The sequence below is a fragment of the Cannabis sativa genome, chromosome 9 (genome assembly GCF_029168945.1).
Source record: "Cannabis sativa cultivar Pink pepper isolate KNU-18-1 chromosome 9, ASM2916894v1, whole genome shotgun sequence".
NCBI lineage: Eukaryota > Viridiplantae > Streptophyta > Magnoliopsida > Rosales > Cannabaceae > Cannabis > Cannabis sativa.
In genome coordinates, this window is record NC_083609.1 from 54355255 (window position 1) to 54427343 (window position 72089).

The 72089-nt window shown below is 31.7% G+C and overlaps 3 protein-coding genes and 1 long non-coding RNA gene across 4 annotated transcripts; all 4 read right to left on the minus strand.

The window, feature by feature from the left end:
- Positions 1-23913: 23913 nt before the first annotated feature.
- On the minus strand, positions 23914-35563 carry LOC133031008 (uncharacterized). The gene is made up of 2 exons (XR_009684551.1): positions 35369-35563; positions 23914-24212 (listed from the first exon to the last, which is right to left on the minus strand). It is a non-coding gene; the product is annotated as an uncharacterized LOC133031008 (long non-coding RNA).
- LOC115721827 (uncharacterized) lies at positions 27472-32351 on the minus strand. The gene is made up of 3 exons (XM_030650907.2): positions 31783-32351; positions 27942-31372; positions 27472-27858 (listed from the first exon to the last, which is right to left on the minus strand). The coding sequence occupies exons 1-3, from the start codon at positions 31802-31804 to the stop codon at positions 27721-27723; spliced, it is 3591 nt and encodes a 1196-aa protein (XP_030506767.2). The 5' UTR covers positions 31805-32351; the 3' UTR covers positions 27472-27720.
- A 9993-nt stretch (positions 35564-45556) lies between the features above and the next one.
- LOC115722047 (uncharacterized) lies at positions 45557-51521 on the minus strand. The gene is made up of 4 exons (XM_061105013.1): positions 50695-51521; positions 49359-50514; positions 48549-49251; positions 45557-48105 (listed from the first exon to the last, which is right to left on the minus strand). The coding sequence occupies exons 1-4, from the start codon at positions 51222-51224 to the stop codon at positions 45797-45799; spliced, it is 4698 nt and encodes a 1565-aa protein (XP_060960996.1). The 5' UTR covers positions 51225-51521; the 3' UTR covers positions 45557-45796.
- LOC133031499 (uncharacterized) lies at positions 51280-52683 on the minus strand. Its single transcript, XM_061105014.1, has 4 exons — positions 52488-52683; positions 52025-52283; positions 51727-51943; positions 51280-51639 (listed from the first exon to the last, which is right to left on the minus strand). The coding sequence occupies exons 1-4, from the start codon at positions 52681-52683 to the stop codon at positions 51280-51282; spliced, it is 1032 nt and encodes a 343-aa protein (XP_060960997.1).
- Positions 52684-72089: the final 19406 nt, after the last annotated feature.

A 72089-nucleotide genomic window follows, 5' to 3' on the forward strand; every position in this document is an offset into this window, starting at 1 on the left:
GTGTCAACACAGTTTCATCTAATCATGATATAGATCAAACTAAATTATGGCATCTGAGGCTTGGCCATGTAAGTCAAAGAGGTCTGTTGGAATTAGAAAGGCAAGGAATTCTTAAGGGTAAACTTGGTGGTAAGCTTGATTTTTGTGAAGAGTGTGTCTATGGAAAATGTTGCAGGCAAAAGTTCAGTACTGGGAAACACACTACCAAGGAGCCACTTGGGTACATACACTCAGATCTATGGGGTCCATCTAAGGTGACAAGTTTGGGAGGGTCAAGCTACTTTCTGAGTATTGTAGATGATTACTCAAGAAAAGTTTGGGTACACTTGCTCAAAACTAAAGATGAAGCTTTCAAGACCTTCAAGGAATGGAAAACATTGGTTGAAAACCAATCTGGCAAGAAAATTAAGAAGCTAAGAACAGACAATGGCTTGGAATTTTGCTCAACACAGTTTACAAACTACTGCAGAGAAACTGGAATTGGAAGGCACAAATCTGCACCAAGAACACCACAGCAGAATGGCTTGGCTGAGAGGATGAATAGAACTCTTATTGAAAGAGTTAGATGCATGCTGAAGGGTGCTGGTTTGGAGAGAAAGTTTTGGGGAGAAGCTGTCAAAACAGCTTGCTACTTGGTAAACAGAAGCCCATCTGCTGCAATTAAATTTAAAACTCCACAAGAAATGTGGACAGGTCAGGTTCCTACTCTAGAGAATCTGAGAGTTTTTGGTTGTATTGGATATGTGCATGTCAAACAAGACAAATTGCAGCCTAGAGCAATTAAATGCATGTTCATTGGGTACCCTGATGGAGTTAAAGGGTACAAACTCTGGTGTTTAGAAACTGGTTTCAAAAGGTGCATAGTGAGCAGGGATGTGGTTTTTAATGAAAAGGCAATGGCCATGAAACCAGAAGACAAAGCTGAAACTAGCACTGAGGCTAGACAGGTTCATGTTGAAGTCAGATCAGATGCAAGAACCAGTGAAATAACTGATCAGGAAGTTGAAGAAGAAACTGATCAGCAACAAGATAGCTCACTTAACAACTATCAACTTGCCAGAGACAGAATTAGAAGGGAATCAAGAGCACCAGCTAGGTTTGGATTTGCAGATTACACTGCATATGCTTTAACCATAGCTAGTGAAATAGAAAATGCTGAACCTGCAACCTATGATGAAGCCATAAACTGCAAGAATAAAGACAAATGGCTGCAGGCCATTGATGAAGAAAAACAATCCTTGTTAAAGAATAAAACATGGACTGTTGTCAGAAAACCAGAAGGATGCAAACTGGTCAGTTGCAAATAGATTTTTAGGGAAAAGGAGGGTCTGTCAAGTGATGATTGCAAGAGATACAAGGCTAGACTTGTGGCAAAGGGGTTTACCCAAAGAGAAGGGGTAGATTTCAATGAAATCTTCTCACCTGTTGTGAAACAAGCTTCAATTAGAGCAATAATGGCCAAGGCTGCATCTGAAGATCTAGAAATCGAGCAAATGGATGTGAAGACTGCTTTTCTCAATGGAAAATTAGATGAAACCATCTACATGAAGATGCCAGAGGGATTTGATGAAGACAAGGACAAAGTATGCTTGCTACAGAAGTCCTTATATGGGTTGAAACAAGCTCCTAGGCAATGGAATCTCATGTTTGATGATTTCATGCTGAAAAGTGGTTTCACTAAAAGTGCCTATGACCCTTGTGTTTACTTCAATGATACACTCTTTCTTCTCCTGTATGTTGATGACATACTGCTGATAGGGAAAAGCAAGAGTGAAATCAAAGAAATGAAGGCACTTCTAAGCTCAGAATTTGAGATGAAAGATCTAGGAAAGGCTAAGAAAATCCTAGGAATTGAAATAAGAAGGAATAGACCTGAGTCCCTAACTTTGACACAAGGAAATTACCTTAGAAAGGTACTACAGAAGTTCAAGATGGACAGCTCAAAACCTGTGTCAACTCCATTAGCTGCTCACTTCAAACTGTCTAAAGATCAAGCACCCAAAACAGAGCAAGACAGAGAGCTAATGGATTCAATTCCATATGCCAGTGGGGTTGGAAGTTTAATGTATGCTATGGTCTGTACCAGGCCAGACATAGCATATGCAATGAGCATTGTGAGTAGGTTCATTGCAGACCCTGGAGAGAAGCATTGGGATGCACTGAAGTGGATTATGAGATACATCAAAGGCACTCTTGACCTAGGCCTCACCTACAGCAAAAGCTACAATCCAGAAATTCAAGTTTCAGGCTATGTTGATTCAGACTATGCAGGCTGCATAGACACAAGAAGATCAATTACTGGCTATGTTTTCACAATGCAAGGAGGATGTGTGAGTTGGAAGGCAAACCTTCAAAAGGTTGTAGCATTGTCCTCAACAGAAGCTGAGTACATGGCTGCTACTGAGGCAATCAAAGAAGCAATTTGGCTAAAGGGTCTAGCAAAGGAGATGGGTTTCGAGACTAAAAATGTCACTGTATTCTGTGACAATCAGAGTGCTCTTCACCTAATGAAGAACCCTATGTTTCATGAGAGATCAAAACATATTGACATCAAGGTGCACTTCATTAGGGACATAATCTCAAGCAAGGAAGTTCAAGTTCAGAAAATCCACACTAATCACAATCCTGCAGACATGTTCACCAAGGCAGTGCCTAATGCCAAATTCAAACACTGCCTCGATCTACTTCACATTGCAGGCTGAGACTAATTCTGACCAGATTTTATAGGTTTCAATTTTCTGTTGATCCTTTTGGTTATCTGTGTCAGATCAAGGAGGATTTGTTGTTTATGATCTGTCACATACAAACCAAATTCACACGTGCAACTAGGAGTTAGTTGGAGTTAGTTGGTTGTTCGGTTTTTGACAGTTAAATCTGTTAACTGTTATTTTTGACAGTTTTGTATTTTTTGTTTTGTCCATTTTAATTTTAGCTTGTATAAATAGCTTGAGAACCTATTGTTTTGGTTAAGCCTTGTACATACTCTCTCATTGTAATTCTCTCCAAGATTAATAAAACATTCAAGGTTATTCAGTTTGTTCATCATTTTGTTCATTAGTTCTTGACTGGTTTTATACCAGTATTGCTGCAACATTGCTACAGCATTGCTGCTGTTAGTTCTATTGCCTTTTGGCTATTGGTTCTCATTGTTCAAACTTGATTGCAAGGTGATCATCGATCACAACAAGAATTAGTACAACATTTTCCGGAATCGACTATCACCAAAGGATTCCCAATTTTTTGTAAAGCTTCTGAAAGAACACCAACATTGTCATCCAAATTGTTTGCTTGTTTCAAAATGTTCCGAATAACATTGTAGAACTCGGGTGGTAATAGACAAGTAATGTCTTCCCTGCCAAGCAATTCAACTAGCATTTCATGATAGTTTCCAGTGTTCACATAGAGTAAACACAATGCAACAAAGAGTCTCAACACCAGCAGTGGATGACATGCTAAGCTGAGTTCAGAATTTTCGATCCATGTCTTGACATCGCCTTCATTACAAAGAAGCTCGAAAACAATGGCCCCTATAATGTCAAGAATGCCACCAAACATTTGTTGCCATTCATCATCTGAAACAAGCATAGCTAGCTCATGCTTTTTCCATCCTTGATGAATTAACCATTCAATGACAGAGCTTTTGATTGAAAAGAAGAACCCTTTTAAGTAGAAAACCATAATCAGAAAACGCTCGAAAATGTACACAAAAGTACTTGGCGAAATGTAATCACTTTCACCTAGAGAGTCAGCATAGTAAGTATGTTTCAAAGCTTTATAAACCTTTCTTATCTGAGAATTCAAGGGAACCTTTCCATAACTTTTAAAGAAAGATTTCCAAAACGGAACATGATCACACCTCGAAGAAATTTTCTTACGAAATTCATCAGAAAGTCTCTGAGATCCCCCAACAATTGTCATCACCAGATTTCCAATTACCTGGTATGTCAAAGGACTGAGTGAGCTAATAGTTTTACAAACTATATCTCTAAGTACAATGCTGAATTTCTGTGTCTCCCTCAGATTTATCATCTCTAATGTCACTGGCTTTATCCAATCCAAGGGAAATACAGTCTCCATGATGTTTGTAGATAGTTTGATGAGGTACTGAGATACTTCATCATGAGTTTTGTCATGGAGAAACTCAGGCTCAACAAGAGGATCTTTAAATCCATTCATAAGAGTAAGAGCAAAAGTTCTGCAATAGAGAGGAAATGTTTCATCTTTGAGAATTTTCAACACTTTCTCTCCAACAGAATTCACTTCCTTACTCCAATAGAATTTAGCAGCATAAGAAAACTGCTCATCTCTACAGAAAACAAGCTCGCCTTGTTGATGCCGATGCTTATAGATAATTTTCTTCGCCCAAATGGCGTCAGGGTTAAGCAGGAGATACATGTCCTCCTTGATTCCATAACACCTACTCACAACTACACCGAAATAGCTCAAACAAAATTTCCCGTGCTCATCATGAGATTCAACATGGTTAAGATGATCGATTATCTTCTCAATGTTTCCCTTCCAACTATTCCAAACGAAAACCAATGTTTCAAGAATTTCATTCTTCCATAAAAAACTTTGCGCGTGAAGACCAAAAATATGATCAAGAATTTTCCTCCCACACAAAATTACACCTGCAACATTTTGATGACTCTCAAAATAATGCAGCAGTTGCTTCAACTCGGGCAGAGGCAATGCAACCTTTTCATCAGCTAGAATATCTCTCTGCCTACAGACTAACTCAAAGAAGTGTCTGCATTCATTCTTTGCCAATGATATTGCTTTATCTAAAAGCTTTTCTTTACCAGGAAAGTTCTTTATTGGCCAACCTTCATTACTTGGAATCCAGATAGAATTTGCAAGTACATGTGACATTATAAGCATTGATGCTTCTTCAAAATGTTCGGCTCTTTCGAGTAAATCAACTGCGTGCAGTGTCTCTCCTAACATCTCTGCCACTTTTGAAGCCTTGACAAAGTCGTCCCATTCAGTTTCCAATTTAAGGAGCTCCTCAAGGAAACCTTCAGTTCGCAGAAAAGTGCACATTGAATCTTTAGAATGGAAGGCCTTTACGCATTTCATCATTAACGTCTTATCTCCATGACGTTTGTAGTCATGTGCAGCACCAGTCAAAATCTTCATTTCAATGGTTTTAATTTCATGCTCTTGTCTTTCCATATCATTGTTCAGAGTTGCATACGCTTTCCATTGGTCAAGGTAATCAAGTCCCTTAATGAATAGTCCTCCCTGAATACATGACTCCAAACATTTAGAGTAGAAGTTTCCCTTGGCATATGAAAAAGCCAATCGGTCATAAGATTTTGACAGAGTAAAACATTCTATGGCTTCCATTAGCTTAGACTCTCCATAATGTTCCAAATAAATGGAACCTGCAAAAAAAAAAATCCGTGTTAAAATATTTTATGTAGACTGACATAATTAAGTGTTGCTCACGTAGTATCGGTATTAGCATAGAAGGATAACATAATTGTGTAATTTGGACAACAATGGGATGGTCGGTTTAACTAATGCTATTGTGAGGCACATGGTAGCACCCTAATGAGTATAGATTGGCCCTTAGAGGATTGAGGCATATAATGAGAGATTCGGGTATGTTAAGTGATAAGGTGGTAAGAGTTTTGTTAAGGGATGCTTTGCATAGACTCTCTTGCATCACTTGTTTTGTATGCTTGGAAGAATTTATGATGCTTCAAGATGATATGACCAATAATAATTTATATAGTTTGATTTCTTTGCTATTTCTCATATTTCTCTATTAGAATTTAATATTTCAATAGAGTGGAGAGTAAATACAGAAGTTGACATTTTGGAAAATGACACATAATTGAAGCAAACAAACTGAATATATGAACTAATTACCTCCTTTCCACTAGACATCCACTCTTCTTTGGTGCTATGTTCTTGGATCTTCTCCACAAATGAATGATCAAGTGTTTGATATTGAACAAGGCATAATTTCTCCCAATAGTTGTATATGGGATTCGAGAACCCGTCACTGTCACCATTCTCGTAAAACAATAACCTTCGCTTTGTACGTGTAATTGCAACATATAATTGCTTCAGCTCAGAACACAATAGTCTATGTGTAGCTACATCAAAACTTGGAGAAGAACTACTCGATTTTCGGTCAAGGAAATGTTTGTCCTTCATATACTTTTCGATGACTCTCCAATCTTCTAAAGGTGATGAAGAAACAAAGTTGTACAGCAAGACATCCTATAATAAGGAAATATATTCAAACAATTGTAAGATCAATGAAAGAAGTATAGTGCAGAAATGAGATAATGTCTCCACCTTGATAAAAATTTCTTCTACAATTTATGCAATAGAAAGTTCCAATTGAAAAAACTTTGTTATATCACTAAATTAGCAAAACTTTGTTCATGCTAATTTCTTAATGCTTATAAATCATTTTAATCTTAATCACCTGAAATTCTAAGCCCTTGGACTCTGATATTGTCATAATAATCGCCTCGGTCCCAGCTGATTCCAAAATTTCCTTGACACTGTCATCTCTTACTAACACAACTTGGTCATGTCCAAAACCAACAAGCTTTTTTCCCAAATCTGCAGCATTACTAAACATGGAAGAGAATGTGGTTTCATCTCTAAAAGATTGAACCAGTAGTGATGGAGTTTCCCCCATAATATGACTTATCTCGGGGCTCAAAACATCTATTGAGTCCGGAAAGAAATAGTAAAGAAGATTTACAACTCTCTGAGCTAACTTCAAAATACCAGCATGAGTTCTAAAGTTCTTGTTTAAATGGAATAAATCTGTCATTAAACCTTTCTCTCCTCTCCCAAAGCTTTTTCCACTTCTTGATTTCAATATAAATTCTTCATAGAAGAGGTGGCGTATGTCCTCAAATCTAAAGTCACTCCCTTTTGCTATGGTTTGAGCAGTATCGCCACAGAAAACAAAACCATGATTCACATTTCTGCAAATGTACTTAAAGAGTGAAATTTCCTTCATTGTTAAATCTTGGACTTCATCAATATAGACAAAGTCAAACTCCATGGCCTCATAGTTTCCTTCTCCAAGTCGACGATGAAGATCGGTCACTAGATCACCCAAATCATATTCACCATTCATCTTCTTTTTTCTCTCATAATGTATGAAGATATCATACACACATTCTCGAGTCTCTCCATCCAAATTCGAAACCAGGATTTGAGATAGCGAAACATAGTCCTCACGACTAAGATTACCATCATGACAAATCGAAGTGTGCAATCCACCCTTTATGCAAGACATTATTTCCGCGAAAACAACTGAAGATGGAAGGCTCTTAGTGATTTTCCTATTCAAAATAGGCCAATAAGATTGTTCAAATTTTTCAAAATTAACTTCCTTCATTCTGATAAAATTCTCCCATGCCAATGATGTTGCACCCCTTGTTGCTTCAGGAAATCTATCAAAGAATGAATTCCCTAATGTTCCATCTAACATCATCAGAAACTTATGATATGAAACAACAAGCGGGAAAAGACAACGATTAAGACCCTCGAAAGAATCTGGAACATCTGAATCTGAGAATGAATCTTCTGCTGATTTCCCACCACAAGAAAATCTGAGAATTATATGAACACAAATAAGCAATATAGCAAACATGTCATATATTCATAGACTGAAAATACAAAGAGTCAAAGTGAGTATTTAACTATTCAATGCTTCGCAGTCACCTTTTCAAGCCTTCAACATGCTCTTTTACAGCACCACTCAGTATAGGATTAGCTGTCACAAAAATCTGGCGCAAAAAGGTATCCTCGGTTTCTTCAAAACATTCACTATCTTCCTTAACTTTTTCATTACAAGAATCAAGTTTATGAAAACCTTCAGAAGCTAAATGATATAACTGTTCCTTGTGGAATAGCTTTCGAATAAGAACTGTTGTCTTCCCTGTTCCTGATCTCCCGAGAATGAAGGAAGTTCTATCGAAATGAACAACTTCCATTTCTTGATTTGTTAATTCAAATGGAAGTACCATTTCTGTATTACTAAAACCAGAAACCAAATGTCTCACCATATCATAAGACAAAGGGTAGAACTTCATGAGTTGCAAACTTTCACTCATTTTGAAATCCTTAAGGCTTTTTCTTGATCTACTATGATCAGAATTTTCAGTTGTTAACCTTATCCCTTCTTCAATGAAATTATGTTTTTCATAAAAAACATTATCATGAGAGGTTTCCCAACTCATAGGAACCTCCAAGTCCCTAAACCAATAATGAAACAACAGAGTAAAAAGACATCAAAAACAGTTTAAAACATAACAATATGAAAACTATCCACCAATAAAACACCTACAAAAAATAAAGAAAAAAAATTGATTAGTATCAAATATTTAATAAATATGAAAATTTTCATAAATGTCATTACACATAGTTCTATGATGCAAAGATTAGGATTTATGCTTTCTAAAAAAAAAAAAGATTAGGATTTATGCTTTCTAAAAGTGTCTCTTATATATTTGATATTTTCTTTAGACCATACTGGCCTGGTTAGCATGTGACAATTAATATAGTTAGTGTCCTTATTAGTATAGTTAGTATGTTTGTCCTTATTATTAGTTAGAGCTTATAGTCTATAAATAGGCCTTGTAATCATTCTTCAAAGAAAGTGTTGTAATAGCTCAAACACAGAGTAATACAATTCAGATTAAAGCAAAAGCTTGTCACTGGTTTCTATCGAGTGTTGTTTGAATGAACAAGTGAGTGAGTGTGTGTGATCAAGATCAGCAAAGGCATTGGCATTATAACAGGCCTTAGAAAAACAAAAACTAATCATACTGTCCTACAAAACTAAAATTGAAGGCAAAAACTGACCATCTTGGCCATACAAAACCAAAAACGGATCATACTGGCCAAACAAAACAAAAACAGACCATACTGGCCATCCAAAATCAGACATATTCTTTAATCAAATTATTCAATCTTCACTATCATAATCTTAAAAAGGCTCTTACAAAAATTACATTTATTTATTTTAAGTGAAGAATTTAAGAAGATGACATTAAAATTTTGTACTGTATATGTATAAGCTCATGATTAAAAAAAAATTGCATTGCTTAGCTTATACCATCTATTAGTGTAGAGAGGAAAAAAAAATGATTTAATATACCAAGAGATATATGCAAATCAATGATTTAAAATATATACATAAGCATAAATATAATTTTAAAAAAACAATTATTGTAATATAATACTGATCTGAAATGATTTAAGAAGAGAAAAATGGAGCAAAATAGGACAATGTTGCAATTTTCAAAATTGATGAAAACATGGCCTTTAACAGCAAAATGATTGAGTTCAAGCACATAAACCTGACAATTACATCATTTAAACATTATCCTAATCAAATCATCTCTTCCTTTATGAAGTTCCAGGTCCACAAAGATGGTGCTTGCAGGGAGTTTAGACTCAATGAAATGTGTTCCTGAGCTCACTACCACTAAAGGGTTCCCAATTCTTTCGAAAGCTTGTGCAAGAACACAAATATTTTCATCAAAGTTTCCTGGTTTCAGATTTTGAATAGCATAGAACTGATTTGGTAGTAGAGAAGTAATGTCACTCATGCCAAGCAATTCAAAGAGTGATTCATAGTACTTTCCACAGTTCACACAGAGTAGGCATAGAGCAACAAACAATCTCAGCACTAGCTCTTGATTACATGCCTTGCTGAGATCATTAGAACCTTTAAACCATCTCATGAGATCACCTTTGTTATAAAGAAGCTCAGCAACAATGGCTGCAATGGTATCAAGAGTAACACCAAATTTGTTTTGCCAGTCATCTTCAGAGATGTGTGAGGCATTCATATTCCATTCCTGGTTTATGAGACATTCAAGTAGCGAAGATTTGATTGAGAAAAAATACCCTTTGAATTGGAATATCAGAATCAGAAGGCGCTCCACGATGTACATGAAACAACTCGGTGATACATAGTGACTTTCCCCGAAAGAGTCAGCATAGTAAGTTTGCTCCAATGCTTTATAGAACTTTTGAACCAATGAGACTTGTGAGGATTCAAATCCTATTTTCTGAAAACTTTCAATCCATGATTTCCAGAATGGATAGTTGACAAAGCTAAGAGATATCTGCCTATATGTTTCATCATGAAGTTTTCCATAGCAGCTAGTAACCATCATAGCCACATTTCCAACTTGTTTATAAGTGAGCTCGGTATTCATATTCATACTAGTACTTCGAAAAATTACATCTTCAAGCAAACTCTTTACATCTTCCGTCTCCCTCAGGCGAATCATAGCACCTTCAACTTTAGAATTAGTACAACATTTTCCTGAATCGACTATCACCAAAGGATTCCCAATTTTTTGTAAAGCTTCTGCAAGAACACCAACATTGTCATCCAAATTGTTTGCTTGTTTCAGAATATTTCGAATAACATTGTAGAACTCGGGTGGTAATAGACAAGTAATGTCTTCCCTGCCAAGCAATTCAACTAGCATTTCATGATAGTTTCCAGTGTTCACATAAAGTAAACACAATGCAACAAAGAGTCTCAACACCAGCAGTGGATGACATGCTAAGCTGAGTTCAGAATTTTCGATCCATGTCTTGACATCGCCTTCATTACAAAGAAGCTCGAAAACAATGGCCCCCATAATGTCAAGAATGCCACCAAACATTTGTTGCCATTCATTATCTGAAACAAGCATAGCTAGCTCATGCTTTTTCCATCCTTGATGAATTAACCATTCAATGACAGAGCTTTTGATTGAAAAGAAGAACCCTTTTAAGTAGAAAACCATAATCAGAAAACGCTCGAAAATGTACACAAAAGTACTTGGCGAAATGTAATCACTTTCACCTAGAGAGTCAGCATAGTAAGTATGTTTCAAAGCTTTATAAACCTTTCTTATCTGAGAATTCAAGGTAACCTTCCCATAACTTTCAAAGAAAGATTTCCAAAACGGAACATGATCACACCTCGAAGAAATTCTCTTACGAAATTCATCAGAAAGTCTCTGAGATCCCCCAACAATTGTCATCACCAGATTTCCAATTACCTGGTATGTCAAAGGACTTAGTGAGCTAATGGTTTTACAAACTATATCTCTAAGTACAATGCTGAATTTCTGTGTCTCCCTCAGATTTATCATCTCTAATGTCATTGGCTTTATCCAATCCAGGGGAAATACAGTCTCCATGATGTTTGTAGATAGTTTGATAATGTACTGAGATACTTCATCATGAGTTTTGTCATGGAGAAACTCAGACTCAACAAGAGCATCTTTAAATCCATTCATAAGAGTAAGAGCAAAAGTTCTGCAATAGAGAGGAAATGTTTCATCTTTCCAAACATCTTTGAGAATTTTCAACACTTTCTCTCCAACAGAATTCACTTCCTTACTCCAATAGAATTTAGCAGCATAAGAAAACTGCTCATCTCTACAAAAACAAAGCTCGCCTTGTTGATGCCGATGCTTATAGATAATTTTCTTCGCCCAAATGGCATCAGGGTTAAGCAGGAGGTACATGTCCTCCTTGATTCCATAACACCTACTCACAACTACACCGAAATAGCTCAAACAAAATTTCCCGTGCTCATCATGAGATTCAACATGGTTAAGATGATCGATTATCTTCTCAATGTTTTCCTTCCAACTATTCCAAACGAAAACCAATGTTTCAAGAATTTCATTCTTCCATAAAAAACTTTGCGCGTGAAGACCAAAAATATGATCAAGAATTTTCCTCCCACACAAAATTACACCTGCAACATTTTGATGACTCTCAAAATAACGCAGCAGTTGCTTCAACTCGGGCAGAGGCAATGCAACCTTTTCATCAGCCAGAATATCTCTCTGCCTACAGACTAACTCAAAGTGTTTAGATTCTTTCTTTGCCAATGATATTGCCTTATCTAAAAGCTTTTCTTTACCAGGAAAGTTCTTTATTGGCCAACCTTCATTACTTGGAATCCAGATAGAATTTGCAAGTACATGTGACATTATAAGCATTGATGCTTCTTCAAAATGTTCGGCTCTTTCGAGTAAATCAACTGCGTGCAGTGTCTCTCCTAACATCTCTGCCACTTTTGAAGCCTTGACAAAGTTGTCCCATTCAGTTTCCAATTTAAGGAGCTCCTCAAGGAAACCTTCAGTTCGCAGAAAAGTGCACATTGAATCTTTAGAATGGAAGGCCTTTACGCATTTCATCATTAACGTCTTATCTCCATGACGTTTGTAGTCATGTGCAGCACCAGTCAAAATCTTCATTTCAATGGTTTTAATTTCATGCTCTTGTCTTTCCATATCATTGTTCAGAGTTGCATAAGCTTTCCATTGGTCAAGGTAATCAAGTCCCTTAATGAATAGTCCTCCCTGAATACATGACTCCAAACATTTAGAGTAGAAGTTTCCCTTGGCATATGCAAAAGCCAATCGGTCATAAGATTTTGACAGAGTAAAACATTCTATGGCTTCCATTAGCTTAGACTCTCCATAATGTTCCAAATAAATGGAACCTGCAAAAACAATAAAATTCCATGTTAAAATATTTTATGTAGACTGACATAATTAAGTGTTGCTCACGTAGTATCGGTATTAGCATAGAAGGATAACATAATTGTGTAATTTGGACAACAATGGGATGGTCGGTTTAACTAATGCTATTGTGAGGCACATGGTAGCACCCTAATGAGTATAGATTGGCCCTTAGAGGATTGAGGCATATAATGAGAGATTCGGGTATGTTAAGTGATAAGGTGGTAAGAGTTTTGTTAAGGGATGCTTTGCATAGACTCTCTTGCATCACTTGTTTTGTATGCTTGGAAGAATTTATGATGCTTCAAGATGATATGACCAATAATAATTTATATAGTTTGATTTCTTTGCTATTTCTCATATTTCTCTATTAGAATGTAACATTTCAATAGAGTGGAGAGTAAATATAGAAAAGCATTTATAACAATAGGTATGAAAAATAGTGACAGAGACCCTGCAATATGTCGGGGGCTAAAAGAAAAAATACCTGCCATTTCATAGTTCTTTGAGTCATAAAAGCATTGTACAGCTTGCTCAAACATGCCAATAGATTTAAATATTACAGCAGCCTTATGAAGATACTTCTTTGCTCTATCAAAATCGTAACTGCATATATTTTGAGCAGAAGCTCGGAGAAAAAAAGCCCCGGCCTGCTGTTCTAAGAGTGTCTCTCCTGCTTTACGAAAACACTCTTTGGCAGCCTTATACTTCTTTTTAATAAAATACTGCATGAAAACAAAACAACTCAAATAACAATAGTGACAAGTAATAAGAAGTTGACATTTTGGAAAATGACACATAATTGAAGCAAACAAACTGAAAATATGAACTAATTACCTCCTTTCCACTAGACATCCACTCTTCTTTGGTGCTATGTTCTTGGATCTTCTCCACAAATGAATGATCAAGTGTTTGATATTGAACAAGGCATAATTTCTCCCAATAGTTGTATATGGGATTCGAGAACCCGTCACAGTCACCATTCTCGTAAAACAATAACCTTCGCTTGGTACGAGTAATAGCAACATATAATTGTTTTAGCTCAGAACACAATAGTCTATGTGTAGCTACATCAAAACTTGGAGAAGAACTACTCGATTTTCGGTCAAGGAAATGTTTGTCCTTCATATACTTTTCGATGACTCTCCAATCTTCTAAAGGTGATGAAGAAACAAAGTTGTACAGCAAGACATCCTATAATAAGGAAATATATTCAAACAATTGTAAGATCAATGAAAGAAGTATAGTGCAGAAATGAGATAATGTCTCCACCTTGATAAAAATTTCTTCTACAATTTATGCAGTAGAAAGTTCCAATTGAAAAAACTTTGTTATATCACTAAATTAGCAAAACTTTGTTCATGCTAATTTCTTAATGCTTATAAATCATTTTAATCTTAATCACCTGAAATTCTAAGCCCTTGGACTCTGATATTGTCATAATAATCGCCTCGGTCCCAGCTGATTCCAAAATTTCCTTAACACTGTCATCTCTTACTAACACAACTTGGTCATGTCCAAAACCAACAAGCTTTTTTCCCAAATCTGCAGCATTACTAAACATGGAAGAGAATGTGGTTTCATCACTAAAAGATTGAACCAGCAGTGATGGAGTTTCCCCCATAATATGACTTATCTCGGGGCTCAAAACATCTATTGAGTCCGGAAAGAAATAGTAAAGAAGATTTACAACACTCTGAGCTAACTTCAAAATACCAGCATGAGTTCTAAAGTTCTTGTTTAAATGGAATAAATCTGTCATTAAACCTTTCTCTCCTCTCCCAAAGCTTTTTCCACTTCTTGATTTCAATATAAATTCTTCATAGAAGAGGTGGCGTATGTCCTCAAATCTAAAGTCACTCCCTTTTGCTATGGTTTGAGCAGTATCGCCACAGAAAACAAAACCATGATTCACATTTCTGCAAATGTACTTAAAGAGTGAAATTTCCTTCATTGTTAAATCTTGGACTTCATCAATATAGACAAAGTCAAACTCAATGGCCTCATAGTTTCCTTCTCCAAGTCGACGATGAAGATCGGTCACTAGATCACCCAAATCATATTCACCATTCATCTTCTTTTTTCTCTCATAATGTATGAAGATATCATACACACATTCTCGAGTCTCTCCATCCAAATTCGAAACCCGGCTTTGAGATAGCGAAACATAGTCCTCACGACTAAGATTACCATCATGACAAATCGAAGTGTGCAATCCACCCTTTATGCAAGACATTATTTCCGCGAAAACAACTGAAGATGGAAGGCTCTTAGTGATTTTCCTATTCAAAATAGGCCAATAAGATTGTTCAAATTTTTCAAAATTAACTTCCTTCATTCTGATAAAATTCTCCCATGCCAATGATGTTGCACCCCTTGTTGCTTCAGGAAATCTATCAAAGAATGAATTCCCTAATGTTCCATCTAACATCATCAGAAACTTATGATATGAAACAACAAGCGGGAAAAGACAACGATTAAGACCCTCGAAAGAATCTGGAACATCTGAATCTGAGAATGAATCTTCTGCTGATTTCCCACCACAAGAAAATCTGAGAATTATATGAACACAAATAAGCAATATAGCAAACATGTCATATATTCATAGACTGAACATACAAAGAGTAAAAGTGAGTATTTAACTATTCAATGCTTCACTGTCACACCTTTTCAAGCCTTCAACATGCTCTTTTACAGCACCACTCAGTATAGGATTAGCTGTCACAAAAATCTGGTGCAAAAAGGTCTCCTCGGTTTCTTCAGAACATTCACTATCTTCCTTAACTTTTTCATTACAAGAATCAAGTTTATGAAAACCTTCAGAAGCTAAATGATATAACTGTTCCTTGTGGAATAGCTTTCGAATAAGAACTGTTGTCTTCCCTGTTCCTGATCTCCCGAGAATGAAGGAAGTTCTATCGAAATGAACAACTTCCATTTCTTGATTTGTTAATTCAAATGGAAGTACCATTTCTGTACCACTAAAACCAGAAACCAAGTGTCTCACCATATCATAAGACAAAGGGTAGAACTTCATGAGTTGCAAACTTTCACTCATTTTGAAATCCTTAAGGCTTTTTCTTGATCTACTATGATCAGAATTTTCAGTTGTTAACCTTATCCCTTCTTTAATGAAATTATGTTTTTCATAAAAAACATTATCATGAGAGGTTTCCCAACTCATAGGAACCTCCAAGTCCCTAAATCAATAATGAAACAACAGAGTAAAAAGACATCAAAAACAGTTTAAAACATAACATGAATATTATCTCTAACATTGCCAAGTATTAGACTTTACCCTTTAACATATCTGATCTTACAACGATCAAGATCATCGGCGGTGTATGTCAGAAACACGGTATCAAGATGCTTAACCAGTTCAGGAACATCTACCAGAGGCAGCACATCCCAGACTTTCAACACTTGAACATACCGATATCTTTCGTTCTCTATGTCAATCGAACAAATTACATGAAAATCCTTAACCTTGTATTGTTTCAGACATTGTTTTGATTCAACACAAGTAATGCTAACACTACTCTTAGGCCTCCAGCCATTTGCTAGCCTCAAAAGAAAGTTCATCACTAAACTCTTCTTCTGTGCTTACTTGATTTTTACAAAAGAATTCACAAAACTATCACTAAAGCTAACCTGAAACCATACCCCAATAATAATAATCTTTAGGACTTATCCAAAAACTCTGAAAATGGAATGAAACAAGAGAAATTGACAATAATTTTTACCTTCCATTTTGAATTCCTGAAAAGAAAACTGTCAGGATTGAGCATTTCATTTAATTCATCAAGCTCTTTCTTGACTTTTACAACAAATTTACCAAGCTCCTCATGTTCTTCAACATTAAAGAAACATTTTCTTGCTTTCGCATCCCGGATAATCGATTTCCATATTGAACTTGTACCTCTGCATAATGTTCTTTCATCTCCCAAAATCCAGAGACAATCTCTGCATTGATATAAACATGAATTAATTGGAAATAATCACTATATTCACCATATTCAATGGAAAGAATTAATGAACTAAGAATAACCTTTTACCTTGCACTTGTAAATACACTCTTCACTCTCTCAGGATTAGAAAGCAATCCAATTGAACCCTCAGAATTGGATCTTACAGTAGATAGCACTATCACATCAGCCTTTTCACCTTCCAATAACTCAATAATATCAACCACTCTAACAGTAAATCCATCAAAATTACTGTATTTCTCTCCAAGTTTCTCTTTGATTTCAACTACTTGGGCAGTGTAAGTAGATACTATTGTCACATTAAGTTGTTGCCTCAAACACTTCCATTCTGAATAACAGATAAAATCAACAAAAATACATAAAAGGGAAATCAATCAAGCAAGAAAAAAATGTATAGAAAATAAGAGCCATGCATGCATTTATGAATGAAAAATCTCTATGCATGTAGACAAGAGAGTGATATACCTTTGTAGAGATTGTGTACAATTCTAATCACTAATGCAACCTCAACAATGTTCTTCCAACCATATTTAACATCATCCATTTCTTCTTTTCCTGATGAAATGTTTATCAATGAATATGGCCCGAAAAGGGACATCCTTGAATCTTTAAAGTTCATATTATTATACCTTGAAGTTTCTACCAACTTGTTTATACATTCCCCAACAGCAACTGCAGCTTCCATTCTCTCCTTTCTTATCTAAAGAAAATGTTTTAGAACTGTTTGTTCTGAAAAATGATCAGTATTCAAAAATAATATGTTTTGCTTAGCTGAAAAAATATATTGAGTAGTGGAAGAGGTGGAGTAGAGGCCAATGGGGAATACAAAGAGTTCTTATTTCTTTAATTTTCTTTTTCTTTTCTTTGAGACAAAGTACAAGGGAGTTAAAGAGAGTAGAGTGCATACGTGGAGAGTTATAATAAGTAAGTGTAGAGCATTTTTTTTTAGTATTGTTATTGGGCAGTGGTGCCAACACCTTTCATAGGTGGCGCCCTATAATTATTAGCGATATTGCCTAAAAGCTATTTTTTTAAAGTTATATAAGACTCGATTCTTAATTACACCAATAACAGTATAACAACAAAGAGAGTGCTAGGCACCAGTAGTGTCTTTTAGCAATTCTCTATTTTTTAAGTATGCTAAAAATCTCCATGCAAAAATATAATATTTTATTATATCTCTCTTTAACATCATTTGTGACAATTTTACTTCTAAAAATACTCCAATGATGTAACACTTTTCAAAAAATGCTATAATTATGATCTCACATTATTATTTAATATATATCTTATTTTTTAGCAACAATAATTTTTTAGCTTTAATTTTCAATTAAAAAAATTAGCTTTAATTTTCAATTAAAAAAATAAATATCATCAATGCTACTGTATAGTATCCATGCAAATTTCTAAAATGACATCCATCTCTCTACAAACTAAATCTTTACTCGCCCCCGAGTAAAGCTAAAACTCAAACTAAAATTAAACAATGCAATAGATAACTAAACTTTCAAATGATTGAACTGCTACTGCCACCTGCACAACTTCAAGCAATCAATAACCAAAATTTCAACTCAATAACTCAAAGAATTAACTTGGATGGATGCACAATTCAGAAGTAAGCAATTCATACAAACACAAAACATCGCATTTGACATTCATATCACACACATTCTACACTTCCCGAGATTCCGCTAACCCATGTTCAATAAGTTTGGGTGACATACCTCTCTCCACTAATGTTGACAACTTTTTTCTTCGGAATCAATAGGTCTTTTTCGGTTATGACAACATAGTTTAGGTACACGGGTAGGTGAAGAGTCATTTAAGCTACATTATACCATAAGCACAATTATACCAAACAAGCACCCACACTTATCCATTTTTTCTTTTTCATATATCCCAAAGATGATAGTAAGAGATTGCAATTTTTTTCTATGTGCCTACCCAATTGCTCACAATTGATTCTCAAGAAGAGCTTATCGCATTTACTTTTCTTTTTTTTTTTCTCTTCTTCTCTTTTTTTTTTTAGAGGCACAACACATAACAACTTTATTATCTATTTTTTTTTCAATCTCTTACTGCAAAATTTATTCCCCCACTTACAACAATTTATCCCCCCAAACTTGCTTAAAGGCTTATGGCATAATAAGGTATGTTGAGGGTGAAAGTAGTTAAGGATAACAAATTCAGCTTAGTTTAGTGGTGAAATTTTTTTTAGAATAGGCTAAGGCTCAACTTTGGGTATACTAGGATAAAACATTTTAGGTAGGCTTGAAAGGCTCAATCGATCCAAAGAAAACTTTCCTAAATCATTTTCCAAACAAACAACATCAAGGATTTCGCTTCAAGAGAGTATGTCAAACAAATTCTATTCCATGTCAAGTCAATCATTCCACAATCCAAATAGAACACAAGTGATATGCGTCAAAAACAAATGTTTTACATCTAAATGAACAACCTTCTAATACACATCCAATTTAATTCAAAGAGTTCATGACTCAAGCACACGGTTAAGATTTTAATCTGTTGCACAAGTGAATAACAGTAAATCAATCAATATTCTAGCTCAGTTATCAACACATGACACTAACAAAAACAAAAACTAAACTAAAAAAACAAAAACATAAACTGAAAAAACTGAAAATAAATAAATAAATAAATAAATCTCTCCCCCCAAACTAAAGATGCACATTGTCCCCAATGTGACATTAAAGAAAAAAAAAAGGAAACTTACCTGAGCGCCACATCAACAAGTGGTTGACGCCCGTAATAAGCGTCATGCAAGACAACTTGAAAATTGTTGTTATACTTGCCTTCAAGTTTGACAAGTGATGAGTTTGAACTAAAATCAGCACCAACAACATAAGACTTTGGATGATGTGCTTGGGGAGAAGATTTTCGTAGCTGGTAGAGGATATAATATGGTGTTGATGAAATATATGGATCCATTGGTGGTTTATTAGTCAATATCATCGATGAAGTCGAATCAATGACGCTATGTTCTTCCTCATCCTCCAATGTCATAGTATCTACACTTTCATCCAACAACCCTTCTTCATTGTACCAGCAACTCTCATAACTTTCATCATTGGAGTTATTACATTCTGAATCATGAGTCATTGAATTATCACATAAGAATCTCACCATGTCAGTTAAGCGATTAATCTCTCCTGGAAGTGATTGTAGAAGTGATAATAGTTGCTCCTCTTTTTCAGTTTGTTGGGATGAATTTGGGCAATAAGGTGGGTATTGGTGACTTCAACCCTGAAGTGATGGATCCTAATGCCAGTCGTAATCAAAATCTGCCATATAATTCAACAAATTTATTACATCATAGCCTCTCATTAATAGAGGCGCTCCAGTTGCCTCTGCTCCATAATCAACCCAGCTTCTTGTTTTATCGTTGTCCATTATAAAAGAGCCACGTAAAACATCTACTTGAGAAAGTGGGATAACATCTCTCTCCAAGGTCTTTAAATCTCCTCCAAGCAGAATAGAATGGTTCATTGTGTTGTTGGGCAAAATTCTCAAGATATAGCATCTGGATTTTTTTGCAGGTCAAACTCATAAATAAAACATTAGTAAAATAAAAAAAAATAAAACTAAATTAGTACTAAAAAGATAAAAATTTGAAACAAAATAAGCAAAAAGACCCAAAGTAGAAGTTAGTATAATTTTATGTAATATCAATCTTTATACAATTCCCCGGCAACGGCGCCAAAAACTTGTTGCGAAAATTATAAACACTACGCAAGTATACGCAATCAAGTAGTAAACTCACACAGGTGAGGTCGAACCACAGGGAATTGGATTAACTACTACTAAACTATACCTATAATTCTATTTGGCAAATCGAAAATAATTATGATTTAAAAGAATTAAAGTAATTCAGAAAACTTATAACACAGTTAAAGTTTAAGCAAGATGAGATGATAGGGAGGAGAATCCTGTTGTTGTTTACCCAAATCGTTAATGCCTAATTGCTATCCTATTCTTGAAGTGAATGACAGATTATAAAGTAACCTAGCTCTTTTCAGATCTTCTAGGTTCTAAATGACATGTTCTCTAATTAATTCCTTAATTAAACTAACATGAAATCAGCATTAGGTAATAATCTACTCGTCACATAAGTCATGTGAATACTCTCGTTTCACATAGAACATCGATTATCCAAATTTTAGCATTCTCAATTCTCACTTTTCAGATTTCGAATTGAGATCATAAAGCATGCACAAGGTGATCAATCTTTAACATGAAATTAAACACAAATTAAGATAATTTCACAAACAAGAATGGAGGAATGGCAATTAAACATTAACTAGGCAAAACATTGAACAACAATCATCATCCTCCCTAAATGGGAAATTTAGTTCAGAAATAAATCCATAACCATTCCTATAACAATATTCAACATAAAGAAATTAAAGAGGAATAGAGAAAGAAACTGTTGGTGGATGAATTCTGGATCTTCACTTTGAATCACTCTGCTCTTCCTGCCGCTCTCTGCTGTGTTTTAGGTCTCCAAATCGCTTCCCTTGACTTCCAATCGCAGTTTTCTATTTATAACTAATTTTTAGGGTTCGTCAGACGAAAATACCCCTGACTGTACGGACGCTCGCCGCGGCCAGAAGTGCATCAAAAAAACACGTTTCTGCCCAGACTTTCTGGCCGCGGCCATGGAAATCTCGCCGCGGCGAGATGGAATTTTTTGCTTCGATATCTTTTAGTAAAATGGGCATAACTTTCTCATACAAACTCCAAATTGTTTTTGTTGTACATTTATGAAAAAAGCCCTAGCCTATATATAGTTTACTATTTATTTGTTCCACTTTAGTTTGTCCCAAAATTAGTATTGCATTATTTCTATGGGTGACTAAAAAATTTAGTCTTGCTCAATTAGTTATAATATTTCTTTTATGAATGCAATATATATTTTTGCACATACCTTTTTTCATAGTTTCTATTTTCTTAGTTTTTTTTTATTTTTTTTATTTTTAATACTATATATTATACAATGATTTGATTCATGAGTAAGTTTTATTTGTGAGTGTTGTATTATAGCTTATATATAGTTTACTATTTGTTCCACTTTAATTTGTCCCGAAATTAGTATTGCATTATTTCTATGGGTAAGAATTTAGTCTTGCTCAATTAGTCTTAATATCTTTTTTGATGAATGCAATATATATTTTTATGACCTTTTTTTCATAGTTTCTATTTTCTTAGTTTTTTTTTTATTATTTTTTAATTCTATATATTATACAATGATTTGATTCATCAGTAAGTTTTATTTAAAATAAAATCCCAAAATTAACGTTACATTATTTTTTATGGGTGATAAGAATTTAGTCTTGCTTATAGTACATTTTTTGATGAATGCAATATATATTTTTGCGTTTCTAAATCATGAAATTAATGTTAATGCGTTACATTATTTTTTATGGGTGATTAAAGAATTTATATCAATCTATCTATATATCTATATAAAGCTAAATCTGATGTGGAATTCTATAATATTCTTATTTTATTTTTCTAATTTTAAGAGAGTTTCATTTTTTTATATAAAAAAATATATATTATGTACATCACTTATTTTGTTCACATGTAATGGTAAATAAAAATTTTACATTGTTTAAATATTATTTTAAACATAAGTCCAACATTGTTTAAAGATTATTTTACAGTGCTTAATATAATATATAAATAAAGTTTATATATATTTCAATTCTCTAATTTATTTATATATTATATGCATAAATTTTAAAATTTATTTTAAGTAAGTAATATATATTATGTACATCACTTATTTTGTTCACATGTAATGGTAAATAAAAGTTTTACATTGTTTAAATATTATTTTAAACATAAGTCCCACATTGTTTAAAGATTATTTTATAGTGTTTAATATAATATATATAAATAAAGTTTATATATTTTTCAATTGTCTGATTTTATTTATATATTATATGTATAAATTTTAAAAGTTATTTTAAGTAAGTAATTTTTCATTAATTATTTAGTAGTAATTTTTGTAATAATTACTTTTACAAATTTATTTATAAAATAATTTAAATTGATAGGTTATTTTGATAATTTTTTAATTTTAGTTTATAATTTTGCAATAATTATTTGAAATTACAATTTTTATATTATATTTATTTATAAATTATCTTTTTTATTTTAATTTTTATATACTTAACTCCCTTAACTTCACTTTTATTTACAAGTTTAAGATGTCAGTTAAATTTTACTGTCAAATGTTAACTGGAATTGTCAATGTGTACACATGCGTACACGTAACAGTAAAACTTCAAAGCCAATAAAAACATGTCACGTATACACATGTGTACACAATGATAATTCAATTAATATTTAACTGTGAGATTTCACTGGCGACTCAAATTTACAAAAAAAAAAAAATTAAAGTTAAGGGAGTTTTTCCACTTAAAAAAGATCAGGGGTTAAGTGTATAAAATTTAAACATAAGGGGGTTTCACCACTAATTATCAAATAATACCAGGTAAATCTGACCACCACACTCTTGTCATATCCAAATACAAGGCAAGTTTAGAAAGATTGTTAGCTAAAAAGTTCTTAGAACGATTACAAAAGAGAAACTTAAAAATACTAATACGATTGCAAATCTATCTATATATATATATATCTAAATCTATATATCTATATAAAGCTAAATGTAAGAGTGATGATGTAGAATTTTATAGTATTCCTAATCTATTTTTCTAATTTTGAGAGAGTTTCATCTTTTATAAAAATATATTATATATGTACATCAGTTATTTTCTTCACATGTAATGGTTAACAAAAGTCCCACATTGTTTAAAATTTATTTTATAATACTTAACGTAGTATACAAATAAAGTTTATATTTTTTTTTTAAAGATTAGTCCCTTATTTTATTTATATATTATATACATAAATTTGAAAAGTTATTTTAAAATTTTAACTTTTCATTAGTTATTTAGTAGTAATTTTTGTAACAATTACTTCTAAATTAAATTTATTTATATAAATTAATTTAAGTTGATAAGTTATTTTTATGATTTTTCATTTTTAGTTAATAATTTTGCAATAATTATTTGGAATAACAATTTTTTTATTATATTTATTTATAAATTACCTTTTATATTTTAATTTTTATACACTTAACCCCCTTAATTTCTTTTTATTTACCAATTTAAGATGCTAATTAAATTTTACTATCAAATGATAACTGGGATTGTACACCTGTGTACACGTGACAGTAAAACTTCAAAGTCAATAAAAATATGTCATATATACACAAGTGTACACAGTGGTAAGATTTCACTTGCGACTCAAATTTGCAAAAAAAAAATAGTGAAGTTAAGAGGGTTTTTCTACTAAAAAAAGATCAGAGATTAAGGGTATAAAATTAAAATATAAGGGGATTTCAACACCAATTATCAAAGAACACCCAGTAAACCCGGCCACCACACTCTTGCCATATCCAAAGACAATGCAAGTTCAAAAAATTGTTAGCTAAAAAGTTCGCAGAACGATTACAAAAAAGAAACTTAGAAATATTAACACGGTTACAAATAGCAAAAATATCTTTAAAAATTAGGCCAAACTCAGCCAAGAATAAGTTTCTCTTCTGCAGGATATGAATAACACGTTGACAATCTGATTCGACCTCCACATTGTTGAAGCCAAGATGCTAACATAGAAGTAATTTATATGTTAATTTCACTATTTTTAGTATTTGTCACAAATAATATCACTATCTTTCTATATATTTTTAAAATAGCAAATTACGTTTCTAATTTTAATACTATTATTTTATTTATAATACGCATCCATAAAAATATTATATTTTAGATTATATATAACTCAATAAGTATAAAAAGAAAATATAAGAAGATTACAAAAATTGAACAACACCGCGCGAAGCGCGGCTTAGTTCCCTAGTTAAAAAAATAAAATAAAATAACATGTGATCATTATTTATTTTGAACAACGCTTCACATAAAATTACTCTTGAAAATTAGACCATATTACATATTTGACAAGATTAGTCTAATGGACAACTCTCACTGGAGATGCTCTAACTAATCACAAGACACTCCATTTAGATAGTACTAAACATCATTAGTGCCTTATTGTGTTTCTTTTTATTTATTTTTTATTTTTTTAAAAAATAAAACACTAAAATAAATAAAACATATGATCTCAACTATAGATATTATTTTTTTTGCAGAAATTAAACTTGTTTTTTTATTTAAACTACTATTTTTTTTCTTTATTTTTTTTGTTAAAAACTAATTATTTTATTAAAAGCAGCAGAAAAAAAAAACCAGTTTCATCAACATCATCCTGAAAAAAAAAACAATATAAAAAATTATAATCTAAAAATAATATAAACTTTAAAAATCAGTTTCATCAACATTGAAAGAAACTAATAATTTCATTAAAAGAATAAAAAATAGTTTCATTATGTTATTAGAATTTTTTTTCAAGTTACTTTTTTATTATTTTGTTTCTAGGTTCGAAACTTATACTGATATTTTGCTATTAAATTATTGGTATGCATTATGTGTTGTTTTGATTATATTTGTGATTAGTTTTTTTTTTTTTTGTATTTGTGTGTGTGTTTTTTTTTTTTATTTGATTGTCTGATGAAACTGGTTTCAATTAACTTTATTATTAACATTTGTATTTTGTTATGATTTTTTATAGCGTCAAAACTGGTTTCACATGTCAAAACTGGTTTCACAGGTTTTAACTGTTCTGTAATGGGGTTGCTCCATTTTTATGATATTATTGTATATTTTTTAGTTTGTATAAAACCAGTTTTATTATTGTATGATATTTGAACAACAATTTTTATTTTATTTTAATTAATCAGTTTCTGACACACATATATTATTTTATTATTATCATAACTGATTTTTTTAAGTAACTAGTTTTTATAACTAATTTTTTTCTTATTGTTGTTCATAATTGAGTTTTATTCAATTTTTTATTAATTTATTTCAAGAAACTGGTTTTTATTTATTTGTTTTTATTTTGGTTGTTTTACTAACTGGTTTCTCACATTCCACGGTTTTTTTTTTTTTTTTGTTATTTTTTTTTATGGTTTTTATTGCATTTTTGTCTCTTTAATTTTTTTTTGTTTCTTTTTTTTCTCTTTGATTTTAATTTATGATTCTCTTTGTTATATTTGCTGCATATTGTATGTTTAAATTAAGGGATAATTGCGGCAAAAGTCCCCAAAAACTTGAGGTTGATGCCGATTAGTCCTCAACCTCAAAAATTGGCGGTGAAAATACCCAAGGTGGACAAAGTTGTTTGTCCGTTCATACTCAGTCCGTTAGTGAGACTAACGGGACACGTGGACGCACCAGATTTAATCCCCCTTTTTTTTTTATTTTCCCCTAAAATATAAAAGTATTAATTAAAAAAAATAAATAAAACCTAAAAAAAGAAATAAAACAAATTAATATAACAGATTAATTAATCAAAACCTGAAAACATTTAAAAAAAAACAAACTTCATTACAGAAGTAAAAACCAAACACTGAAGAACACGAAGCCCTAAATGAAACCTAAATCCCTAAATCCCTAGGTCGAAGGTTTAAGAACGACGACGATGGACGAAGCTTAACAACAACGAAGCTTGGACGAAGGTTGAGAAGAATGGATGGGGAAGGTTCGTACAGCAGTTCTGGTGTCAATAATAGAAGGTTGAGAGTAGCTGGTGGTTCAAACCATGAAAGGGAACCTCAAAATTGCTACTGTGGTATCCCGTGGATTTCAAGAACATCGAACACAGAGGCAAACCCAGGTCGTCGTTTCAGGAGGTGCAGATTTTCAAGTGTAAGGATTTAATTTTTGAATTATCCCTACATCATATAAATTGAACTTAGAACCTTATGTGTGCAGCAGCTTATTTTTGAACTTTCGATATTATTTTGTTCAACTTTAGAGCAACACTATCTTGTAGTTGATCAAGTTAGACATAATATGTATTTTGTTGTGAAAATTTAGTGTTTTGTGAATAATGGATCTTTTACTTGATCCCACGACATCTATATTTTACATTTACTTTCAAAATATATTAAATTAGTTAAAAATGAGCAACTGAACTTTGCAGAATGTTGGGTTGCTTATATAGCAAATAAAATGTTTAGCCAGATTAAGTACAAATATATGTAATACACTTGAATTCAACTGTCTTCACTTGTGTTCACTCAGTAGTTATTTGTCATTATTTTTTCAGGCTGATGGAGGATGTAAGTTCTTTGAATGGATGGATGTTGAATCTTGTGGAAGGTGCAGAGAAATAATTCCAGGACTTTTGAGAAAGATAAGCAAACTTGAAGATCAATTGATGTTGTATGAAGCAAATGAACATTTGCAAGCAAATCAAGATTTGGGGAAGGTTCATGGTTGTGATTGTGGGCACATATGGGTACTGAGAAATTGGAAAAAAATTCTGATGATTACTTGTGTATTTGTTTTTGTAAGTTATCTGGTGAAGTAGTGTTAATCTCTATGTAATGGCAATTTTCAATTTTATGTAATGGTATTATGTAATGGGCATGGCACTTGTATTGCCATTGTTAATGGAATGTATTTTTGGTACAATATGTGGTACTGGTACTGGTTTTGGTACAATATGTAATGGTATTATGTAATGGACATGGCACTTGTATTACCATTGTTAATTGAATGTATTTTTGTCAAGTATGTGGTACTGGTTTTGGTGTGTGTACAACAAAAGTTGTTAATGGAATGTATTTTTCAGACACTATGGCAATGCATTACTGAAATTGTAGTTTTGGTATAATTAGAACTATGTCATTTGAAGCAAAACCTGTAATTTGATTTTGGGTAATGCAATATCACAAAAACAGTATATAAACCTGTAATGAAGAACTTCTTACAACAAAATATTGAAGTATTAAGACAATACCCTTTAAAAAAGCACAAGGCAATGTTCTAATTTACTGATCAAAGCACAAAGCAGTAGGCAATGTGATCAAAAAGATCATACAATATTACATTCTACAGATACCATTAAAAATGCACAAAGGCAATGTTTTAAGTCTGTCATCAAAGCACAAAGCACTACTAATAATATGCCATCTAAGGTGTTCACAAAATATGGCCTTAATTACTATGACATAATCCAAAATACAATACAAAAGTTGAGTAGTGCAGCAACTAATTTGCAGATGATGGTGGTTGAGTGTTTCTTGATTCCCTTTGTTGCTGCTTGGTTCTCCTCATGTTCCTCTTAACAGTTTGAGGATCTGGATTCTTCTTGGGAGGACGACCCATCTTTTTCTTCTGAGGAGGTTCCTGATACCATGATAAATGTTAGGTTATATGTATACCATGGAAAAATCAATACAAAGTTAATTGACATTAATGAAATAATATACCTTCTCCTGTACTGGTTGTTTGCAAGTGGTCTTTGTATGGCCTGGTTTTTTGCAATTAGAACAGTTGTTAGACTGCCCGAATCTCCTCATTTTAGTTGCACCAGGTGGAGGTTCATCTACTTCTCTTCTCCTTGATTTCTTAGGCCTGCCAGGTAGAACAGTTTCTGCTGGTGGAAGGATTGGATTCAGGCCTTTATTAGGCCAATGTTCAGGACCAGGCATAGGTGCAATTGACCCTTCATAAGTTGCTAAGAAGGCTTCTTTCTTGTAACATTCAGCAAGAAAATCATACTCACTGAGATTGGAATACCATATGCAAGCTAATGCATGACCACAGGGAATACCTGTGAGGTCATAAGTTCTGCAAGAGCATGTTTTGGTCTCCAAATTTGTTGCTTCCACCTGGCCAGTAGACACTGTCACTTGGAACAAGCCTCCAACAGATTTTGTACACTGACATTTCATTGCTAACTTCCTATTCTTCTGCAGGATATCAAAGATTCTCTTCCCAATTGGTTTTGTCCACTTACTAACACTTTCTCTTTGCTTTCTCATTCTATCCATCAGCCAGTATCTTACATACTCTAACAGAGTTATGATTGCCTTGTCTCTTCCATCTAGTATGGCTGAGTTGAAACTCTCACAGAGATTATTTAGCAACATATCACACTTACTGAAAGTCCTAAAGTGGGACTTGGTCCATTCAGATGGTGACTTTTTGGACAACCATTCAAAAGCTGCTGCATTAGTCTCCTTCAGTTCATCCATTCTCCTTTTAAATTCTTCCACTGTTGTAGCTCTAGCACAAGCCCATAATTGTTGCTTCAACAACAATCCAGGGAACTCCTTCTTGAAGTTGGCATAAAGATGCCTAACACAAAAACGTATTTCAGAACCTTCATAAGTTTCTGCTACAGCCCTTTCCAGTCCCTTCTGCCTGTCTGAAATGAATGTGAACAATTTTGTGTCTTGTACATCCAGGTCCTCTTTCAGTAGTTGCACAAACCAAGTCCAACTATCAGTGTTTTCCTTCTCAACAACAGCATATGCAAGAGGAAACATGCTGTTGTTTGCATCTATACCAATGGCTACAAGCAACATACCCCTGCAATACCCTTTCAAAAAGCAACCATCTAACCCGATGATGGGCCTACAGAACTTGAAACCAGCTTTACATGCTGCAAGGCATATGTAAACCCTCTCGAAATACCTTACATCATCCACTAAGCTTGTTCTGATGAAAGCTGTGCTACCAGGATTCAGTTTCACTAATATAGCACAATAATCATGCAGAATAGCATATTGATCTTTAACGGTTCCATGTATCTTGGCCATTGCTTTGTTCTTAGCTCGATAAAAAGTCCAGGAGGAAAGTTTGGAGTACTTACCCTCAGGATTTGCTTTCTTGAAATCACCAAAAGACATGGCTGGATTTGCTCTGAACTTCTCCAAGAACTCTTTTGCAATCCAATTAGCATCTACCAGCCTGTTCTCCCATAAAATTCCACAGTTATGTTCTTCCTCAAATTTGTTGATTCGCATTGTAGTGCAATCATCTCTCATCCTTCGAGCATACATTAACCATTTGCAGCCTTCTCCTTGGCATACAATTCTAATTCTTAACCTGTCATTGTGAATATACTTGTACTGCCTGTCAATGCTGATGAAATGCTCCTTCAATGCTTCCCTCAAGTGCTCAACAGTAGGGAATTCCATTCCCAACTCAAACTTGATGTTCTCAGGCTTGAAGTGTGGATCAAACTCAATGTGTTTCTTTTTAAGCACTGGTCCATCTTCTTCATCACTGACCAAGCTGACCAAATCATCATCCTCTTCATATCCCCCACCATCATCATCATCTTGGTAAGCTTGACTGCATAGATCATTGACTGACCCCCACCATTGGCTAGGGTCAGCTGCTCCTTCTTCTGCTAATTCAGGATCTTGGGTATCTGGAGCATATTCCTCTTCCAAAAAATCTTCCTCTTCCACTGATTGGTTTGTTTTCTTCTTGGTTGGTGTTTTGGATGGTGTTTGTCTTGGTCTCTTTCTGGTTTGGGTTGGTGTTTTGGTTTGTGTTTCTCCTCCTCTTTTTCTGCTTTGGGTTGGTGTTTTGGTTGGTGTTTCTCTTGGTCTTTTTCTGGTTTGGGTTGGTGTTTTGGATGGTGTTTCTCTTACTCTCTGTCTAGTTTGAGCTGGTGTTCGAGATACACTTTTGGATCTGGTTTGGGGTGGTGTTTGAGATACATTACTGGATCTGGTACAGGGTGGTGTTTGGGCTAATGTGTCACTGTTTTGAGGTGTTGTAGAAGCTCTTTGGGATCTGGTTTGTGGTGTTCTCGAACAACCCTCTCCTTTCCTAGTTCTAGATGTTGTTTGAGCTCTGTTTTTGGGTGGTTTGTTGAGGTCTGACTGCCCTTTGTTTTTCCTGGTTAGGGGTGGTGTTTTGGATGGAGTGTTTGACCTACTTTTGGGTGATTGGAACAGCTCAGTCTGGCAACTTTTTTTCTTGGTTGGTAGTGGTGTTTTGGATGTTAATTGGGACCTTCTATTGGGTGATGTGCAGGGATTTAAATGGCCAGTTTTGCCTTGTGTTTGGGATCTGGTTTTTGGTGTTCTTTTACTGGTTTGGGCTTTTTCTGGTTTGGATGGTGTTTCAAATATATTTTGGGCATGTGTTTGGGTATTGGGGTGTAAATGGGCTTCCTCTGTTGGGCCCTCATTCTCAGACTCAATATCCACCACTGTCTCAATAATTTGGACACTAGAATCAGTGTCTTCATCACTTCCTCCAACACCATCTTCCATGTCAAACTCTGGCATGTCAATATCTGGCATGTACACAACAAACTCATCAACCCTATCATCAGAATCACCACTGGAATCCTGTAAATTCTCTGCCAATTCCTCTTCAACATCCCTCATTGCTGCTTTGGACATAACATAGTCATCCGGTTCCAAGACTTTTACCCGAGCATCAACAATGACATTTGCATCATCTGGTAGCTCCTCTATTATGCATCTTTTCAGCTTACTTCCAGCAGGTGGTGTATTCTCAACACTGACATTTGCATCAACAGGCACAATTGCTAATTCACCATTGTTGCCTCCAAAAGTTCCAGATAAATCAGCATAAACATCCACCTTCCTATATCTCTGTTGTCTCATGTCCTCAAACATAGCCAACAAATCCTTGTCAGTCTTAAGCTCAAATCCATCATGTAGTTCTTTGTCTTTAGGCTTAAACCAGAAATACAGAGGGGAACCATGACACCACTGTACTTGCAAAAGCATCCCTTCAAGTTCCATCATGTTGAAGAAATCTGTATGGCACTTATCAAACTCGGTTGTAGTGCCACCCACATAGTGTTTCAACCCATTTCTAGTGCACCAAGAACCCCCATGGTGCATGTTCACACTAAAATACAAACCTGCCAGCAACAAACCAAGGCCAATTTACAATAAAGTTGATGACACAGAGCCTAAAACTATGTGCAAAGATGCTCACATGCTCACATGCTCACTAGTCAAAGCCTATACCCCACACAACATTGAAAAATAGTTTAATACCAACTTTATCATGTCCCAACAAAAACAATATAGATCAATTAAATGTGTACACCTAACACATTATACTCAACCCTATATAAATATCAAACTGCCATCATCTACACACTTTTTCCATACAGTGAATGGGAAATGGAAAAAAAATTACACAGTAAAAGTTACAAACCATTTCTCAGTAAAACCATAGACAAATTATTTACTGTAAACAATTTTTCTTCACTAAAATTACATAATAAACTATGAATAAGCAAGGAAATGAAAAATGGGATTGTACCTTCACCATCGTCGTCCTCCATTATACGACTGGTTTTTTGGGGACCTCCTTTGCTTTATCTTCAACCTTTAGGGATTTAGCTTAGGAATGCTCTTCGAATGGGGTCAATATTCAAAAAATCGACTGCATTTTAATGGATACACAGTGTTCGCCTTCGATTTTGAGGGATTTAGTTTCAAATTCGTGGTTAGGGTTTGGGTGTGGACAGAGGGCCTCGATTTCGTGTTCTTCAGTGTTTGGTTTTTACTTCTGTAATGAAGTTTGTTTTTTTTTTTGAAATGTTTTCAGGTTTTGAATTAATTAGTTTAATTAATCTGTTATATTAATTTGTTTTATTTCTTTTTTTAGGTTTTATTTATTTTTTTTAATTAATACTTTTATATTTTAGGGGAAAATAAAAAAAAGGGAGATTAAATCTGGTGCGTCCACGTGTCCCGTTAGTCTCACTAACGGACTGAGTATGAACGGACAAACAACTTTGTCCACCTTGGGTATTTTCACCGCCAATTTTTGAGGTTGAGGACTAATCGGCATCAACCTCAAGTTTTTGGGGACTTTTGCCGCAATTATCCCTTAAATTAACTCTAATTTTTGAGCAAGCAAACAAAAAATTAAATGCCAAAATAAAGAATGAAGTTAGAAGTTTGATTATTAGGTATTGATATAAAATTTATATGTTCGAAACTGGTTTTTAAATTTAGTATCGTTTGTAAAAGTTTAGTTATTAGGCATTGTGTATTTTTTTTTATTATGTTATTGATGAAACTATTTTTTTTTTTGCCTCTTTTAATGAAATAATTCATTTCTTTTAATATTGATGAAACTGGTTTTTAAAGTTAGTATTGTTTTTAGATTGTAATTTTTTCATTATCTTGTTGATGAAACTATTTTTTTTATTCTTTAAATGAAATTATTAGTTTCTTTCAATGTTGATGAAACTAGTTTTTAAAGTTTGGATTCTTTTTAGATTATGATTTTTTATATTTTTTTTTTTTCAGGATGATGTTGATGAAACTGGTTTTTTTTTCTGCTGTTTTTGGAATAATTAGTTTTTAACAAAAAAAAAAAAACAAATAGTAGTTTAAATAAAAAAACAAGTTTAATTTTTGTAAAAAAATGAAATATAAAAATGTACACTTATTATATATATTAAGAGAAAAAAAAATAGTTTGAGAAAAAAATTAAAAAAAAAAAGAGAGACAAAAAGAGAAATTAGAAAAAAAAAAATAGAGAGAGATAAGAGAAAGAAAGAAAAAAAAAAGTAGCAACTGACTTAAAAATTGAAAAGAAAAAAGAGAGCCAAAATTGACCAAAAAATATATAAAAAAAGACAAAAAAAAAATTTGAAGCTTCAATATGTAAAAAAACAGTAAAAAAGAAAAAAAAATTAAGAAAAGTATAAAAGTAAAATGTTCTTGTCAAATTAAAAATGTAATTTTTTTTTAAAAAATGTAGTATTTGGTGTAAATTTTCCAAATAGAAAAAAACCTTAAAATATAAATGTAAAATAAATTAAAAAAATAAAACTAATTAAGCTAGAAACAAAAACATAAAATATGGGTTTGGATAATAAGTTTATAAAAATAGGGGTAAGTTGAAAAATACCACTTTTATTAATCAATTAATCAAATTTACCTCTACTTTTATATTTATTTGAAACATACCTCTTTTTATGTGTATTGTACCCAAAATACCCTGACATAAGAGAGTCACATGGAGAGTATCTTGAAGTGACATGGGTAAAATTGGTATAGTGTTTAAAAAAAGAGGTAAAAATGATAGACTTTAAAAAAGAAGGTAAAAATAAAAGAGGACAATATAAAAAGGGTATAGAGTGTAATTTCCTCATAAAAATATGGCATATCAAATACCATAAAAAATCTTAAATGTGAAAAAAATGCCATAGAAGAGTGGCAAACCTATAAATGCCATATTTTTCTAACTTTTTTATGAAATCTCATATTTTATGTAATTTTCACTAGAAGTAATTTATATGTTAATTTCACTATTTTTAGTATTTGTCACAAATAATATCACTATCTTTCTATATATTTTTAAAATAGCAAATTACGTTTCTAATTTTAATACTATTATTTTATTTATAATACGCATACATAAAAATATTATATTTTAGATTATATATAACTCAATAAGTACAAAAAGAAAATATAAGAAGATTACAAAAGTTGAACAACACCACGCGAAGCGCGGCTTAGTTCCCTAGTAAAAAAATAAAATAAAATAACATGTGATCATTATTTATTTTGAACAATGCTTCACATAAAATTACTCTTGAAAATTAAACCATATTACATATTTGGCAAGATTAGTCTAATGGACAACTCTCACTGGAGATGCTCTAACTAATCACAAGACACTCCATTTAGATAGTACTAAACATCATTAATAGTGCCTTATAAAAATGCTCAATTAGAAAAATGGGCACGCTTCGTCTTGGCTCCAAAGAAAGAAGAGATTTCATTGTAGAATACTCATAATGTGTAACAACTACTACAGGTTCTCACATAGCCATTTGTGTAATAACGCATTCTAACCTAAGAGCATAGGTAGACTCAAAGTTATTGAGAGAGGGCTAAAGCACATTCTAAGATTTAAAAATATATTAATATACAATTATTACTTACATATTTATAAAGAGATAATTCACCATATAACTAAAATTAATCACAATATTCTAAACAATGGACTAAGAAAAGTAATTTTTTGCTGAATCACTACAATTTGAGTACTTGTTAAGTGCTCGCTAAATTTTCATTGAGTGTTCTTGTTTCACTCAAATACTCACATATTTTTGTATATTGTCAATTTTCCTGTGACAACATTAATTCAACATAAAGGCACGAGTACTAGAAGAATAAATTAGATGAAGAAACTAGAAGAAGGAATACCTATGTTTATTAAGGAAAAAAAAAAAGGAACATTGTAATGTGAATGTGATCGAAGGTACAAGAGAAAAATAAATTAAATATAGAACCATATGAACATAAACACGCTATAGTATTGTTATTATAATTATTATTACATAATTAATGGTGTAGATTATTCATTTTGAAGTGCGTTTGAATGAGTTTTATTAATTAATAAATTTCTTAATTTATTCAAAAAAAAAATAGTGTGTAATTATTTTACAAACTAATCGATTATTAACACATGCTGCACTCCTTTTAAAAATAAAAAAAAATAAAAAAACATACAGAAAAAAACAGTACAATGTGATTATTGGCCTATAAATGCAATCAATCCATTAATTTAACATAACGTAATTGTTATTTATAAAATCATAAATATATAGTAACTTGTATATACATTTAAAAAAAAATAATAATGTAGTATTTACAATACAAAATTTTGGGTGAATTATTTTTTAAAAATAAAAATTTACCACAAAGCTTTGTTCTAATATGTACGAGCATTTGTGTAAGCATTAAAAGTTTGCTATTATATTCAACAAAAACATATACAAGTATATAATGAAAGAATTAAAGGTTAGAAGTTTTCATGCTAATAGAATTAGAAATAGTTTTGAAACTACATTACATAAAATAATAATAATGGAAATAATTACCTCATGTCTCATGATAATTATAGTAAGAGAAAATTCGATGGAGAGGGTGAAGTGGCACCAAGAGCTCCCCCAAACACTTCAATAAGAAGGCTATTAATTATTAATAATAATAATTAAATTAAATTAAACCTTGATTGAAGTCTTCAGAGGAACTCCAGGAGACACCCCTCCCAACTTCTCATATATCTTATTTTATTATTTGATTCTTACAACTTACAAACTGATCATCCTCTATTTATACTTGAGAAAATATATATGGTTAATTTTTTCTTTTTCAAAATAAAAAAGGGTGTACATGTGGCTAGCTTCATAGTGAGCATAAAAATGTGAACCTGGTCAGGATATGGGGTAGATGAAGGTGTTGATGCATATGAATTGGTGAGAAAGAGAGATACTCTTGCTAATAAACTTTTGAGTTTTCTTCTCTCCTAAATTTTGTTATTTACTAAACTATGTTTTTTAAATTTTTTTGGCAATTAAATTTTTTTTTAAACTATTGAGATTATTAGATTTAAGAATTTTTGTCCATTTTCATACAATTTTACCAATTCAATGATTGTTTATCCCTAGACTTTAATGTCTATTAAATTATGTTCCTCATCTTAGAGAATAAAATTATTAAGCTGCTTTTTCCTGAAAAATATGTTTACATATACCAAATCATGTTGTCTGAACTTTCATCCATGTTAGACTTTCATTATTAAAACTGGACCAAAGTCTTTAAATTTAATCATGTCAATAGTTTAAGGTGGAATTTTAACGGTGTTAAAAGTTTAGAAATATAATTTAATATACGTCAAAATTTAAGTAGGTAAAAATCCTAATTAAGCTAAACTTTTTTATTTATAACAAGTGTAGTTGCACTAAACGACATCCTTTAATTATCCAGCTAGGCTGATCAACCTAGCTGGATAATTAAAGAACAAATATTATCATAAGATGTAGCTAATAACATAACTACGTACATATGCTATATATATTAAACAGTGTTATTATAATTCTTAATCAAATTTTAAGCCCAAAATGATATGCTGAAATAATTTTTTTTATTATAGTATTATTATATAGTTAAAATATTCTCTATAAACTTTTTTAAAATTCATAATAGAATACAGTATCGAAAACATAGTTGTTGATTATTTAATTTATCATGCGTGTTCAAAAAACTTTAAATCTATTTTCGGCACTATAAACTATTATTTTTTAAAAAATTATCATAATAATGTTGTAATTATAACGAACACCACCATATATGTTTTCAAACACAAAAATTAACTAAAAAATTATAATAAGAAGTTGACATTAACACTTCGTTTAAACATTTTACATATAAATATATATATAATATAATTGTTATTACAAAATTATAGAACTATATATGAATAAATATAGATAAAACGTTAGTTTTTTTATCACAGTGAAGATGAATATCCTTATCTGTGTTCTGTTTTGAGAAATTTTTGATTTTTTTGTACTTATGCTTTGTGGATTTATCTTTAGTGAGGGTTAACAAGGTTGAATAATAAGATTGTCTTTATTAAATTTTTATTGAAAAATATTTGACTAGTACTTTTCTCACTCTTTTAAGGTTTCACTTTTAACCATTTATTGATCTTTAGTTAAAAATGTTGTGTGGATTTTTTTTCTTCTTATTATTGTTAACAGTGCAATTAATCTATTTTTTTTTTTTTTTGAAAGAAAATCATTTTATTCAGCAAAACAATGCTTACAACTGGTCAGGCTTCTCTGCCTTTAAAACGGCAGCAGCACAAGAGGATAAAACCTCTGACCAAAAATAATTACATCTTTGAGTTATAGCCCACTTAGCTAAAGAGTGAGCAAGTTTATTACAATCTCTATTCACAAATTTAATTCCAGCACAACCTTCTAAGAGATTTGTTGCAAAGATATCCACCAACGGCACTCCCTAGTCAGCACAAGGAGCCTTTTTTGTTATCAGTTGGTTGATCACGGTTTAGTTGTCTGAATTGACAAAGAATGGACAAGCTTTAGATTTCTGCACCAGGTTCAGCCCCAACTGGATAGCTAGACACTCAGCCATAACTGTTGATCTGTAACCTTCCATGAATAATACTTCAGCAGCTACCAGACGGCCATCATGGTCTCGGATGACTGCTGCAATTCCATTATCCTGCTGCTCCTTACCAGTTGCTGCATCACAGTGCAGAGAGAAGTAACCGATTGGAGGGGCCACCCAGCTTTTGGGTTTTGCCACAACCGTCCCAGTACTAGTCTCGTGAGGTTGCTGTAATGCAGTTGCTACAAAATCCATGGCCCAAGGAATCCAGCTTTCCCAATTAGTCTTTTTATTTTGGAAAATACGTTGGTTTCTTTGGTTCCATGCTACCATCTTCTGACCATAGACTTATCTGAAGTTTCTGCAATTAATCTATTTTTGTTGATTATACTTCGTGAATAATAGCTTTATGTAATGGATTTTTTACAAAATAAAAATTTATTTATGGGTAATTACTATTTTAGATTTTGTGTTTTGCAAAAGTTATTAATTGGACCCTCTATTTTGTTAAATGACAAAATGGACTCTATATTTTTAAAAATGATAAAAATAGGACCCTGAGCTCAATTTTTAACAATTTTATTTTATTAATATAACCAACTTTAAGATAATTTTTATCACAAACAGATACAGAAAATGTAACCAGTTTTGTCATAACATCTCTAGATTAGATTATTATTAAGTTTTATTTTAACAAAAAATCAGTTTAGGGTCCTATTTGTACAATTTTAAAAAATATAAGATCTATTTTATCATTTAACAAAATAGAGAGTCCAATTAATAAGTTTTGCAAAGCAGAAATTTTAAAATAATATTTACCCTTTATTTATTAATGGATATATCTATTTTTTTTAAAAGGAAATCATATTATTAATTAAAACTAAACCAAACAAAATTATTTGATTTAAATATTTTGGTTGTTATGTGTCAAATTTTTATTGGAAGATTATAGATTAATAGTTATTGTTTGACTGTTAGTGGCTTATTAGATTCTTAATTGAAGTTGTTGTTAGGATTTTTTTCTATTTTATTATATACGGCTTGTTAATTCTATTCTCGATGATTTTGCTTTTTGAGCTATATTTTGTAATTAACTAAGTGTGTTCGCGGTGCGAGTGGTGCAGTTTTTAACCACTTTTTTAAATCAATCTGCACATGCGGTTTTTCTAATTTCTCAAACCGCACTCGCACCGCGAAATTAAAAAACCGCAGAAATCGCACAGCAAAAAATAGTGCGGTGCAATTTTTACGGTTTGGACTATCACCAATAATTAAACTATCACAAATACAACAAAACTTGAGCAACACTTGTCAAAAATACCATAAGGCTTGAAAATAAATATGAAAAAAAATTAAGTTTCAATAATCCAATAATTAGTGGGCTTTGGATTGAACATTCACATATTAGACTTAAATAAATATAAAAATTAATATTTTTATGATGTGCGGTGCGGTGGGGTTTGAACCGCATATTAACAATTCAAAACCGCAAACTGCAAACGCACCGCGCGGTTTAGAAAAAATTCAAATCGCGACTGTACCGTAAAAAAAATTCAAACTGCATTTTTTTGTAGTACAAACAGTTTGAACGGTTTAATGAACACTCCTATAATTAACTTTGTCTGATTTGTTTATTAATAGATATATCCATTTTTTTCTAAAGAAACAATATAAAATAATGATTTTTTTTTAAACAATATAATTATGATTAAGCCAAACTATATTGACTTAAAATTCTCTCAAAAAAAAATATATTGACTTAAAATTATCATATTACTTCCTACAACAAATCAATTGAAACATTTTATTAATTTTCATTTTCTCAAAATAAACCTTTTAAGAGATTAAAGGGGTTTTAAATTTAAATCTCTCATATCATTTTCTCTATATTTCTTGGTAATTAACACACAATGAATTTGTGTTATATATCCTCTTAAGTTGTGACCTCTAGCTCATTCTATACATCATTATATCTCTCTTCAACCGCCCAAAAATCTGCCACGCCAACTTGAATTTGTGCCACTCGAATATTATTCCATCTCTCATCACATTTTCCTTTTCTACTCAACTTGTGTACCTTTCAGTTTTGGCATATTATCACAACAAGATGCAATATATCATATCAATAGAAGTTTTTGTTTATATAATTACAACTTCCATCTCATTTAAAAATTTTAAAAAATAATATTGTCAAAAATAAAATTCAAATAATTATAAGTGCCTTAATTTTTTAATTTATTTTTATATACGTGCAGTTAATTATTTTAAATTTTATTTTCAACACCATAAATTATTATAATTTTTTTTAAAATTATTAGAATGAGTAGTATAATTATAATAAAAAAATTATTATTATAAATATTTCTCCATATACCCAAAACAAAAGTTCTTACTAACAAGACTAAGTTAATATAATCATGTTTCTTCTAGGACATCCACATTCAAAATGTCATCTATATCATCACTCATCAGTAATTTAACAATGTTTCATAACAATTAGATGACCAGATCTATAATAATAACACTTAAACACATCTTATGAGTATTAAATATTTCTTAGTACAAATTTGAAAAGTATTTAAAATAAAACTAAAAGAAAGAAAATAATGTGATGAGTGATATATATTCCAAATCCAAAGTTGTATGAGATGAGATGACAATACATTGGTTACCTTATCATGACAAAAATCTGACAAGCTAGAGCAGATTTGCATGTGGCCACTCGAAATCGATTATTCCACAACTTTTGCCCAATCTCATACATTAATATTTTAGTCTATAAAGTCCATAATTGCGTCTACATTCACTACTACATATCTACCCATTTTATATGTGGTTCTCATTTTCACTGTCTTAAAAAAAATGGAGGATTTTCTTCATTTATAAAAAAATTGTCTAACCTAAAGGTGTATAGAGATATTTAGAAAATCTACACAATAAAATTTTGAAAAATTCTACAATACACCCCCTTAAAATAGGTGTATTGATGCACCCTTATCTATTTCGGTATCTAAAAAATTACTTAGTCCAATTTTTTTTTATGATCGTATACATTATAGTTATTTAAGACATCTAACAAAATTTTGAGAAATTCGGAAAAATTTAACACTTCAAAAATAATGTTCAAAAAGTTTGTTGCATGCGTGACTTTTTTATTTGATACGCGTGTGAAATAGACAATTTAAACATTGATTTCGATATTATAAATTATTTTAAATTTTTCAAAATTTTACAAGATGTCTAAAATAAATATAACGTACACGACTATAAAAAATTGTGAAAATTACATCAAATATGGGATTTTGTAAAAAAGTTACAAAAATATGGCATTTATAGGTTTGTCACTCTTCTATGGCATTTTTTCACAATTAGGACTTTTTATGGTATTTGATATGCCATATTTTTGTAAACTTATTATCCATACCCATATTTCATGTTTTTGTTTCTAACTTAATTAATTTTATTTTTTTTAGTTTATTTTACATTTACATTTTAGGGTTTCTTTTTATTTGGAAAATTTACACCAAATACTAACTTTTTTTTTTCAAACATTACATTTATAATTTCAGTTGCTGACTTTTTTTTTTCTTTCTTTCTCTTCTCTCTCTCTAATTTTCTTTTTTATTTTTTTTTCTAATTTCTTTTTGAGTCTCTTTTTTTTTTTTTTTTAATTTTTTTTCTCAAACTATTTTTTTTTCTTTGTATATATATATGTAAATATATAATTAGTGTACATTATTCTATCTCATTTTTTACAGAGATTAAACTTGTTTTTTTTTTTTTTATTTAAACTACTATTTATTTTTTTTTTGTTAAAAACTAGTTATTTTATTAAAAAAAGCAAAAAAAAAAAAAAAACCAGTTTCATCAACATCATCATGAAAAAAAAATATATAAAAAATCATAATCTGAAAAGAATACAAACTTTAAAAACAAGTTTCATCAACATTGAAAGAAACTAATAATTTTATTAAAAGAATAAAAAAAAATAGTTTCATCAACAAGATAATGAAAAAAATTACAATCTAAAAACGATACTAACTTTAAAACCAGTTTCATCAATATTAAAATAAACTGATTATTTCATTAAAATAGGAAAAAAAATAGTTTCATCAATAACATAATGAAAAATACACAATGCCTAATAACTAAACTTTTACAAAAGATACTAAATTTAAAAACCAGTTTTCAACATATAAATATTATATCAATACCTCATAACCAAACTTCTAACTTCATTCTTTATTTTGGCATTTAATTTTTATTTGCTTGCTCAAAAAATAGAATTGATTTAAACATACATTATGTAGCAAATATACCAAAGAGAAACATAAATTAAAATCAAAGAGAAAAAAAAAAAGGAAACAAAAATGCAATAAAAATCATAAAAGAATAACAAAAAAAAAAACAGTACAATGTGAGAAACCAGTTAGTAAAACAATCAAAATAAAAACAAACAAATAAAAACCAGTTTCTTGAAATAATCAAATAAAAAATTGAAACTTTAAACTCAATTGTGAACAACAATAAAAATACCAGTTATGAAAACTAGTTACTTAAAAAAACTAATTATGAAAATAATATGTGTGTCAGAAACTGATTATTTAAAATAAAATAAAAATTGTTGTTCAAATATCATACAATAATAAAACTAGTTTTATACAAACTAAAAAAATACAATAATATCATAAAAATAGAGCAACCTCATTACAGAATAGTTAAAACCTATGAATATATATAATTAGTGTACATTTTTGTATCTTATTTTTTTACATAAATTAAACTTTTTTTTATTTAAAACTACTATTTTTTTTTGTTAAAAACTAATTATTTTATTAAAAACAGCAGAAAAAAAATCAGTTTCATCAACATCATCATGAAAAAACAAACAATATAAAAAATCATAATCTGAAAAAGAATACAAACTTTAAAAACTAGTTTCATCAACATTGAAAGAAACTAATAATTTTATTAAAAGAATAAAAAAAAAATAGTTTCATCAACGAGATAATGAAAAAAATTACAATCTAAAAACGATACTAACTTTTAAACAAGTTTCATCAATATTAAAAGAAACTGATTATTTCATTAAAATAGGAAAAAAAAATAGTTTCATCAATAACATAATGAAATATACACAATGCCTAATAACTAAACTTTTACAAACGATACTAAATTTAAAAATCAGTTTTGAACATATAAATATTATATCAATACCTAATAATCAAACTTCTAACTTCATTCTTTATTTTGACATTTAATTTTTAGTTGCTTGCTCAAAAAATAGAATTGATTAAAACATACATTATGTAGCAAATATAACAAAGAAACAAAGAAAATTAAAGAAACAAAAATGCTATAAAAATCATAAAAGAATAACAAAAAAAAAAAACAGTAGAATATCAGAAACCAGTTAGAAAAACAAACAAATAAAAACCAGTTTCTTGAAATATTCAAATAAAAAATTGAAACTTTAAACTCAATTGTGAACAACAATAAAAAAATCAGTTATGAAAACTAGTTACTTAAAAAACCAGTTATGAAAATAATATGTGTGTCAGAAACTGATTATTTAAAATAAAATAAAAATTTTTGTTCAAATATCATACAAAAATAAAACTAGTTTTATACAAACTAAAAAAAATACAATAATATCATAAAAATAGAGCAACCTCATTATAGAACAGTTAAAACCTATGAAACCAGTTTCGACCTGTGAAACCAGTTTTGACGCTATAAAAAATCATAACAAAATATAAATATTAATTATAAAGTTAATCGAAAACCAGCTTCATCGTACAATCAAATAAAAAAAATACACACACACAAAAATACAAAAAAAAAAAAAAAACAAATCACAAATATAATCAAAACAACATACCATGCATACCAATATTAAAAACAAAATATAAGTGTAAGTTTCAAACCTAGTAACAAAATAATAAAAAGTAACTTAAAATAAAAAATTTGTAATAACATAATGAAACTATTTTTTTATTCTTTTAATGAAATTATTAGTTTCTTTCAATGTTGATGAAACTAATTTTTAAACTTTGTATTATTTTTAGATTATATTTTTTATATTGTTTTTTTTTTCAAGATGATGTTAATGAAAATGGTTTTTTTTTTTTTTTTTTTTTTCTGCTGCTTTTAATGAAATAATTAGTTTTTAACAAAAAAATAAAGAAAAAAAAAACAGTAGTTTAAATAAAAAACAAGTTAAATTTCTGTGAAAAAAAAAATAACATCTACAGTTGAGATCATTTTTTATTTATTTTAGTGTTTTATTTTTTTTTAAAAAAAATAATAATAAAAAGAAACACAAATTTAAAGTTTTTTATGGCATTCCTTATGACTTTTTCCCATATTTGTAAGTTTTTTTAAAAAAATGCCATATTTAGGGTGATTAAGTTTTTATGCCATATATATCAAAACACATCTTTATTTTCCCATATTTTTGTAAATAGCCCTAAAAAATTTAGACTAAAACATTCTTATGAATACCGAAACAGTTAGAGATTGCATCAATACACTCATTTTAATGGGAAGTATTGTAAAAACACCCTAAAATTTTAATATTAGAAAAGAAAACTTTTAATTTGTGATTTTCTATTCCACCAATAAAACACCTACAAAAATAAAGAAAAAAAAATTGATTAGTATCAAATATTTAATAAATATGAAAATTTTCATAAATATCATTACACATAATTCTATGATGCAAAGATTAGGATTTATGCTTTCTAAAAAAAAATTAGGATTTATGCTTTCTAAAAGTGTCTCTTATATATTTGATATTTTCTTTAGACCATACTGGCCTTGTTAGCATGTGACAATTAATATAGTTAGGGCCAGTTTGGCACAGCTGTGTTGTGGGAAAAAGCAGATGTAGTTGTGCTGTGAGAAAAAGCAGCTGTAGCAGAACTGTGGAAAAAAGCTGAATTGAGTGTGGTAAATTATAATTTTTTAAGTGCTACAACTTGTTAAGATTCTATTATAATAATGATAATATTTTAATCTAGTTCATTATAATCACAAATACATAAAAAAATCTATGTTATATAAAATTTTTATTTTTTTATATATTTTTAATTATTTTTTTTCTATAGTATAAATTTATATGCATTTGATAAAAATAATATTTAATATTTTTAAATTATATTTTTTATCACTTGTAAAAGATAAAATTGTAGTTTATAAGAAACATAAATTGATATTGTTTGTTAATAATAAGAATATAAATATAAAATATTTTTAAAACTAAAATAAAAAATTAGAAATTTAAATATTAATTATTTTTAAATATTTTTTCATTTAGAAAATATTTTTATTTTTATAATATATAATAAATAATTAAATAAATTTTTAGTAAAAATAATTTATTATAGAGTCTTTTAATCAAAACAGCTTTTTTTAAAAATTGGGTTGTACCAGTTTTAGTTTTTAGCTGTAGCTTTTTCATAAATTCTTCAATAAGTTGTTTTTTAACGGTTTACCAAACACCTTTTTGTCACAGTTTTTTTGAAAAGCAGCTTTTAGCTTTTCCAAAAGCTGTGCCAAACGGGCCCTTAGTGTCCTTATTAGTATAGTTAGTATGTTTGTCCTTATTGGTCATTTCATGTCATGACCAATAAGTCTTATGCTCGGTTATTAGAACCTATAGTCGGCCTCGTAATCATTCTTTAATGAAAGTCTTGTAATAGCTCAAACACAGAGTAATTCAATTCAGATTAAAGCAAAAGCTTGTCACTGGTTTCTATTGAGTGTTGTTTGAATGAACAAGTGAGTGAGTGTGTGTGTGTGATCAAGATCAGCAAAGGCATTGGCATTATAACAGGCCTTAGAAAAACAAAAACTAATCATACTGTCCTACAAAACTAAAATTGAAGGTAAATAAAACTGACCATCTTGGCCAAACAAAACAAAAACAGACCATACTGGCCATCCAAAATTAGACAAATGCTTTAATCAAACTATTCAATCTTCACTATCATAATCTTAAAAAGGCTCTTACAAAAATTACATTTATTTATTTTAAGTGAAGAATTTATAATACAAGAAGATGACATTAAAATTTTGTAATGTATATGTATAAGCTCATGATAAAAAAAAAAATTGCATTGCTTAGCTTATACCATCTATTAGTGTAGAGAGGAAAAAAAAAATGATTTAATATACCAAGAGATATATGCAAATCAATGATTTAAAATATATACATAAGCATAAATATAATTTAAAAAAACAATTATTGTAATATAATACTGATCTGAAATGATTTAAGAAGAGAAAATGGAGCAGAATAGAACAATGTTGCAATTTTCAAAATTGATGAAAACATGGCCTTTAACAGCAAAATGATTGAGTTCAAGCACATAAACCATACAATTACATCATTTAAACATTATCCTAATCAAATCATCTCTTCCTTTATGAAGTTCCAGGTCCACAAAGATGGTGCTTGCAGGGAGTTTAGACTCAATGAAATGTGTTCCTGAGCTCACTACCACTAAAGGGTTCCCAATTCTTTCGAAAGCTTGTGCAAGAACACAAATATTTTCATCAAAGTTTCCTGGTTTCAGATTTTGAACAGCATAGAACTGATTTGGTAGTAGAGAAGTAATGTCACTCATGCCAAGCAATTCAAAGAGTGATTCATAGTACTTTCCACAGTTCACACAGAGTAGGCATAGAGCAACAAACAATCTCAGCACTAGTTCTCGATTACATGCCTTTCTGAGTTTATTAGAACCTTTAAACCATCTCATGAGATCGCCTTTGTTATAAAGAAGCTCAGCAACAATGGCTGCAATGGTATCAAGAGTACCACCAAATTTGTTTTGCCAGTCATCTTCAGAGATGTGTGAGGCATTCATATTCCATTCCTGGTTTATGAGACATTCAAGTAGAGAAGATTTGACTGAGAAAAAACACCCTTTGAATTGGAATATCAGAATCAGAAGGCGCTCCACGATGTACATGAAACAACTCGGTGGTACATATTGACTTTCCCCGAAAGAGTCAGCATAGTAAGTTTGCTGCAATGCTTCATAGAACTTTTGAACCAATGAGACTTGTGAGGATTCAAATCCTATTTTCTGAAAACTTTCAATCCATGATTTCCAGAATGGATAGTTGACAAAGCTAAGAGATATCTGCCTATATGTTTCATCATGAAGTTTTCCATAGCAGCTAGTAACCATCATAGCCACATTTCCAACTTGTTTATAAGTGAGCTCGGTATTCATATTCATACTAGTACTTCGAAAAATTACATCTTCAAGCAAATTCTTTACATCTTCCGTCTCCCTCAGGCGAATCATTCCCAATGTGGAGAGCTTTCTCCGGTCCATGGAACAAATAGTCAAAACAATATTTTTCCTGGAGAAATCAAGGTGGTCACAGAACTCTTTATGTGGATACTTCAACAGAAACTTTGCCAGTTTAAACATATAAAAGAGTGGCATCAACTGGCAATAGGGGTAGAACGATTTCCGTTCCAAGGTCCGAGAAACATCTCTGAGCTTTCCTAATACCATAGTTCCAACATCAACCATTTGCAAATTCCAATAACATTTAGCAGCATGAGCAAATTGGTCAGCGTCTGAGCTCACAGTCTTTTCACTTCGATTCAAATTTTCGACAAATTTTTGTTTCTCCAAGTAGGCAGAGGCACCAGGAATAACCAAACGGACGATATCTTCATCACTTATAATCACACCAAAGTAGTCCAAGCAGAACTTGCCATATATGTTGTCATTTTTGCATCCAATCTCGAGATACTCCAATATTCTTTCAATATTCTGCTTCCACACATTCCAAAAGTAAAACAAAGATCCAACAGAAACTTGATCTAATGACAAAATTTTCTCTGCATTTTCTGTTGGATATGTAACATAATTCTCTTGCCTTATATTTGTCCAGCAATCATATGTCACATGAACATCGAGAATCTTTCGAGCACAGAATATCTGACCTCTAAAGCTGGAAAGTCTACAGGAGTCTTTAAACAATTTCTTCAGCATAGACAATGACACTTTTTGATCTGAAAGAATGTTCTCCTCTGTGGAGACCAACTCAAAGAAGTTGTGTGAAACTTTCTTGGCTAATTGCTTAGCTTTTTCTAGAAGCTTATCCTTTTCCCGAAAATTCTTCAAAGGCCAGCCAGAACTCATGGGACCCCAGAGAGATTTTTCATGTACATGGAACAGAAGAAGTAATGATGCTTCTTCATAATGTTTAGCTTTTTCTAATTGTTCAGCCCCAAATAGTGTCATTCCTAGCTGCTTTGCTATATTCGAAGCATTCATAGAGCAACCCCAGTCAATTTCTAATTGAAAAAGCTCTTCAAGAAAATGCTCATTTCTTAAGAAAGAACGAATCAAATCTTTAGAATGAAAAGCATTCACAAATTTCATCATCGAGGTTCGGTCATTGAGTTTGATGTAATAACAAGCAGCATGCTCCAAAAACTCCTGAGAAGTTTCTTCTATTGCATAATTATTCACAGTTGCATCTTCTTTCCAAGATATGATGTAGCTCAATCCAATCTCAAATATCTTTCCTTCAATGCAGCAATCCAAACAGTTACCAAATAAGTTTCCTTTTGCATATACTGAAGCAGCGTGCTTATACCATCCTGCTCGAAAAAAGCTTTCTCCAGCTTCTTCGTACTTAACACATTTTCTTAAATAAATTTCACCTGCATATGATATGATTAAGTCAACATTTTAAGGTAGAGAATACATTTCTATGATAAAGCCTTTAAGGATCTAAACTTGTAATTAGAGATGAAATGTCACAAGACACAAAACAGTCACAGAAGTAGTAATGAAGGATATCTTTGTATAACAAATAAGAACACCACTTTAAAGATTGCTAATAAAATTCATTCAAAACTAATGTAGAATCTCAGTTGAAGAGCTTTCTTGTGTAGCCCACAAGGCAAAACGATCGGAAAGCTTTCCATCAAAACGAAAGGGTGATTCCAATTATCATCACAACTTCACAACAATTTATAAAATGATATCCTATATGTTGGTTCTACTAGTCCACAACAAAAGGCACAAAGAAAGTACCCAAATGAAATTTAAAAGGAAATAGATTAGCAATATCTTTTTGTGTATTATAGTAAATAAAAAATACCTGCTTTTATGTATTCTTTTGCATCATAATAAGATTGGGCAGCTTGTTCATATAGACTAATGGATTCAAATATTTCAGCAGCCCTTCTGAGATATGTATCAACCAGTTTACTATTTGAACCACTCATACACAAAGCAACCGTGCGAAGCTCGGCTGCTTCAGCCCTTTTTTCCCATAATTCATCTCCTGCTCTACCAAAGCACATTGTGGCTGACCCATAATTTTGTCCATGAAAAAACTGCATTGAGAACACAAATAACATTAAAGGTAGAATTTCAAGCCTAAAAGCAATAGTAAAGAAAGTAAATAACAGTTGAAAGTAGAGCATAATTGATGATGATGATGTTGTAATAACCTTCATGCCTCGGGACCTCCACTCTTCGAAGCTGCTTGCAACTTGGATCTCCTTCATGAGACAATGATCAAGCCCTCTAACTTTAACAATGTTCTGTTCCTTCCAATAGTCACACATGGGATGTGAGAGCTCATTCTCAAAAATCCACAACCTTTTCCTAGTACGCGTAACAGCAACATATATTTGCTTTAACTCAGAACACAGAAGACTGTGCTTGGCCTCATTGACACTATGTAAAGATGTTGGAACTTCATGGGAAATTATATTGTGCTCCTTCATAAACTCATATATGACTCTCCATTGATTTTTGATTGGTGATGAAGAAAGAAAGTTATAAAGCAACACATCCTACAAAAACAAAAAGCTAAGTTGGTAAATTTTGTTATAGCAAGACTATGTTTCAGTTTAGAGGAATAAAATCAAATTACTCAAAGTTAAATAGACTTAACAAACACCTGAAACTCAAGGCCTTTACATTCTGATATTGTTAGAACAAGAGCATGTTTTCCAACATACTTTAAAACCTCATTCTTTGTGTTGTCATCTCTAACTAAGATGGCTTGCTCAGCTCCAAAACCAACAAGCTTCCCACCTTCTCCATCATTGAACATAGAAGCAAACTCATTTTCGCCGTGCACTTCAACCAACAGTGGAGTTTCCCCATTAATCAGACTTGTCTCGGGGCGCATTACATCAATCGAGAGTGGGAAGAAATGATATAGAAGATTAGTGACACTCTGAGCCAAGTTCAATACACCAGCATGACTTCTAAAGTTCTGACTCAATTGAAATATGTCTGTGATAAGGCCTTTTTCTCCTTTCCCATATAAAAATTCCCTATAGAAAAGACACCGTATATCCTCGAATCTAAAGTCAACTCCCTTTGCAATGGTCTGTGCTGTATCACCACAAAAAACATAACCATCATCCACATTTTTGCATATGTACTTAAAAAGTGCAATCTGTCCCATAGTTAGATCCTGCACTTCATCAATATACACAAAATCCAATTTGTCACCCTCATATGTTTCGCCATTGAATCGATAATGAAGATCGCAAACCAGATCAGCCAAATCATATTCACCATTAACAGTCTTCAACTTTTCATATTGTAGAAAAATGTCATATATTTTCTTTCTTTCATCGTTGCTGAAATTTGAAACTCTGCTGTTACTTTTCAAAATGTAATCTTTCTGACTGAGATTACCATCAGAAAGATTCCCAGATTTCAACCCTCCTTTCAAATGTGACATTATTTCTATGAACACTTGAGATGGTTCAAATCCATTGGTTAAGTCCATATTGAAGTGAGGCCAATAAGATATAATAAATTTGTTGAAATTAACTTCATTCAATCTGATAAAACTTTCCAAGGCCATTAATTTTCTTCTACTTCTTTTATTTCGAAAATATTGGCCTCTAGTTTCTGGGAATCTGTTGAAAAATGAATTGCCTATTGTTCCATCCAGCATCATGAGGAACTTGTGTAATGTTATGACAAGAGGGTATTCCTTTCGAGGAAGATCAAGAAAGGAATCTGGAATAAAATCGATATACTCTAAAGGAACAAAGCTGCTATCTTCAATAGAATTCCCACCATAATAAGCAAATCTATAAATTTAAAATAAATTCAATTAGATTCTCTATACAAGTATAAACATTAACATACCAACTCAGTTGTTGTTATCAATAAGTTGCTGTAGCAATTAAGATCAATAGCATGAAATTTCAATGATAATTATATGTAGCCTTAAGCATTTTTTTCTAAATACTAGTACAACTTTTACGCACCTTTTCAAACGCGAAACTTGCTGTTTAACAGCATAACACAGCCTTGGATTAAGTGTTACAAAAATCTGGCGAAGAAAATTCTCGTCGGCATTGCTAACCTTTTCATCATCTACTATTCCATGTTCCCTTAATGAACACACATTGGATTCATGAAAACCTTCCAAAGCTATATGATGTAACTGCTCTCTTTGGACTAACTTTCTTACTATAACAGTAGATTTGCCAGTTCCAGATCTCCCAAGAACAAAAGAGGTTTTGTCAAAGTTTATAATCTCCATTTCTTGGCTAGTCAATTCAAAGGGCAATACTAGCTCTGTACCATCACAGCTAGAGAGCAATTGATCCACCATTCCTGAGGACAAGGCATAGAATTTCATCTGCAACAAACCAACACTCACTTGTGAAACCTCTACTTCTGCTTCTCCTGGTATAGATTTCTTATCGCGAACAATACCACAAGAGGTTTCCCAACTCATAGGAATTTCCAAATCCCTACAAACAACCAAAATACTTATATACATATATATCATTTTTTTTATTGAAAAGAAACAAAATTATACATTTCAAGTGTAGTAGATAATGGCCTTACCCCTCATTATGTTTAACCTTGCAACGCCTAATAAAATCGTCAGTGTATGTAAGAAAGATAGTATCAAGACGATTTACCAATTCTTGAACTTCCACTAGTGGCAATAGATCCCAAACCTTTAACACTTGAATGTACCTATGTTCCTTCACTATGTCAATAGAGCAAATAATGTACATACTCTTAACCTTAAATTGCTTCAAGTTTTGCTTTGATTTATCACATGTTATGTTGGTAGTTTTCCTCCTTTTCGGTCTCCATCCATTTGCAAGTCTCAGTAACATGTTAACAACTAACTTTCTCATTTGAGATGACTTAATCTTTTCAAATGATTTCTTGAAATTATCACTGAAAAGCACCTGATTAGACAAATAAAAAGAAATTAAGTATTAATTGATTTCAATAACATCAAAACCAACCTATTAAAAACTTAATCACTATAGTACCTTCCACTTAGCATTCTTGAAAAGAAAACTATCAGCATCAAACAACTCATCCAATTGATTCAGCTCTTTCTTAACTTCTATAATGAATTGACAAAGATCTTTATCTTCCTCTGCATCGAAAAAACACTTTCGATCCTTGGCATCACAAAGAATAGATTTCCATACAGAATCTCTTCTCAGCAATGTTGTTTCATTTCCTAAAATCCAAAGACTGTTTCTGCAATATCACATAAAAGTATATCATGAAGTTACATATTAAAGAATCAAATAAGGCAATGATAAGCACAATTTGTTTTACCTTGCACTTGCAAATACTAATTTAACTCTGTCAAGATCAGAAAACAAGTGATTTGAACCATCAGAATTTGATGTAACCATGGATAAGATTAACATATCTTCTTCTTTATAACCCTGCAACTCTTCAACTCCAATCACCTTAACTGAAAACCCATTATACTTGTTGTAATTTTGTCCTATTTTTTCTTTTATTTCAACTAATTGAGCTTCATAAGGTGATGTTATAGTAACATTAAGCTGTTGCCTTAATCCCTTCCATTCTGAATAGACATGTCAAAATACACACAAAAATCAAAGATAGTAATACATAGAGATACAGCTCAAAGAAATTTATGTATGAGAGTTATGTTTGGATTAAAAAAAATTAATATAAAATATAAAAAATTGATTTTTTTTATTCACCATATTTTTTTTCCTCACCAAAATCAAACTTTCCAACATAAGACGTAAAATAAATTGAATACCTCTATAGAGATTGTGGACAAGTCTGATGACTACAGCGACCTCAAGCATGTTTTTCCAGGTGTGTTGAAGATCATCCATTTGTTCTTTTCCAGAAGAAATATTTATGAAAGAGTAAGGTTTGAAAAGTGGAGTCCATGAATGTACTTTGCGGGTGGAATTTGTTAACAGTTGGTTTAAGCATTCTCCAATTTCCATTGTGTGTTTCTTTCTAGTCTAGCTAATAGTAATGAGTAAATGCAAGAAGAGTATATGTAGTGCATGCAGAATAGAATAAGTATGAATATGATGATGCGTAAACTTGTATTGAGAAGTGGAAGAGTGGGAAATGGGTATACAGGGAAGCCAAAGAGACGGTTGGCTCTCAAGAGTGGGAAATGCTAAGTGCCACTTTAACGTTACCAATTACATAAATTTAATGTTGAATTATATATATTAATAGGGAATTATCTCAAATATTTTTTTTTTTTTGTTTTAAATTTACCGTTTGAGTTTCTATAGTGGTTATAGCATTGCAATAGGAATTTCTATGCGCTAGTTGCAATAGAAATTTCTACGTAGAATTTCGTAAAAATGTAAAAAAAAAATTATTGTAAAGTGTAAAAATAAAAAAAAATTCTTATATTAATTTAATAAAAGGTACTCGCATAAGTACTAGGTGGTTCTGAAGAGTACGTGGAAGGACTTAACAATGACAATGAGTTTAATACTTAAGGGAAATTTGATTTTCTATACTTAGAAAATCAAAAAAAAATTTCCCTAAACCAAAAATTTAAAACCTAAAAAAACTATTCATTTTTTTTCAAAACCCCAAAAATACCCCCCTCACAATATTCTCTCTCTCTCTGCATCATCTCTCTCTCCCTCTATCTCACCCCAACCGCCCACCCTCACCCGAACCACCCTCACCCACCCACGTCAACCCCAACGCCGATCACCACCCTCACCCACCCACGTCAACCCCAACGCCGATCACCACCCTCACCCCCGTCGACCACGACCCCAACCCCTCCGACCCCAACCCCAACCCGAAAGAGCAACCCCAGTCCGACCCCAACCCGTCCGACCGTCTCTGAAACTTTTTTTTTTCCTGCGATTTGAGAGAGGGAAGAAGACAGAGGTCCGATGGTCGGACCTTGGGGTCCGATGGGTTCGACCAATCGGACCCATCGGACCCCAAGGTCCGTCCATCTTTTAATTTTTTTTTTCTGCGATTTGAGAGAGAGAGGAAGAAAGAGGTCCGATGGTCGGACCTTGGGGTCCGATGGGTCCGACCAATCGGACCCATCGGACCCCAAGGTCCGACCGTCTTTTAATTTTTTTTTTCCAAATGATTTGAGAGAGAGGAAGAGAGAGGTCCGATGGTCGACCACGGGGTCCGATGGGGTCCGACCATCGGACCCTATCGGACCCCATGGTCCGACCATCGGACCTGGGGTGTGGGATTCTTGGGACCGGCCGAGATAGAGAGAGAAAGAGAGATGCTGTGAGAGTTTGGGGGTATTTTTGGGGTTTTGAAAAAAAATGTATAGTTTTTTTAGGGTATAAATTATTGGTTTAGAAATCAAATTTTTTGATTTTCTAAGTATAGAAAATCAAATTTTCCATACTTAATCAAACAAAAAGACAAAAAAGTTACGCTCTCGTTTTCTCTCTTTGGACATGGCGATTGGCGATTCCCCTATGCTCTCTTCGGAAGAGCCTATTCAACAGAGGTGCTCTAAAAGCATGGCGCAAATGGAAGAGTTGCTTTCCCAAATAAGTAAATTAACGGTCACTGACGAGGACGGATGGGAAATCAACGAGGAAGGGACTGAGGATATAGGGAAATTGTGTCTCATCGGGCGACTTTGCACCATGAAACATTTCACCCGTTCTTTACTAAAGAACATACTATGCAGGTTATGGAATTTGGGGGAACTTGATTGGGACCTGAAAATAAAGAAAGTAACAGATAAAGCTCTGTTCTTAATCCTTTCTTTCAAACAAAACATTACGCTCGAAAGGATATTGGGAAGAACCCCTTGGGTTTTGAATTCAGGGTTCCTGATACTTGAAAGGATGAAAGGAATACCCACGAATTGGGAGAAGACTTTGACTTCGTTCACCATATCTGGGAGAGTGCTTAACTTACCAATCAAAGCAATAACGAGGACTAATATGCTTCGATTGGCTGGTATGCCTGGAGAAGTGGTGGACATACAAGAACCGGACATCAACCGAATCACAATCAATGGGTTCTTTAAATTCATAGTAAAGAACTCCATTCAATCCAAAATATTCCCTAGCTATTTGTTCCCCCATGATGGACGGCGTAGATGGCTTCAATTCCAGTATGACAGATTGCCCTATATGTGCTTCAATTGTGGAAAGATTGGGCATGAATTACGCCAATGCTCAGAAATTCGAGCTACTGTGATGAAGGAAAATGGAGATGTGGCTCCAGCGTATGGTGCGTGGCTCAAAATCGATACGACGGGGAGAATGGAATCAACTAGTAAAAAAGAGACCCAACTGATAAATCAAACAAATGGCCAGGGAGTAGACAAAATACCACCATCCCAGGTGATAGAACAACATTCCAAAGAGGGAGAGAGATCAATTCAACAAGCAGATCAATTGAAAGGTAACCCCATCCATACTTCTGACATTAATAATTATCAACAATCTATTACAAATAAAGAGGATACTATTCTAACCATAAACTCTATTCCTACATATCAAAATCGGACTGAGGATTGCATCCAAGAAACCATGACTATCAGCCAGGAACAGACCGAAATGACCATCAGGAAAAGAATGGGAACATATATGGGGAATGAGGCACCAATGAACCCAATCATGAATAGATCTTGCAAGGCCAGATTCAATGAGACAAAAAGCATGGAGTCGAGGTCGAGCAGAATCCTTTTTGATGTCCCTATCACTTATGATGCTGGAAAAAAACATACAGCAGAAAAGGCAACGAGAAAAAAGAAGAAAATTTGTGCTAAAATCGGGAATTCGATCCAAGATTCAAGCAACAGAGACTAAAGAATGGGGAACCAGATTTGATGCTATAGCAGGGGAAGTTTCTATGCCAAATGATTCAACTCCTGAGCAGACTAATGAAGCGGCGAACTCTGCGGAGCAAGATCGCCGAGGACAATGAATTCACTTATTTGGAATGTCCAAGGGATTGGCAACCCTTGGACAGTGAATGCTCTTGCCACTCATGTGAAAGACTTTAATCCTGGTTTTGTTTTCCTTTCCGAAACTCGTTCGAAAAGCCATTACATGGAGACGATCCGTATTCGGTTGGGGTTTGAAGGGTGCTTTTGTGTGGATGCTAAAGGTAAGAGTGGGGGGCTGGCTCTCCTTTGGAAGGCTCCTTTCTCGGTTCAGTTAAGATCGTTCAATGATTACCATATTGATGCTTGGATCAATACGGAGGATGATCTAAATTGGCGCTTTACGGGATTCTATGGAGATCCAGATCCTTCTCAAAGGACACATTCATGGACTCTTCTGAAAAGGCTTGCAAGAAACCATGTGGGGACGTGGATGTGTGAGGGTGACTTCAACGAAATTAGAGGCATTAATGAGAAACTTGGAGGAGGAGGGAAACCGGGGTATCTAATGAAAAATTTTAACACCACCATCGATAAAGGTGCTCTTCGAGAATTGAAGTTGAAGGCAGCAATTATACTTGGTGCAATGGTCGGGCAGCAAATATGGTGTTCGAGCGTCTTGACAAAGTAATGGTAAATAACAATTGGTGGAAGATTTACGCAGTAGCCAAAGTGACACATTTAGGAAGATGGTGTTCGGATTACTGTCCGCTTTTGGTCACTTTTAATGCCATGCCGAATGAACAAGAGACTAAACAAAGATGGAGCTCACGGTTCCACTACGAAAAGGCCTGGGCTGATATGGATGAATGTAAAAAAATCATCAAAGCAAGTTGGCAATATGGATGTAATAGTGGGTCAGCAACAGAGTTCGGAGAGAAAATTCAGCTTTGTGGGAACTTGCTAGAACAATGGAATCACAAACAGAGGAAGGACAATCAATCCAAAATAAAAGAACTGAAAAAAGTTATAGAAAAGTTATCCCGAGACCACACCCCTCATGGCTTTTCTTGCCTAAAGACAATAGAAAGAGATCTCAATGGACACTTGGCCAAGGAGGAGCTATTTTGGAAACAACGAAGTAGAGCATTATGGTTGACCCATGGAGATAGAAATACCAAGTACTTCCACCAAAAAGCTTCCTCAAGGCGGAAAAAGAACAGAATTTGTGGGCTATTTGACAAAAATCTGAAGTGGATAAGTGTTGGATATTTATTTTACCAGGATCTTAGATCTACTCACAAGTATGTTGATTAACACCCTAAATATGAACTTTCTAAAACGATGAAATAAACACATATAAAGTTTAGGAAACCTTACATTGGTTGCAGCGGAATAATATGACTCCTTCCGTTCAGATATCTAGCTCTTGATTCCTTTCTGTAGCAGAGCATTATCAATATCTGAACCTGGATCTCTTTCTCTGAATCTTTGATGCTGAAACCTCCTTCTTGCTGAAAGTCTTTCTTCACGATCTTCCTCACTATGATTGAGGTATCACTTGATGTGTGTGGGCACTACTCATACACTAAGGATTTCGAAATTCGAAGGAAGAAGAGAGAGAGAGTGGTCAGCTAAAGATAGGGAGAGAGAAGGCTCAGTTTTTTTCTGATTCAGAAAGTCTGAAGAAAAGTCTAATTTTTCTGAAGCCTTCACTATCTATTTATAGCATTCCACTAGGGTTAGATTTGAATTATATGGCATTAAAATAATGAAAAAATCAATTTAAAATGCTACAATAGGTGGCCGGCCATGCCTTTAATGGATTGGGCCTTGGGCTTTGCAATTTTGCAATTTTAACACCTTTTGTATCTGATTTTCTCAAAAATGCCAATTTCCTAATTCAACCATTTAAATGCCAATTCTAACTATTTAATAACTATAAATAATTATTAAATAATATTGTCATTTATCATATTTATTAATTGAACCATACAAAGTATCATAATTAACAAATATGCCCCTAAAACTCTTTCTTTACAATTTCGCCCTTACTTAGTGAAAATTTCACAAATAGACATAGTCTAATTTGTGAATTATAATTAATTAATCAAAACCAATTACATGAGTCTTACAAGCAATATTATCTCAACTAGTGGGGGGACCATGGGTCTATATAACCGAGCTTCCAATAAGTAGATCAAGAATTTAGCACTAAAATTCACTAACTTATTAATTCTTCGTTGAATCCACGCATAGAACTTAAAATTGCACTCTCAGTATATAGAATGCTCTATATGTTCCACCATATAGACACATCATTAGTTATCCATTGTTATAATCCTAATGTGATCAATGATCCTCTATATGAATGATCTACACTGTAAAGGGATTAAATTACCGTTACACCCTACAATGTATTTATTCCTTAAAACACTTGACCCCGTATAAATGATATTTCAGCTTATGTGAAATGAGTACTCCACCATTTATGTTCGTTTGGTCAAGCTCGAAGGAGATCATCCTTTGCTTACTATTCACCAGAAGCTATAGATTCCATGTTTATGCTAGCGCTCCCACTCAATTGCACTACCGTGTTCCCAAAATGTACGTATCACCCTGACCTAAAAGTAGGCTTAACTAACAAATCAAAGAACACGAATAGCCTTTCAAGATTGAGCCTAATCATAACAGGATTAAGAACATTTGATCTAGGATCAACTAGGCGATATTGACTTGAATAGATATTACGGTAAGTTTAATAAATCTAAGTCAAAGTTCAATATCGGTCCCTTCCGATGCATACTCCATGCATCCAACCTGAGCTTTACTTTAACCAATGTTCTGGAAAGAACATAGTATTTCTCCAAATACAAGTAAACTCTTGTTGTAGATTATCATATCAGTAAAACCCTGTGTCTGATAAATCTAGGGAAACTTTATTCACATAGTCATGTTTACTTTCCAATGTGTTGACGGCACAATAAACAGGATCAAGTATGTGAAAAGGGTTTCAGATGAATTTATACATTATGTACATATAATCATGAAATAAATCATGTGAACCATGCAACATTAAATGTTATTTCTGATCTATATTAATAAGCAAATCTGATTATATTGAAATGAGTTTTATTTAGGGCATAAAACCCAACAAACTCCCACTTGCACTAATATAAAACAAAAAGTGTGTTTCAAATAATCTCAACACCTTGATATACAAATCAAGTGTAGTAGTAGTAAACTCCTCGTAATAGGATCTGAAAGGTTGAATTATACACAACCTTTTCTCCACCATTACTCTTCCTTTAATCACTAAATCATTGATAATGTGAAATTCCTCTCTATATGTCTACTCTCTTGGGATACTGGATTCTATATCTTTGGCAACTAATTTTGGTTAATCAGGAAATTAACACTAGTAGTTTAAGGTAATTTGGAATGGTGCCAAAGATGTATAGAACTTTCCTTAGACTGAATAAGTACCTTTCCTGCAGCTTTAACATTCAGTCCCTCTCTGGTAGACCTAGAGACTTCAGATAGGTTTTTACACTTCTCCAAAATCACTATTCCACCCCCAGAGTAACCACCATCTTATCAGAAATATTTTCTAGCACAAAGGCAAATTTCGAAATCTGATATGGTGTAGTCTAAGAGTTTTAAACACACCCTTATAGACTAACATATAGTTCCTCTTCTTTATCTTAAGATTTACTTGATTGTCTTCCAATGTTCTTCTCCTGGATTAATCTGATACCTACTCATTACTCCCACTCAACAGCAGGTGTCTGGTCTAAGGCATACAAAAGCATATCTAAGACCTCTCACTGTTGATATAAGAAATTCTTTCATGGCTTTATCTTTTCTGGAATAGTTAAGACTTTTCCTTAGATAAATAAAATCTATACCTAAGAAGTTGTGAAGCTTCTATAGATTGCCATTAGAAAGAAAATGCTTCAGCATCTTACTAAAGTAAGTTGCTTGCATTAGAGTAAGTAATTACCAGGTATACCACAGGCCATAGGTTTGGATAAACTCAAACCTATAATACTAGGAATAGGAAGTTTTGTTAAGTCCATTGAATGGACTTATAAACGAAAATTTCCTTTTATGTCCTTGTAATAGAAAACTTTAGGTTACTCCATGTGAATGAATTAAACCATAGTTCTATTGGCTTTCTTCTTATTTTCTTATCTTGACAATCCATTACTTGTTTAAACTCACATTGGATTTTAATCACTAGTGTCTCCCAAGTCATAAGAAGGTGAGTTCCTAGAAACTCTCCCACTACGACAAGGTACCGTGAATTATGTCGAAGAAAACTAAATGGTATTGATCTCTTCGGTTGTGACAAGACAACAGAGGTAGTGGGATCATCATATGTTATATAAGATGATAGAACACTTTTGGAATCAAGAAAAATATCTCCATTATTTGCTACTTGTTTTCAGACTTAGTCATTATCTTAGAAAAGTAGTATTTGTTTGAACAAATACTTTCTTATCTATTGACATTGGGATGGTCCACCCCTAATCACTTAGAATAGCTAACAAACCATGGTTAACAGTTCTAGCTTTTCTTAAGATTTTGATTAGGTCATCCATGAATCTAGTAATGATTTACATTAAGTATACAGCCATTACATCATTCTGAAATTGTATTACCATAGAAGGAATTAGGCAACGACTAGTAACTAATCATCAATATGCAACTCGAAATTTCTGGGGAGGTAAGTTTGGATATAATTCAAAAATCAATTTAATGATCGTTGAACTGCATATCTACTAACTATTTCTCCACCCCTATCAGTTCGCAAGATCTTTAACCACTTACCTTAATGGTTTTAACCATTGCTAGAAATTAATGAAAATTTTCAAACATTTCAAATTTCTTGCTAAAAGGTATAATCTAGAGTTATCGTTTTAAGAATACAACGAAAAACTCATATCCACCCCTGAATGTACATCCATCTGCGAATGAGATGAACTACTTTCAGTGGATATAGGCATTTTAATTCTTTGCAGAGATTGATCTTGTCAAATCCACTATGAACAAGATACAAATGCCATAGATTAAAAAAATGGTAGTGTCTTTTGATGACATAGGTTTATAAAAGAATTCTTAGAATAGTGCAAGTGGATCCTGGTCACAGAATACCTAACTCATATTCCATACAGTTTGAATCCATTAATAAAAGATGGATATTAAACACTTGAGAAAGTGTAACTGTATTGTATCTGGAATTAGAAATATAAGAAAATTTCTGTTTGGATTCTAAAATTAAAGTCAAAGACTTAAATTCAACCAAATATAATGAGTAATTCTTTCTTGGACCACCACTACTAATACAAACTCTAAGTCAGATTTGCCCATACAAGTAGGAGATTTCTAAGATTGAGGATTTATATCAATTGGGAATAGAATTTCGGGATTATAATCATATGCGTCATTTAATTTCTTAAGAGAAAATATAGAATGACATGAAATGATTTATAGACCATTCATCCAATGATATATTATTGAGCTAATTCGAAATGAATAAGCTAAGAGGAATTAGGATAATTTCGTTTAAAATAAGAATCCAACGATGCTTCGATTAGCGAAAGTCAAAGTAATCTTATTTATACAATCTTCTTGTTTCATATCGTAAAAATACTAGTCTAAGGTGTCATCAATTGATGAACAGCTAGATGTCGCATATACAATATTTATCTTTCGAGATCCAACACTATTATGTATGTCTAATGGTGAAAATCCACTAAGGATTTATCTCATTAGACAAACAAGCCAAGTTAGACCAACAATGAAGATTCGAAATTAAACTACAACTTAATAACAGAAAATAACATGGTTCAATATAAATTCATACACAATTCAGAAATTATAAACATATAGCAAGTAGGAATGACAAGTGAAAATACTAAAACTTTCAATCCTAAATAATTTCCAAGGTTTTCAACAAACTGATATCAGTGTCCCGTTTAGGCGAGAGTCAAAGCTACCATTCATTGAATAGAGTTGTCAGCTCGTCTAAAATGTTAAACATTCTAGCAACCTTTTATTCGATCAAGATTGGAATTCAGCGTTGTCCCGTTTAGGCGAGAGTCAAGGCAATTCTATCTTATGAGCTTCCACCATTGTTTCATAATTTGCAAGTCAAGTATGGTCGCCACCATTAGGGTGATCCATACCATACAAAACACTTACAGACTACTTATCATGCGAGGTTAAACGGTGCGAAATTGCTAATGAACGTTCCTCCATTAGGGAGGATTACTCACTAAAACAAACACGGTGTAAAACCCACAATGGAGATCGAATGTCTCTTGATAATAAAGCTCATTATTTAAAAAGAGTTGTATTTTCTTTTATTCTCTTTATTTATTCTATTTATTTTAAATATATATTTATTTAATTAAAATTTCCAATTTAGAATGAAAAATTCTAAATATAAATTTTAATTTAATATTTATAAATTTTACTTAGATGGATATGAAAATAACATGAATTATTTCCATCTTAGTAATAATTTCCAATAAATATTTAGAAAAATATTCAATTTAAGTTGTTACAAAATTAATTTAAATTAATTTACAACTCAAATTTAATTTTCTATAAATATATATTGCATTTCGAAAAATTAAAGTATATAAGAATACAATTTTCGAAAAATGCATATTAAAATAAAAAATAAATCCTGGAAAAATTATTCTAATTTAATGTTGGCCCAAAATTAATTAATAAAATTAATTTACAACAAAAAATATAATTTTCCTATTTAATTAAATATATAAGAAAAATTTTAAATATTTAAGTATGATGATGAAAATCAACTTAAATATTAATTTTCTATTTAATTAAATACACTAGAAAAATACTTCAAGCAAAAATATCAGCTATCTAGATTTTCCTTTGACTAATTAATTCAATTTCTAATAATATACTTTAATTCAATTTATTTTAAATTAATCAATAAATGAAAAAATCATTGATTTAAGTTGATCCAAGAATTAATTAAAATAATTAATTTACAACTTAATCTATTTTTCAAGATAAAATTCGAAATTCTAGCATTTAAGAAATGCAATTTCGAAAATTGATTAATAAAATAAAGAAAAAATATATTTAGAAAATTATTTAAATTTAGTTGAAAAATTAAATTTCAACTAAAAATAATTTTCTATTTAATTAAATGTTATGAAAAAGAAATATTTAAGTATGATGATAAAAATCAACTTAGATATTTAATTTTCAAATTAATTAAATGTATTAAATTCAAGAAATAAATAATTAAGTGTAGAGAAGGCTTAATTATTAATTTCTAGTTTAATACTAGGAAAAATATACTTAAAATAAATTGTACCAAAATTAATTAAATAATTAATTTCACAATTTATAATATTTTCCTATTTAATATTAGAAATAATAAGTAGTCTAGAAATAATTATCTAGAAAATATCTTATTTGACTAAGTATCTTTTCCACAAAAATTTAAAAAAATATCTAATTTAAGTTGTATTAGAAAAAATCTAGAACTTAAATATTTTTCAAATTTAAATTTAATTAAATATCAAAAATTAAGTTGTAACCACTTAATTTGAAAATATTCCATTTTAAGTTAATATTCGAAAAGATATTAACTTAAAAAATATCTAAAGAATGTTAATAACCAATGCCTAAAATTCCTCAACTTAATTTTGAAATTTTAAATCCAAAAGATATTCAGATTTAAGTTGGTTAGTTGAAGATAACTAAATATCAACTTAAATAGGAATATTTAATGAAAAATTTAAATTAAGCTCCAGAAAGAATCTAGATGGTTATAATTCTATATTTAATTAAATACAAGAAAATACATATAGTTTAGCTTAGAATAAAAAATTCTTTAAACTATATTTTTCTTAAATTAATTTCAAAATAAATGAAATTAATTATGTTGCTAATCAATTTTATTAGGTTAAACTAGTGTAATTAACCTAGTATGTTTGTTCAAATCGTGCAAATGGGCCTTCACAATTGGGGTGGTTTGTGTGAGGGGTGCCGGGGTTCAGTATGTCGTACCCACTTCTATGGCTCCCAACTCTCACACAAGGCCCAAAAGAGAGGAATTTAACCTTAATAAGAACAACTATTATTAATTGAATAGGCCCAAAAACTAAATGGGCCTAAATAAATTCTATCAAGAACTATGATAATTTATTTTAGCAATAACAACCTATATGTATCTATAATCAAATTAAATACATAGGCTCACACAGGCACACTTTGGATGGGTCCTATCATGTTGCTAGGTCATACACAGATGAAAGAAGATTGTAAATATACCTGTTACAAATTATTATCTTGACCAAGGGAGCCATCAGATCATTAGATCTGACAAAAAGTAACCATGGCTATTTGCAATCAAGTAATAATAGGTTTTAAAAACTTACAAACAAGCTAAAACACATACACCTACAACAAGGTTAGCTGGATAGTTGGATGTAGGATTTATTTAATTTTAAATTAAATAATTAATTTCGAAATATTATTAAAAAAGATTTTCGAAAAAAAAATAAAAAAAATTTAAAAAAATTTTCGAAAATTAATTAAATATTTAAATTTAAAATTAAACCTACAATTTTGAAAAATTAGGTTTGAACCAACCTAAATATCATTTCAAAATTTGCTAACTACTTTTAAATTTTAAATGTTATTTTATAAATAAAAATTAAATAAAAAATTAGAAAAGATAAATAAAATATCTTTTCAGATTTTAAATTTAATTTAAATAAATAAAATAACAAAATTTAAAAGTTAGCAAAATATCTTACATCTATTTAAAATTACATGATTATAAATATCTTATTTTAAATTTAAATAAGGTGAAAATATCTAAAAAGATTTTTAAAAAAATCTTAAAAGATAAGATATAATTAAAAATATCTTAAAAGATAATTACTATTATATTAATTAGTATTAATATGTTAAAGTTAATTACTTTGGAGACAATTTCAAATTATTAATAAATTTTATTAAATTGTTCTAATTATATTAATTAGATTTATTTATTAAATATTCGTATAAATAATTAATTATTTATTTATATATAACTTTAATATATATTTATTATTTATAAAAAAATTTTATTTTTTTTTTATTTTAATGGGTAATAGCGGCGGAGCAATAGCGGCGGGACCCCGCCGCTATTGCCCTTTGTCAGTCTCGAAACACGAAACTGACAAAGGGCAATAGCGGCGGGGTCCCGCCGCTATTGCTCCGCCGCTATTAATATTATTAGCGGCGGACCATGTTTTTGGCCGCTAATACTAGTAATAGCGGCCAAGCAATAGCGGCGGACCAATAGCGGCCGAGGTCCGCCGCTATTACCCTTTAGCGGCCACTTTTGATACTAATAGCGGCGGAGAGGTCCGCCGCTATTAGTGTTATATGTTGTAGTGATATTTTAAAAAATATCTTAAAAGATTTTATAAATATCTTATAAAATCTGACCTTAAATTTAAAAAAAAAAATAAGATATAATCAAATTTAAAAATAAGATAGATTTTTAAGCAAGAAGATAGATACTAATTCTATTCAAATTCAAATTACACTAATATCTTGAATTAAATTTAAAAAATATTAAATTAATTCAAAATGATAATTAGAATTGAATTAGGAATAGTAATAGTATAAATACAAAACTATACAAAAAATTAGAAGTTAATTCCATGAAAAATCATGAAAAATCGAAGAAAAACAAAAAAATTCGAAACTGTACGGACAGATTTGCAATCGCAGGAAAATATCAGCACACCCCATTTTTTCAAATCTTCAAAAAATCATAACTTATTCAAATAAAATCCAAATTAAGTTCTGTAAAAGGCTAACTTGCTTAATTTTTTCCATACTATCCAATAAAAATAATTCCAGAGATGAAATTGCAATTATTTTTCACAAAAATTTCACAAACATCAATCAATCATCAAATAACACTCAATACAACATGATACCATCCAAAGAACATACAAACAATCGTTTTAAAGTCCAAATTTCTTGCAAGTAAATCAATTACCATGGCTCTGATACCAGTTGTTGGATATTTATTTTACCAGGATCTTAGATCTACTCACAAGTATGTTGATTAACACCCTAAATATGAACTTTCTAAAACGATGAAATAAACACATATAAAGTTTAGGAAACCTTACATTGGTTGCAGCGGAATAATATGTCTCCTTCCGTTCAGATATCTAGCCCTTGATTCCTTTCTGTAGCAGAGCATTATCAATATCTGAACCTGGATCTCTTTCTCTGAATCTTTGATGTTGAAACCTCCTTCTTGCTGAAAGTCTTTCTTCACGATCTTCCTCACTATGATTGAGGTATCACTTGATGTGTGTGGGCACTACTCATACACTAAGGATTTTGAAATTCTAAGGAAGAAGAGAGAGAGTGGTCAGCTAAAGATAGGGAGAGAGAAGGCTCAGTTTTTTTCTGATTCAGAAAGTCTGAAGAAAAGTCTAATTTTTCTGAAGCCTTCACTATCTATTTATAGCATTCCACTAGGGTTAGATTTGAATTATATGGCATTAAAATAATGAAAAAATCAATTTAAAATGCTACAATAGGTGGCCGGCCATGCCTTTAATGGATTGGGCCTTGGGCTTTGCAATTTTGCAATTTTAACACCTTTTGTATCTGATTTTCTCAAAAATACCAATTTCCTAATTCAACCATTTAAATGCCAATTCTAACTATTTAATAACTATAAATAATTATTAAATAATATTGTCATTTATCATATTTATTAATTGAACCATACAAAGTATCATAATTAACAAATATGCCCCTAAAACTCTTTCTTTACAATTTCGCCCTTACTTAGTGAAAATTTCACAAATAGACATAGTCTAATTTGTGAATTATAATTGATTAATCAAAACCAATTACATGAGTCTTACAAGCAATATTATCTCAACTAATGGGGGGACCATGGGTCTATATAACCGAGCTTCCAATAAGTAGATCAAGAATTTAGCACTAAAATTCACTAACTTATTAATTCTTCGTTGAATCCACGCATAGAACTTAGAATTGCACTCTCAGTATATAGAATGCTCTATATGTTCCACCATATAGACACATCATTAGTTATCCATTGTTATAATCCTAATGTGATCAATGATCCTCTATATGAATGATCTACACTGTAAAGGGATTAAATTACCGTTACACCCTACAATGTATTTATTCCTTAAAATACTTGACCCTGGTATAAATGATATTTCATCTTATGTGAAATGAGTACTCCACCATTTATGTTCGTTTGGTCAAGCTGAAATATCATTTATACGGGGTCAAGTATTTTAAGGAATAAATACATTGTAGGGTGTAACGGTAATCTAATCCCTTTACAGTGTAGATCATTCATATAGAGGATCATTGATCACATTAGGATTATAACAATGGATAACTAATGATGCATCTATATGGTGGAACATATAGAGCATTCTATATACTAAGAGTGCAATTCTAAGTTCTATGCGTGGATTCAACGAAGAATTAATAAGTTAGTGAATTTTAGTGCTAAATTCTTGATGTACTTATTGGAAGCTCGGTTATATAGACCCATGGTCCCCGCACTAGTTGAGATAATATTGCTTGTAAGACTCATGTAATTGGTTTTGATTAATCAATTATAATTCTCAAATTAGACTATGTCTATTTGTGAAATTTTCACTAAGTAAGGGCGAAATTGTAAAGAAAGAGTTTTAGGGGCATATTTGTTAATTATGATACTTTGTATGGTTCAATTAATAAATATGATAAATGACAATATTATTTAATAATTATTTATAGTTATTAAATAGTTAGAATTGTCATTTAAATGGTTGAATTTGAAAATTGACGTTTTTGAGAAAATCAGATGCAGAAAAGATAAAACTGCAAAATTGCAAAAAGTGAGGCCCAAATCCACTTGTATAGGGCCGACCACTTTTGTAGGAAATTTAAACTGATATTTTAATTATTTTAATGCCAAATAATTCAAACCTAACCCTAGTGGAATGCTATAAATAGATAGTGAAGGCTTCAGGAAAATTACTCTCTTCTGATTCAGGAAAAACTGAGCCTCTCTCTCTCCCTATCTTTGGCCGAACCCACTCTCTCTCTCTCTCTTCCTCATTGAGATTTCGAAATTCTTAGTGTAAGAGTAGTGCCCACACACAGCAAGTGATACCTCAATCATAGTGAGGAAGATCGTGAAGAAAGACATTCAGCAAAAGGAGTTTCAACATCAAAGATTCAGAGAAAGAGATCCAGGTTCAGATATTGATAATGCTCTGCTACAGAAAGGAATCAAGGGCTAGATATCTGAACGGAAGGAGTCATTATGTTCCGCTGCACCCAATGTAAGGTTTCCTAAACTTTATACGTGTTTATTTCATCGTTTTAGAAAGTTCATATTTATGGTGTTAATAAACATACTTGTGAGTAGATCTAAGATCCTGGTAAAATAATTTCCAACAGAAACTTCATATGGAGGTTGTGTAATGATTGGCTACCCGTGAACACTATATTGTAGCATAGCGGCATGAAAATTAATACCAGTTGCTACTTGTGTGGGCAGGGGAAGGAAACCATTGAACACTGCTTATGGTTTTGCCCTTTTTCACGACAGATATGGAAGAATTATCCTTTGTGGAAGGTAATCAAACAAAGTAAGGGCACCATTATTGACATTCTCATTCACATTAAAAGGCAGGTGGCAAAGGAGGACTTTGTTTTTTTCATTATTATGTCTTGGCTGCTATGGAATCGAAGGAACAAGAAAAGACTTAATCACCATGTCCCCTCTCAAGAGTCTTGGATAAAATGGGCTCATATGGAAGTAGACTACCTAATGCACCATGATCCATCATTAGACAGATGAAAGATCACTCCTAAAATTCAGTATATTGACTGGGAGCCGCCCCCTTTGAACAGTTTCTGCATTAATAGTGATGCAAGTGTGCTTAGTACAGAGGCAAGAATCGGGTTGGGAGTGGTAATAAGGACCAATACTGGTGAGGTTACTACTGCTGAAACTCAGTACAAACTAGGCGTTTTCTCAATTGAGCTGGCTGAAGTTTTAGCTCTTCGAATGGGGATTTCCTTGGCTGTCCAAACTTCAACAACCCCTTTCATCATTCAAACAGATTGTCTTCGGGTGGTTGAGTACATCAAAGGAAACTTCCAAGCTAAATCCGATTGGGGGGCGTTACTAGACGAAGTGCGTGAAGCTCCGGAGTTCTCTCACTGCTTGGCCGTGTTTCATACCAGCAGGAAAAACAACATGGTTGCCCATTCGTTTGCCAAATTGGCTATCTCTTCTAATTGTAATAAGTTGTGGATAGGGAATTACCCTTCTTGTGCATCTGCCTATATAATGACGGATTTGCCTAAACTTTTGTAGTTGTTTTTGTTAGAATATACATCTTTCAAAAAAAAAAGACAATAAGTTTAATAATTTAATAAAATAATTAATAGAAGCATGAAAGGTTTTTACATAAATGTATTTCCTTAGTTTCCTGTGTTACAATTAATTAACTCTTAATTTATGCATGGAAAAGTATAACATTATCTATTAAAAATATATAAAAAATATATATCTTTATATATTAAAAGTGCCTATCTAACGGCATTTTTTGGTTTAACAGAATACACTTAAAAATAAAAGAATATTCTATTAAATTTAACGATGTTAATAGATTTGATCTCCCGTTAACAAATAAACCCAAAAAACTAAACAATTTTTTTTTTTTAAATTAAAAAAAAAAATCAATTTCTAATATTTTCTTTAGTATAAGATATCTCTTTAATTAAATGATTATAAGAAATCATCTTAGCCACAGGTATATCCCCAATTTTTTATATTTTTTTGTTATTTTTTTTTTAAAATTTACACGATTTTTTAAATTAAACCCAATAATTAAAAATAAACCATATTTGATGGCGCTTACTTTCACCATGCCTTGAAAGACAATCCACCATATTTGATGGTGCTTACTTTCGCCATGCCTTGTATATTATATAGCTTAGTAACATCCTGCTCGAGATTGCAAAATTTTCATGCTTTTTCAGTGCACAAAATGTCTCCCATTTGTTTTTCCTGGTAAAAGCCCTATTTATTTGACAGTTATAATAATTTTGTATTATTATCCTTTTTCTTAAGTCTATGTTTGTGGTTACTATAAATGCAGTTTCAGAGGAGACATGCAATGAGGTGGAGAGCTTGGTATTTGATCTTTTTGCTAATCTTGGGGCTACAGGTGCGGCAATTATATCAGTAGAGAAAAAATTCTTATGCTAATCACGGTTTCAAATTTCAAAAAATTTAAAAATAAACCCAATAATTAAACCCAAAAAATTAAACAATCTTTTTTTAATTAAAAAAAAGATTATCTTAGCCACATACCTTCCGTCACACTTCTGGAACTTCCGTAGGTACCTCTCCGTTTTCTTCTAAGTGTCCACGTGTCATCCTTTTATTAGTCCACATCATTAATTTTTAATTTTCATTTTAAAATTCATTAAAACTTATTTAAAAATCAATTAAAAAATAAAAAATATATATTTAAAATGTATAAAAAAAATAAAAATATTACTTATTTTTTAAATTAAAAAAATTACAAAACGATGGATTGAATACAAGATACAGGATTGGTTTTCAAAAACAAAAATAAAAAGAATACGATGGAATTGGGAGAGAGAGAGATTGAGAGGAGAGAAAGATCAAGAAAAGAGAGAGAGTGTGACCAAGAACGATTGAGATTGAGAGGAGAGAGAGAGAGGGAGATCGAGAAAATAGAGAGAGAGAGATCAAAACATATCTGAGATTGAGAGGAGAGAGAGGGTAAGAGATTGAAACAGATCTGAGATTGAGAGGAGAGAAAGATCGAGTAAAAGAAAGAAAGGAAAAGATGAAGGAGGCCTTAGATTTGATCCAGCGAGGAAGATGACATGTTCTAGCCATAAACAACAGACTTGAAAGAGTTGGGATCAAAGTTTGGCCACTGTCGAAGGGTTGAAGAAGATGGGAGACTTCAAGAGATCGGCGGAGCACCGACGACGAAGGACGAGATCTGATAAAAGCAACTTGAGGCCAGTAGAAATCTCTCCTCCCAATTTATTTTCATCTTGTAAATATGTTTGGCTGTTGGAAAAATGCAGGAAAAAGAAGAAGCAAAAAAATTATTTTTTGAGATTTCTTGATTTGTATATCCTAGTTTTTTTCTGGGTTCTCTTCTGGTTTTGGAAAGTTTTTGTTGTTGTTGCTGCCTTGTTTTGGGGTTCTTTAGATTCAGATAAAAGACAGAGAGAGAGAGAGATTTCTGGGAAAATATATCATTTTTTTTGAAATTTTTGAAAAACTGCAAATAAAGTATTAATTATGTATGTGATTGTTAGAGTTTGAAGATGAATATAAATTTTAATCTGTGTTATTCATATCTTTTTTGATGGGTTTGTTCTATGTTCTTGTTCATTGTTCATACCCATATTTTTGTGGGATTTTATTAATTATACGTTTATGTTTAATAGTTCATTGTTCATACACATTGTTAATCTAATATGTTTAATTGGGTTAATTAGAAATTTAAAAACATAATTAATGATTTTTAATTTTAATTAGTTAAAATATAAATTTCTAGATATTTTTTTTATTTTATTAGATTTTAAATGAATTTTTAGATTTTTTAAATAAAAAATAAAAAAGTTAATGACATGGACCAATGAATGAGTGACACATGTACACTAACCTGACACATAACGGAGAGGTACCTACGGAAGTTCCAGAAGTGTGACGGAAGGTATTTTTACCGCCAAAAATACGACTTAGGTATTTATCTGCTACTCGAGAGAAAACTTAAGTATTTTTGCCGCAAATTACTCTATATTTTTTTTCATTAAAATTTAAAAAATAAACCCAATAATTAAACCCAAAAAATATCTATCTCTTATTTACTATTGACTAAATCATAGCATACATAACTTATGGTTTATCAGACACTGTTTCACATCTTATTCTATTGGCAGTGAACAATTCTCCATTGAGTGTGGCAGTGAACAATTCTCCATTGAGTGTGTGTGATATTTATCAGGTATATATCTCCTCTATTTATTAGAATTATATTTATTCAAATGTTTTGTTTATAATAGTATTATATATCCTCAATATATAATAAAGAAAAGAAAATTAAAGAATTATATTTGTCAATTAATTTGATAAGCAACTTGTAGAACTGAGCCAAAAGATTTTTCAATTACATTGGTACAAAAGGATTGAGCTAATTTGTTTCCAAAAGTTTGAATTATTACGACTAATCACCAACAATCTGAAATTAGAGGTATGTTCATTTTTTTTTTTTGTGTATTTGTGTATTTATGCGATTTTTTTTTTTTTTGATGAATTACTCTTTTTAAAAATAAATATGTTTATATAAATTTAAATTTAAACTAAAAAACATAAAGCTACAGACTAATTTCATTAACAATCATCAATATAAAATTTAAACTCTATATTAAAAAATACCT

Coding starts and splice junctions, on each gene's coding strand:
- LOC115721827 (XM_030650907.2), bottom strand. CDS start 31,804: ATGGAGGACGACGATGGTGAAG. Junction 31,373..31,782: donor GGAGGACGACGATGGTGAAG/GTACAATCCCAT, acceptor TGTTGCTGGCAG/GTTTGTATTTTAGTGTGAAC. Junction 27,859..27,941: donor AACAACCAGTACAGGAGAAG/GTATATTATTTC, acceptor TCATGGTATCAG/GAACCTCCTCAGAAGAAAAA.
- LOC115722047 (XM_061105013.1), bottom strand. CDS start 51,224: ATGATATATATGTATATAAGTATTTTGGTTGTTTGTAGGGATTTGGAA. Junction 50,515..50,694: donor CAAGTTTCGCGTTTGAAAAG/GTGCGTAAAAGT, acceptor TTAAATTTATAG/ATTTGCTTATTATGGTGGGA. Junction 49,252..49,358: donor GTAAAGGCCTTGAGTTTCAG/GTGTTTGTTAAG, acceptor TTGTTTTTGTAG/GATGTGTTGCTTTATAACTT.
- LOC133031499 (XM_061105014.1), bottom strand. CDS start 52,683: ATGGAAATTGGAGAATGCTTAAACCAACTGTTAACAAATTCCACCCGC. Junction 51,944..52,024: donor TTAGTATTTGCAAGTGCAAG/GTAAAACAAATT, acceptor GTGATATTGCAG/AAACAGTCTTTGGATTTTAG. Junction 51,640..51,726: donor TCAAGAATGCTAAGTGGAAG/GTACTATAGTGA, acceptor TTGTCTAATCAG/GTGCTTTTCAGTGATAATTT.